This window comes from Carcharhinus amblyrhynchos, chromosome 12 (genome assembly GCF_965287045.1).
Source record: "Carcharhinus amblyrhynchos chromosome 12, sCarAmb.v2.hapA, whole genome shotgun sequence".
Classification (NCBI taxonomy): Eukaryota; Metazoa; Chordata; class Chondrichthyes; order Carcharhiniformes; family Carcharhinidae; genus Carcharhinus; species Carcharhinus amblyrhynchos.
Genome location: NC_137335.1, coordinates 86,073,274 through 86,145,362, shown reverse-complemented (window position 1 = coordinate 86,145,362; position 72,089 = coordinate 86,073,274). Strand labels below are relative to the sequence as shown.

The window sequence follows — 72,089 nt, the reverse complement described above, 5'->3', positions numbered from 1 at the left end:
CATTGGAACCTCCATACTCATCTATCCAAACTTCAAGCACCACTGGCTCACATGTGGCAGTCTGGAGATCAGGAATTGGAAGTATTGGTCATCTCAGAGTGGAAGCAAATTATCCTCGATTCTGAGGGACTGTCTAGGAGGGATACAACAGCTCAGGTTGGGTCAGATCTCCATGGTATCCCCTCTGCTTACTGCATCTAATTGTCATGAACTAAGATTCAGAGCAAGGGTGAAATTCTGCAACATTTTCCATGATCTGAACAGGAAAATGATCTTTGAAAAAAAGAATCAGTTTAAGTTAATGAGGAAAATCTCAGCTAAACCATGAATAAATTATTACAGCAATACCCAAAACACTGGGTGCAAAACAAATGGCTGATTGCATCGCTATATAAAATATTAACGGCAGAGCAAAATATTTTCATACTTTATAGATGAACTCATGATTTCCTTTTGCCTTCTCATGTACTTTTCCTTTGAAAGCAGCGCTGAAACTTTCTCCATTCATCACATCGCAAAGTGCGTGATCTCTAAGAATTACCTTTGAAGATCAGTCACAATGTAAGTTAGACAAATACAGTCTGTACGCAGCAAGATTCCAGAATCATGACGGGATAATTGAAAGTTTAGTCAATATTGCTCGGGGCGATCGAGGGAAGAATGTTGATCAAGACACTAAGAAAATGCCTTGTCCTTCTCCAATAACTTGAGATTCAGCCCAGACAATGCAGCCCTTCTTTATAGCAATGTCTGCCTGGAGTTATGGAATTTTAGCATTCACAGCGAATGGAATAGATTATAAAAGTAGAAAAGTAGTGTTGCGACTCTATAGGGCATTGGTGAGACCACATCTGAAGCACTCGCTTCGTTTTGATCCCCCTATTTGAGGAAGGATGTGAGTGCATTAGAGGCAGTTCAGAGAAGGTTCACTAGATTGATTCCATAGATCAAGGGTTTGTCTGAAGAAGAGAAATTGAGCAATTTAAGCCTGAACTCACTGGAGTTTAGAAGAATGAGAGGAGACCTAATTGAGGGATAGAAGATGCTGAAGGGGATTGGCAGGGTAGGTGCAGAAAAGGTGTTTCCTCTTGATGGACAACGTAGAACGAGGGTCCACAGTTTTAGGCTAAGGGGTGGCAGATTTAAAACAGAAATGAGGAGGAATTACTTCACACAAAGGGTGTTGAATCTGTGGACACTGGAACACTAAACACATTTAAGGAGGAGATAGATAGGTTTTTAATTAGAAACGGGAGTGGGCAGGAATGTGGCGATGAGGCCAAAGCTAGAGCCATAGAGGTTTACAGCATGGAAACAGGCCCTTCAGCCCAACTTGTCCCTGCTGCCCCTTTTTTTAAAACCCTTAAGCTAATTTCAATTGCCCACATTTGGCCCATATCCCTCTATACCCATCGTATCCACGTAACTATCTAAATGCTTTTTAAAAGACAACATTGTGCCCATCTCTATGACTACCTCTGGCAGCTTATTCCAGATATTCACCACCCTCTGTGTGAAAAAATTGCCCCTTTGGACACTTTTGTATCTCTCCCCTCTCACCTTAAAACTATGCCCTCTAATTTTAGACTCCCTTACCTTTGGGAAAAGATATTGACTATCTAACTGATCTGTGCCCCTCATTATTTTATAGTCCTCTATAAGATCACCCCTCAGCCTTCTACACGACAGAGAAAAAAGTACTAGTCTATCCAGCCTTTCCTTATAACTCAATCCATTAAGTCCCAGTAGCATCTGAGCAAATCTTTTCTGCATTCTTTCTAGTTTAATAATGTTCTCTCTATAATAGGGTGACCAGGACTGCACACAGTATTCCAAGTGTGGCCTTACCAATATCTGGTACAACTTCAACAACACATTCCAACTCCTGTATTCAGTGCTCTGACTGATGAAACCAAGCATGCCGAATGCCTTCACCACTCTGTCCACATGTGACTCCATTTTCAAGGAGCTATGAACACATACCCCTCAATATATTTTTCCTGTAACTCTCCCCAATGCCCTACCATTAACTGAGTAAGTCCTGCCCTGGTTCAATCTACCGAAATCCATCACCTCACATTTGTCTAAATTAAACTCCATCTGCCATTCGTCAGCCCACTGGCCCAAATGATCAAGATCCCATTGCAATTGAAGATAACTTTCTTCACTGTCCACCCACCAAGCCACCAATCTTAGTGTCATCTGCAAACTTACTAACCGTATCTCCTATATTCTCATCGAAATCATTAATATAAATGACAAATAACAATGGAGCCAGCACTGATCCCTGAGGCATGCTGCTGGTCACAGGCCTCCAGTTTGGAAAACAACCCTCTACAATCACCCTCTGGCTTCTGTCAAGTAGCTAATTTTGTATTCATTTAGATACCTCACCTCGATCCTGTGAGATTTAACTTTATGCAACAACCTACCATATGGTACATTGTCAAAGGCCTTGCTAAAGTCCATCTAGACAACACCAACTGCACAGCCCTCATCTACCTTCTTGGTTACCCCTTCAAAAAACTCAATCAAATTTGTGAGATATGATTTTCCACTCACAAAGCCATGCTGACTGTTCCTAATCAGTATTTGTGTCTCTAAATGCCTGTAGATCCTGTCTCTCAAAATACCTTCCAACAATTTCCCCACCACAGGTGTGATGCTCACTGGCCTGTAGTTCCCAGGCTTTTTCCTGCAGCCCTTTTTAAACAAAGGCACAACATTTGCCACTCCCCAGTCTTCAGGCACCTCAACCGTGACTATCGATGATACAAATATCTCGGCTAGCGGACCCGCAATTTCCTCCCGAACCTCCCACAACATCCTAGGATACACTTCATCAGGTCTCGGGGACTTATCTACCTTGATGAGCTCCAAAACTTCCAGCACCTTTTTCTCTGTAACATGTACACTCCTCAAGACACCACTATTTACTTCCCCAAGTTTCCTAACATCCATGCTTTTCTCAACAGTAAATACTGATGAGAAATATTCATTTAGGATCTCACCCATCCCTTGTGGATCTGCACATAGATGACCTTCTTGATCCTTAAGAGGTTCTGCTCTCTCCCTTGTTACTCTTTTGCCCTTGATGTAGTTGTAGAAGCTCTTTGGATTCTCCTTTGCCTTATCTGCCAAAACAATCTTGTGTCCCCTTTTTGACCTCTTGGATTCTCTCTTAACTCTATTCCTACACCTTCTTTACTCTTCAAGGGATTCAGTTGATCCCAGCTGCCTATGCATGTCATGTGCCTCTTTCTTCTTCTTGGGCCTCAATATCCCGAGTCACCCAGCATTCTCTATTTATGCCAGCCTTGCCTTTCACTCTAAGGGGAATGTGCTTACCCTGAACTCTGGTTAACACACTTTTGAAAGCCTCCCACTTACCAGACGTCCCTTTGCCTTCCCACAGATTCCCCCAATTAACTTCTGAAAGTTCCTGCCTGTTACCATCAAAATTGGCCTTGCCCCAATTTAGAATTTTAACTTTTGGGCCAGACCTATCATTCTCCATAGTTATCTTAAAACCAATAGAATTATGGTCACTGGTCCCAAAGTGATCCCTCACTAATACTTCTGTCACTTGCCCTTCCTTACTTCCCAAGAGGAGGTCAAGTTTTGCCTCCTCTCTAGCCAGGCCATCCACATATTGAATGAGAAATTCCTCCTGAATACACTCAACAAATTTCTCTCCATCCAACCCTCTAATACTATGGCTGTCCCAGTCAATGTTGGGAAAATTAAAATCTCTGACTATTACCACCCTATTTTTCTTAGAGCTATCTGTAATCTCCTGATATATTTGCTCCTCAATTTCCTGCCGATTATTTGGGGGCCTATAGTACAACCCTATCAAAGTGATTTCCCTCTTCTTGTTTCTCAGTTCTACCCATATAGACTCAGTGGCCGAACTCTCGGATATATCCCCTTTCAGTACAGCTGTGGTGCTTTCCCTAATCAAAAGTGCAACTCCCCCTCCTCTCTTACTTCCTGTTCTATCTTTCCTATATCATCTGTACCCTGGAACATTAAGCTGTCAGTCCTGTCCCTCCCTTAGCCATGTTTCAGTAATAGCTATAATATCCCAATCCCACGTACCCATCCCTGTCCTGAGTTCATCTGCCTTATCTTTCTGGCCTCTTGCATTGAAATAAATGCAGTTTAATCTGGACTTCCCTTCCTCTCTGTCTTCCTTTTGCCTGATCTGTCTGGTACTAGGATTACTGAGACTGCCTTTACTATTTAATGTGTTCTCTTTAACTTCTGTGCTGTCCTCAAACTTCTCTCCTGTCTCCTTTGCATCCCACCCCACTGCCAAACTAGTTTGAACCCTCCCGAGTGGCTCTAGCAAATCTCCCCACCAGGATGTTAGACCCCCTCCATTCAGATGTAACCCATTCCTTTTGAACAGGTCACCCCTTCCCCGGAAAAGATCCCAGTGATCCAAATATCTAAACCCCTGGCCCCTGCACCAGCTTTCAAGCCACACATTCATCTGCCAAATCCTCCTATTCCTACTCTCAATAGCATGTGGCAGCGGCAGTAGTCCTGAAATTACTATCTTCAAGGTCCTGCACTTTAGCCTTCTGCCTAACTCTCTATATTAACATTTCAGGACCTCATCCCTTTTCCTACCTATGTCATTGGTACCAATATGTACGACAACCTCTGACTGCTCACCCTTAAGAATGTCCTGTAATCGCTCAGAGACATCCTTGACCCTAGCACTGGGGAGGCCACACACCATCTTGGAGTCTTGATCGCGGCCACAGAAACACCTGTCTGTGCCTCTAACTAGTGAGTCCCTTATTACTACTGCTCGCTTACTCTTTGTCCGATCCTGCCCCACAGCAGAATCAGCTGAGGTGTCACACATGTGCAGGGTAAGTTGATTGGTTGTGCTAAATTGCCCGTTTGTGTCAGGGGATTAGCAGGGTAAATGCATGGGGTTACAGGGATATGGCTTGGGTGGGACTGTTGTCAGTGCAGGCTTAATGGGCCAAGTGGCCTCATTCTGCACTGTTGTGATTCTATGGTTCTGTGACAGCTGGATTATTTCTCGGTGTGACGTGGTATGTGGTCACAGAGGAGCCTGGTTGTGGGAGTTGTACTTTCTGAATACAGAACGGAACTGCTGGTAAATGACGAGATTTTCTGATTCCATTAAGCTCTGTGGTCAGGTACTGGAACTCAAATGGATATTGATATGAAGTTCATTGGCTAAGCAATACCAGCCAAAGTTTACTACAGGAGAATACAAAGTATTGGAGTTGAGTGCATGGCAGATGGATCGCATCCAAGGGGATGGTGCCTGCTGTAAAAGATGGAATTGAAAAAGGTGCCGCTGTAACTGATTAAGAGAATCAGTGTGAGGGTGAAATCAGTCAGTGTAGTGTACTGCACCAAGATAGGGTGTGAAAAGAGATAAATTCAATGGCTTTAATCATGTGTAATTGAATGATAAGGTGACATTGCCTTTGGCTCTGTGCACCATGCTTGCAAAAGAACATTCCGATGTTGGAAATATTTCAGAATTGCAATGACAAGGAAGATCCCAACGTCCAGCTTTGTTCACATTACAATAGAAGCACCGGTGATAGTAATCCATTGGCTGTTCTTGGAGACATCTTGAAGAGTGGGAGGGATCAGCACAGATCATACAGAGAGCTGGAGGTATCAGCACATTACACAATGAGTTGGAGGTGTCAATGCAAGTCATACAGGTCAGTACATGGAATCATACATCATTGTAGGTGGCCATTTGGCCTATTGCGCCTTTGCTGGCCTTTTATCGAGCTTGCTGGTCAGTCTCATTCCTCCGTTTAGTTCCTGTCGCCATGAAAATTTCTCCTTATCAAGTTAATATCCAATTCCCATTTGAAAGCTGTTACTGAATCTGCTTCCGCTCTCCTTTCAGGCAAAATGTACAAAAACGTCATAAAATAAGAACGTAAAAGTGCACTTTAATAGATTATGCATGTGAAGGCAAATTTTGAAAATTTAATTAATAAAAATGGGAAGGAGACAAAAGTAAAATCAATGGAAGCCAACAACATGAGAGCTGCAGTGGATCAGATCTCTTCTCTTCCCTTAAGTGCACCCGATCAGAGCTCATTAATCTGCTCTGCAAAATTGGATTGATTTCCTATAACCTGCATTTAGCCATTAGAGCCAGGGTGAAATGCCGCTTTATCTCTTCCAGAATGGATTCACTTGTGGTTACTTCTTCCCACAGGATATTAAATTAGTTGCACAGTGTCGATTTAGTGTAAATTGTCTATGATGCTTGAGAATGATTGAATTTAATGGGTCCAGTGATATTTTCGATATTACGTTAGGGATGAAGTTGAAAGCAGCTCCCTGGATGACAATTAATCCCCAGTTTTATGATTGCCAACTAGTCCAAGAGCGGGAAAATCAAATAATATGAAATCACCGAATCATCCAGCACAGAATGAACACCTTCAGACCATCAACACTATAACATAGAACATAAGAACTAGATGCAGGAGAAGGCCATTCAGCCCCTCAGACCCACTCCACCATTCAATATGATCATCGCTGATCATGCCTCAGCCTCACTTCACTTTCCTGCCTCGTCCTTTAATCCATTACTAATTAAAAATCTGTCTATCTCCTCCTTAAACTTGTTTAATGTCCCTGTGTCCACCAACTCTGGGATAGTGAATTCCACAAATTCACCACCCTTTGAGAGAAGTACTTTTCTTTGTAGTTTTGGGTACATAAATAGGGAGGGAAAAACAGAGTAAAAACAGAAAGTTTTTTTAGTTTAGTGAAAGTTGGCACCCAGGTTGATAAGGTTGTTAAGAAGGCGTACGGTGTGTTAGCTTTTATCGGTAGAGGCATTGAATTTCAGAGCCGTGAGGTCATGTTGCAACTGTACAAAACTTTGGTGCGGCCGCACTTGGAGTATTGCGTACAGTTCTGGTTGCCGCATTATAAGAAAGATTTGGAGCCATTGGAAAGGGTGCAGAGGAGGTTTACCAGGATGTTGCCTGGTATGGTGGGAAGGTCTTATGAGGAAAGGCTGAGGGACTTGAGGTTATTTTCATTAGAGAGAAGAAGGTTACAAGGAGACCTAATTGAGGCACAAGATGATCAGAGGGTTAGATAGGGTGGACAGTGAGAGCCTTTTTCCTCGGATGGTGATGGCTAACACGAGGGGACATAGCTTTAAATTAAGGGGTGGTAATTATAGGACAGATGTCAGAGGTAGGTTCTTTACTCAGAGGGTAGTAAGGGTGTGGAATGCCCTGTCTGCAGCAGTTGTGGACTCGCCAACTTTAAGGGCGTTCAAATGGTCAGTGGATAGGCAAATGGATAACATTGGAATAGTTTAGGTTAGAGGGTCATTAGATTGGTTCCACTGGTCGGTGCAACATCGAGGGCCGAAGGGCCTGTACTGTGCTGGAATGTTCTATGTTCTAGTTAGTGCATCATGATTCACACAGTCTTAGCGCGCCCAGGGGCTTGTTCCTGTGCTGTAATTTTCTTGTTCTTTGTAGTTTCTCCTCATCTCTGTTTTCAATCTGCTATCCCTTATCGTAAAACCATGGCCTCTCATTCTGATTGCCCCACAAGGAAGCATCCTTTCTACACCTGCTTGGTCAATGCATTTTATCATCTTATATACCTCATTCTTCTAAATTCTGGAGAGTAAAAGGCCTAAACTGTTCAATCTCTCTTCATAAGACTAATCTCTCATCTCTGGAATAAATCTAATGAACCTTCCCTGAACTGCCTCTAATACCACTACATGCTTTCTCAAATAAGGGACCAAAACTACACACATTACTAAAGGGGCAGTCTTACCAATTGTATAGCTGCAGCAACACTTCACTACTCTTATGCTCTATTCCTTTGGCTATAAACGGTAAATAATAGAACACAAGAAATAGGATCATGAGAAGGCCACTCTGCCCGTCAAGCCTGTCCCAGCATTCAATCTAATCATGGCTGACATCAGCTCCATTTCTGGGCCATTTCCCCATGGCCTCTATCCCTCGATCTATCAAATATTTATCCACCTCCACTTTCAATACTTCTAATGATCCTCCACCACTCTTTAGGGCAGAGAATTCCAGATATTCTCCACCCTTTGCGAATAGAAATTTCTATGCACCTCAAATCAGTCCTTTATCTTGTAGCTATGTCCCCTTGTTCAAGACTCTACCACTCATGAAAACACCTCACCATCTACCCTATCAAGCCCCACCAGGACCTTATATGCTTGAATAAGGTCATTCCTCGCTCTTCCAAACTCCAAAGAATACAAAGCCAGTCTACTTAAAGAACAAAGAATAAAGAAAAGTACATGAGTAGGCCCTTCCGCCCTCCGAGTCCCAAACTAAATTTTTAAAATCCTCTGCTTTTACTAGGTCTGTAGTCTTTCTTGATAGGTCAACCCCCTCATCTCAGGCATTAGCTTGGTGAATCTCCTTTGGACTGCCTCTAATTTTACTATACCCATTTTAATGTAAGGGGACCAAAGCTGTGCACAGTGCTCCAGATGAGGCCTTACCAACACCCTGTATAATGGCAGCAAAACCTCCATATTTTTAAACTCCAATAACTTGCAACAAAGGCCAAAATACTATTTACCTTCTTAACTACTTGATGGACCTACCTGCTAGCTTTTTGTGATTAATGCACTGGAACACCTAGATCCCTCTGTATTTCACTCACCTGCACTTACCAAAGTTTAATTTCCTTTCCTTATTACCTCTTACACGTGCAAACAAGTTTTCTACAACTCATGCTTGGTGCCACCCAGATCTCTCTGCACCAAAACACCCCAAAGCTTCTCTCCATTTACATATTAAATTTCCTTTCTATTTTTCCAACAAAAATGGATGACCTCACACTTTTCCACATTAAACTCCATCTGCCACATTTTGGCCCACTCACCTAACCGATCTATATCCATTTGTAAATTTCTTATTTACTCATTGCAACTTACTAACACACTTACTTTATGTCATCTACAAATTTGGCTATATTACCTTCTATCCCTGTATGGTTAGCCAGTCTTCCATCCAGGCTAATAAATTAGCCTGAATCCCATGTGATCTTACCATGTATATTCACCTTCTGTGTGGCATCTTATCAGATGTCTTCCTGAAATCCAGATATACGACATCTACAAGACTCCCATTACCCACTTGGCTTGTTACTTCTTCAAAGAACTCTAGCAAATTAGTAAAACACGATTTACACTTTATAAAACCATGCTGACTCTGATGGATTGTGTTTTGACTTTCTAAATCTCTGCTATTACTTCTTTAATAATGAATTTTAACAACTCCCCAGCAACAGACTATAACTAAATGTTCTATAGCTTCCTACCTTCTGCCTTTCTCCTTGTTTGAATCAGAGCGCTACATTAACATTTTTCTAATCCACAGAACCTTTCCCACATCCAGGGAATTTTGAAATATTGTAACCAATGGATCCACTATCTCTCCCACCACTTCCTTTAATACCCTAGGATGTTGGCCTTCAGGCCCTTGGGACCTGTCTACCTTCAACTCCAATAGTTTGTTGAGCACTATTTCCCTTTACTCCTTTGGACAATTTTTTTGAATCTGTGCTCTCTAGTTCTTGGTGTTGTCTTGAGTGGGAACAATTTTTTTTCTATTTATCCTGTCCATACTCCCCACGATCTTGAATATCTTTATCAAGTCTCTCTCACCTTCTTTTCTCCAAAGAAAACAGCCATAATCTCGCCAATTTACCCTCATAGTTATAGTTCTTTATCCATGGAATCTCCTCTGTACTCTCCAATGCCTTCACGTCCTTCCTCAAGTGTGGTGCCCAGAACTGGATAGAGTCTGATGAGTATTTATGCAAGTTCAATCTGACTTCCTTACTTTTGTATTTAATACCTCCGTTAATACTGGATCCTTCATTGGAAGCTCACTCAACATGTCCTGCTGTCTTCAATGATTTACGTACATAGCCACATGCACTTCCTTTAGGGTTTCTCCCATTTTTTTTGTCCCTCCATACTCTTCCTACCAAAATGAATCACCTCAGATTTCCCTGCACAGAAATTCATCTGTCGTTTGCCTGCCCAATCCACCAATGTGTCCTTGTCCTTTTGAAGTTGCAGGATTTAATTTTTGTAGAATGGCTTTTTTGAAGAAGAGATCAGATTAAATTATCAGAGATTTAATTTTTCTTAATGTACTTTTCAAACACTGAGATCCTGAGGTCTGTCATTGTGGATATTGGGCAAGTAGCTGTGGAGGGTGCATGGGGTGGGGGTGGGAGGAGGGTGCATGAGCAGACGTGGAAAATATGAGGGGATATAACAGAGGCATGGGGAGAAATCGGGTGGGTAGGGATTAGGCACATGAAATTAATCATTATAACTGGGCCAATGTCTCAGTAAACAGTGGCAGGCTTTCCACTCTGCCTTCTGTACATCCAATAAGAAGTCTGACAACACCAGGTTTAAGTCCAACCGATTTATTTGATAGTAAACTCAGATGCTTTCGAGTTTACTATCAAATAAATTGTTTGGACTTAAACCTGGTGTTGTCAGACTTCTTACTGTGTTTAGCCCAGTCCAACGCCGGCATCTCCACATTCTGCCCATCCAACCATTCCCATTTTTGCCTGGAGTTTGACTCTGGAAGCAATGGGGCCACTTCCATCTCAGCCCCGGAATGTCAATTTGACAGGGCAGCAGCCCTTTTAAAGGAGATGGATTTGCTGATTTGGGAAGATTCCTGACTTGATTTTCCTGCCTCGTCCTCGAAAATGCAGCCCTTAGTGTCCTGTATTGTTTAATAATCACCCTGTGAGGTGACTTTGGTTGTCTTACCATGTTAAAGGTGCTATATAAATGCAAGTTGAGTAGGGCAGGGTAACCATGTTCCTTTGATGGTCAGACCAGGAGTAGGGTTACACACGAACATGGCAGTTCAGTTGTTGCTGTTGAAAAGGCAGAAGTCAGTCACAGAAGCTGAAACAGGCAGCAAGGAGCAGGGGTTGCAAATTCTTCCATCAGCCCTAATCAATGTTGTGGAGCAGTTCAAGACAGTATCAACACGCCCAAATGCACTTTATTAGACTATTTTTGCAGTGTTCTTCCAAGGTTTTCTCATACAGGAGTTGGTCGCTATAAGAAATGAAGAACATGTTTTTTGTATTCTTGATTTGATTTGATTTATTATTGCTCCATGTATAGTGAGTTATACAGTGAAAAGTATTGTTTCTTGCGCGCTTTATAGACAAAGCATACTGTTCATAGAGAAAGAAATGAGACAGTGCAGAATGTACGAGAGAGTGTAGAATGTAGGGTTAGAGTCAGGGCAGCTCATGAAAGGCCCGCACTGATGGCTTCTGGAAGTGAGGTTCACTGCTCCCTAAGTCCTGACTTTCCACTCTCAGCCTGGTTGCTGTGGAGAATACCTGGTGAAGATTCAGGCTGGTGATGAGGGGGCACTCGAGGGGAGTTGCCCAATATTGAAAACAGATCCAGAATAACGGGCTGTGGAACAGAATGTTGGATGGTATGCATGGAAAACCAACATCTTTTCTCAAAGCTGGGAAATGCCAAGAAAAGGAGGAAAGAGAAGAAAAGACTTGTAAAATGAAATGGTGTCTACCTAATTCCACATCACCATGTAATCACTCTGCATGGTAGGGCACAAACAAGGAATAAGTAGGAACCCATAATTTGATGGCATGTGTTATGTGTTGCTTGCTGTAATAACAATCTGCAAGTGCCAATCACCCACCATGACATAGAACTAGGAATGGAACACCAGGAAAGTCAGACTGTTAGTTGATTTGCACTGTAGCTGCTGTGTCTCTTGACGACTATTTGTTTGTAACTACAAGTCAGTCACTCCCATCTTCCATCCTTGGGCTGTTCTGTCCTGGAGCGCACATTTTTATTTTTAAACCATTTGATCTTTTCTTCTGCAGACTGTAATGCATCTAAATAAAATGTAAAACTGTACAGAACTTATAATTACAGTGACTAACCTAGGAATGTGAATTGGATTGGTGTTGTTCAGATTCCATCAGTGTTATTCAGTGTAGATTGTAAGGCCAGGCTTACATTCTGGAATGTATCTTCATTAATCTCTGGAGGTTCAGGGCAATAACTCTGGGTGGGACTTTTCTCTCCCGAGTTTCGAGGCAGTGCAAGGTTGTACAAGTAGCAATGTATTAATGAGCACATCATTTGTATTTTCTTTAATTTTTACTCCATTCTTTAAGTTACAAAGCCAATGCTCAGAGTGGACAAGGCAAACTCAAATCCATTCTTTGCTGGCTCCAAAAACTCAATTCAAATTGAACCTAATTCATAATCCACACAAGATCCAAGCTGACAAGACAAGGCACCGCATCCCAGCTTGGGTTCGATCTGATCCTTGATTTTAGCCAAAAGGCTGGTCGCTGGTTGCTTATTGCCCAGGATGCCAGAGAAAAATCTGGTGCTTGCCTTTGAAATAGTGATGTGGTATCTTTTATGTCCAGCTGAGATAATACATGGCACTTCATTTGAAAGAAGGTATCTTCAACAGTGCAGCGCTCTCTCAGTGCTGCACTGGAGCACCCGCCTAGATGATAAAATCAAATCTCTGGAGAGGGAGATAAAGCCACGACTTTCTCAAAAATTCATCATTTGCAGTAATTACACGTTAGGCTGCACTAATTTACAAAAACAACTTTGTCGATGTTCTGTGCACGAGAATGAGAAACTTCACAAAATATTGCACACACACAACCCAGCAGAGAGTAGGTGAATATTAATGGCTTGCTCTATGAAACAGTCACACGATCTACATGCTAATTCTTGAATTCTTCTGCTTCTTCTCTGGCAGTCCCTCAGAGTTGAGGGTGACTTGCTTCCACCCTGGGCAAGTCGGTGCTGCAGTGGTTGAATATTTTGTTCCTGGAGCCGCAGACTCTGCCCCAGGTTTGGCAGAGGGTGTTTGATGAGGTGGGTGGGTGGATTCTGGATGCTCCCTTTCTGCTGCTTCTGTTTGGACTCCGTAAACTCTGCCCGGTGACGCTCAAAGTGATTGGTGCTTCTTCTCCAGTTTGTGCGCTTGAAGGCAAGCGATTCCCACATGTTGATGAGGACGTTGTATTTATTTAGGGAGGTTTTCAGAGTATCCCTGTAGTGTTTCCTCTGCCCTCCTAGTGATCGCTTGCCATTGCAGAGCTTGGAATAGAACACTTTTTACATTATGGACATTGTGACCGTTGATCTTCCAAAAATCAAAGAACCCCCTTTATTTTCCAGACCTTTCTTTCCATCTCTTTGAATTTTGATTTGTTAAGTTAAAAATTTAAAGTGAAGGTGAATGAAAGCTGATGAAAGCTGTTACCTTCCTGTGGGGCACAGCTGTTTAAGCATAAGGAGAAAGGTCCAGATAAAATTCAGTCAGCCCCTGGTAATACATTACCAGGAAAAAGTAATTAACTGTGCTTCTGAAGAGAGAAATAGTTTGGGGAAGATTTCTCTTGTGTGCTGCTTAATAAAACGATAAACAAATTTACAAAGAGTAGATCCACAATTTCCTTACACAGAATCCCCGCCGCTCTGATTTCACATCTATTTTTATTGTTCATTTTGTGTGAGTTACTCCCTCGTGTTTTCGATTCTGTTTGTCACTGTTGTTTGTCTTTTGGCTGCCTGATATCTGACAGCATCAAACTGCAGAGACAGGGCTCTCACCTTTCAGAATGTAAGAAGCTGGAGAAGGCCATTCAGCCCTTTGAACATAAGAACATAAGAACATAAGAAATAGGAGCAGGAGTAGGCCATCTAGCCCTTCGAGCCTGCCCCGCCATTCAATAAGATCATGGCTGATCTGTCGTGGCTCAGTTCCACTTTCCCGCCCTCTCCCCATAACCCTTAATCCCTTCTCTTATCAAGAACCCATCAACCTGCTTCTTAAAAATATTTAGCGAGGCAGCCTCCACCACTTCAACAGGCAGAGAATTCCAGAGATTCACCACCCTTTGAGTGAAGAAGTTCCTCCTCAACTCCGTTCTAAACCGCCTCCCCTTTATCTTGAGGCTGTGCCCCCTAGTTCTACTGTCTTTTCTGAGCGGGAAGAGTCTCTCCACCTCTATCCTATCCATCCCATTCATCATCTTATACGTCTCAATGAGATCTCCCCTCATTCTTCTAAACTCTAACGAGTACAAGCCTAGTTTATTCAGCCTCTCCTCATAGCTCAATCCCCTCAACTCCAGTATCAGCCTAGTAAACCTCCTCTGCACTCCCTCCAGGGCCAAAATATCCTTGCGCAGGTGCGGCGCCCAAAACTGCACACAGTACTCCAGCATTCAATACGATTGTGCCTGATCTTTTCCTCTGCTATTCCTCCCTGCACAATCCCTTAATTTCCTCACTAGCCAAGATTCTTCAACCTCTGTATTGAATATACTTAACCACTCCCCAGTCCCAGCTCTCTAGAGGAAGAGAATTCTCAAGATTAACCCTCTGAATGAAGAGGTTTCTCCTCATCTCAGTTCTAAATGACCAATCCCTTATCCTAAGGCTATGGCCCCCAGTTCTAGAATTTCCAGCCAAAGGAAACAGCTCCTCTATTCTGTCGCCTCCTTCTACATCTCAATGAGATCATCTCTTATTCTTCTAAACTCCAAAGAGTATGGACCCATTCTGAGGGTTAGATAGATGTGTGTCAGGTGGTGATATCTCATGTTCCAAGATCTGAGAAATAAGATCAAATTCTTAAGTGTCTATTGGTGTATTCATTAATTTAAAAAGAAAGCACTCTGATAAAAACCCACTGACTACATTAAAATTATTTCAACTACCTAAACACCAGACCACTACCATCTGCAGGCTCCTCTCCAAGCCACACACGATGCTGACTCAGAACTGTATCATTTTTCCTTCACTGTTGCAGGGTCAAATCATGGAACTCCCTTCCTAACAGCACTCTGGGTGTACCTACACCACATGGACCATAACAGTTAAAAAAGGCAGCTCACCACCACTTCCTCCAGAGCAATGAGGGAAGGGCAATAAATGTTGGTCTACTAATTGGCACCTAAATCCCTTGAAAGAATATTTCAAAATCCTTTATGGAGATAAGCATTTGTATTCATGGCTCCACTTCAAAGACTTAATGGGCACTTGCAACTATCAGCATTACTTTGAACTAACAAGCACCCCACTATGATAATGATAGGTTGTGAAATCAGTTAAGCAGCACAAATCTAATTAATGACAACCCTCAGGCTTATGTAAAAGATAGTGTGAAATAGAAAACACTGATCTCAAGGCCAGAAAATTTAAATGTCTTGATATGTTGACACTTTACTTAAAGCTTGACTGTCCCAATCAGCTTGATAGTGCCAATGAATTTATCCATATTTTAAACACATTCATGTCTACATTTAACAATCCCAAAGGCCTCTTGATCAGTCCTAAAGGGCACATTAATTCTCAGGAAGGGCACCAAACCTCTCCAAAATGTGTTCCTGGACCTCTTCAGTAGGGTACCCTACTTCTCCAAAGAACTCTGACAGCTTTAGACCTTTTCCTGAAGGGTCACAAGTCCACAAGTCATAGTCTGGACATCCTACTGGTGAAAGTTGGATCTGACTGAGAGCTGCTGCATTTGGACATATGCAACTGACTCCATAAACCACAGATGTGCAAAGTATTATCCGCCCCTGTTTCCCCTGTCCGAATTCATTGACAGGACTTTTGGATTCAGATCTCTAGCACACAGACCCTCTCCATTTCTGAGAATTCAGGCCACAAGTTCTAGATGACTAGTCCAGTAATATAACCACAACTTCACTGTACCACTTCTAGGTGGTAAAGGTCATGGGTTTTAGAAGGTACAGTCAGAGAGGGCTGAGTGATTTGTTGCAGTATTGATGGTACACATTGCTGCCACTGTGCATTGGAGGGAATGGATGTTGAAGGTGGTGGATAGGATGTCAATCAAGCAGGCTGCTATGTCCTTAACTGTGTCAAGCTTCTTGATTGTTGGAGCAGCACTAATCTGGGCAAGTGGTGCAATCTGGGTCGTGGGTGGAGAGGGGGACTGGTGGTGTTGAGATGGCGGCGCGGGCTCGTTGGGCCGAAGGGCCAGTTTCCCGGGCTGTTTTTGTTCTTTGTTCTTTGTTCTATCATCCTTCCTCATTCTCCACAGATTATCACTACAGGACAATTCTTCAGCTTTTAGTTTGCATCATCTGGACCTTCAGGAGGTGTCAGGTGTTGGCCCATCCACTTCTCGCATCTGGATAGGAAGCTGATTGGTAAAACCATGGTAGTTTTGTCTACACATTGGTAATGTAAGTCTAGGTTATTGAATAATAATCATTTGCATTGGGTTACTTCAGACTGTTGATCACAGAGGCGTGGAGTACCTGTCATCCACACAACATACACAATCGACAATGGAAAACCAGGTCTGGAAATGAAACAAAATAAATATTGTTCAGTGTTGCCAGATTCAGGATCCAGAATGTGCTGCTCTTTCATAATTGCTTGGTCAATTCACAGAAATCCACTGTTAGGTTCATGACGTCAAAAGCTGCAACAGTTAATACAAAATGTTATTCCAATCATAGCAAACTTTGAACTTGGAAGCAGTAACTTTCTGACTATACATCATGCCAATTATTAACTTTAATGGTTAGGAAATTATGGACAGTGTGTACTGGAGTTCCCCAAACTCACCACTCTTGGAAAACCCTCCTTTTTGTTGACTCATGTCAGAGTCCTGTAGTTTGTGAGCAAGTTATTAAATGTGCTACGGGCAGCTAAAGACAGAACATTAACAACACAACGATAGACAAATCATTTATTTTCTTACACTGACTGGCTCCTCTAGTTTTGATTGGCAGGGTAGCACAGTGTTAGCGCTGCTGTCTCACAGCACTGGGACCTGGGTTCAATTCCAGGTTTGGGTCACTGCTTGTGTGGAGTTTGCATGTTCTCCCCGTGTCTGCAAGCGTTTCCTCCCATTGCTCTCACACTCCAAAGATGTGCGGGTCAGGTGGATTGGCTGTGCTAAATTGCCCCTTAGTGTCCTAAGATGCGTAGGCTAGGTGAATTAGCCTTGGTAAATGTGGGGATAGGGCAGGCAGTGTGGCCGAGATAAGATACTCTGTTGGAGAGTCAGTGCGGACTTGATGGGCCGAAGGGCCTTCTTCTGCACTTTCGGGATTCTATGATTATTTCCATGATGACATTTTGCAATTTCATTTATGTTTAGATATTGAGCTGGTCTGAGCCAACTAACACTGCACAGAGCTAACACTTGGCATGTAAATTTAAACATCATTAGATTTTCATTTCTGAGCCAACTAGGAAGCTCAAACTTGGACTTCAAATTCCTTTTACAATATCCAGAAACCATAGTTTCCTTAAAAACTTGCTCCGGATAGTATATTATTGGTTGGGAACTTATGTCTCATTCAGTGGCAGACCCTGTTTTGTGTCAGTTCATATCTCTAATGGTGTGTCAAAGTATTTGACAGTGTTCAAATGTAAGTCACGTCTCCTCATAGTACATCTGTTTTTAGTGAATTTTTGTTCTATTTTTGGATTAAGAAGGTCAATTTTGAAAAGATCTTCCATTTTCTGATGTCAGCTTCGACAGGGAGGACAAAGGGTTGTGTCACAAGCTGAAAAGAGAAATTGTCTATTGGACTCGAAACGTTAACTCTATTTCTCCCGCCACAGAGGCTGCTGGCTGGCTGAGATTTTCCGACACTTTCTGTTTTGATTTCAGATCTCCAGAATCCTCAGTATATTGCTTTCACTGAAGTGTCACATTGTGGCTTATTCATTAAAAAATTGTTTCTTCAAGCGGTTTCAGATTGCTCCAGGAATCCATCTTGAACAACAGCATTTGGATTAATGAAATGCCTGCATTCCCTTTTAGCCTTCCCATTAACATTCCGGCCTGCATCACGGCCTAGCGTCTCAAAATCATGCTGCTGTTTTGAGACGGTGGAGAAAAAGATGTCTTCTAATTCATCTTGGACTCGAGCTAAGGTCTCTGAACTGTGAGTGAGTGTTGTGGCACCCAGCTTCATGATTCACCATTGTGTGTTTTCCAAAAGCTCAGATTGTGTAACTTAAATCTGAAAGGATATTGTTTTATTCCAATGCACGAATCCTCAGTGCTTTTAATGTTCCGGTTGTCTAACTTTCCAATTCTTTGATGATCTTGCTCCGTGGAGTGAGGCTGCAGACAGAAGTAGCCTCTCTATGGAAACAATGGCAGGGAATTCAACACCCATTTCTTCACACAAATAACAAGTTTCTGAAAAGTTCCACATCAGTTACCTTCAAGAAAGAACTTGCTTTAATCAAATGCCTTTCACAGCAATGTGAAATTATAACCAGATAAATCTCATGAGACAAAAACAGAAAATGCTGGAAAATCTCAGCTGGTTTGACAGCATCTGCGGGGAGAGAATAGAGCTAATGTTCCAACTCAGGATGACTCTTCTTCAGAGCTTTTGAGAAGTTGGTTGAAGAATAATTATTGGTAATCATCAGAGATAACTCCCACCTTCAATTAGACCTTGGGACCTTTTATCACCACCTGTAAGTTCAGGAGAGACCTAGGTTTTATCCCAAGGTCTTATTAGAAAGCTGGCATTTCCAACAGTGCAGCTCTCTGTCAGTTCTGCAGTGGGGCTGGGGGAGGTTACTTTAGATCATTTTCTCCAGTGTCTGAAATTTGACTGGTATATCTGCCTGGATTGTGTGCTCAAGAATCTCAGAATCAAACCTACAAGATTCTGACTCTGAGGTGGCAATATAAATTATACTGTAAACGCTCCCTCACTCAAATAGTGCAGTGGTTCTGTTACAGGGTCGTAATGTTAGGAGTGGGAGTTTAAAGTTCATCTGTGCAAATCATGAATTTGAATTCATCTAATGTGCCTTGAAGCGAAAGAGAGCTGGAAAATGGCATCGAAATAGAAAATTAGCCATGGTCGTAATGAATGGGGGAGCAGATTCAATGGGCAGAATGGCCTTCTCTTGCTCCTATTTTCTATGTTTCCATGAAAAAATAAATCTGGTATCATTAAAAATGATAAAAACACAGGTTTACTAATAACCTGTTCCAAAGAAGAGTCACATCCAACTCAAAACATTAACTCTGTTTCTCTCCAAAGAGAGGCCATTGTGTTATTCCAGCTCTATCAACATGGCTGTATCTTAAGAGCTGCTGAAATGGCCAAGAAAGCCATTTAGCTGTCAACTAAGCTGGAAACAATTATAAGCATTGATGTCAAAACATATGAGGAGTGTTTGAGGACTCTGGGTCTGTACTCAATAGAGTTTAGGAGGATGAGGGGGGATCTTACTGAAATTTGCAGAATACTGAAAGGCCTGGATAGAGTGGACATGATGAAGCTGTTTCCATGTGCGGTGTCCCAGTGGCACAGTGGTTAGTGCTGCTGCCTCACAATGCCAGACATCCTGGTTCAATTCTCACCTCGGGTCACTGTCTGTGAGAAGTTTGCACGTTCCCCCTGTGCCTGCCTGGGTTTCCTCTGGGTGCTCCGGCTTCCTCCCACAGTCTGAAAGACATGCTGGTTAAGTGTATTGACCTGAACAGGTGTTGATGTGTGGTGACTAGGGGAATTTCACAGTAACTTCATTGCAGTGTTAATGTAAGCCTATCTGTGACTGATAAATAAACTTTATTCGTAGGAGAGACTAGGGTCCGAGAGCATAGCCTCAGAGTAAAGGGACGAACCTTTAGAACCAAAATGAGGAGGAATTTCTTCAGCCAGAAGTTGGTGGTGAATCTGTGGAACTCTTTGCCGCAGAAGCTTGTGGAGGCTGGGTCAGTGAGTATATTTAGGACAGAGCTAAATAGGTTCTTGATTGGTAAGAGAATCCAAGGTTACGGGAAAAAGGTGGGAGAATGGGGTTGAGCATCTTATCAGGCATGATTGAGTGGTGGAGCTGACATGATGGACCAAATGGCCTAATTCTGCTTCTATATTTTATGGTCATATTTCTCTCTGTAGCATTCTACCAAATATTCTCAAGGAAGTTGAGACAGGCTGGGATTATCCGATCCCGCCCCTAGCAGGAACTGTCAAGTGAGGGAATGGAAAACTCAGAGAGGTTAAAAGTCCATTGACTCTCAGCAGGACTGGAAAATCTCACCTCTCTCTGAAAAGTGGAGCAAGATCCTGCTGCACTATCCCCTTCAAAACATTTTGTTCTGATAATATCCACTATTGGCAAAGTCAAAGGCCAGCATTAATTGCCCATCCCTATTTGTTAATAATCAATCTGGAGTCACATGTAGGCTAGACCAGTTAAGGACAGCAGATTTCCCTCCCTAAAGGACATTAGTGAATCAGATAGGTTTTTCCAACAACAGTCATAATTAGAGTTTAATTCCAGATTTTTATTGCATTCAAATTTCACCATCTGCCTTTGTGGGATTCGAATTCAGGCCCCCACAGCATTACCCTAGGCCTCTGGATTATTAGCCCAGTGACAATATTACTATGCTACCCCCTCTAGCATTTCTATTTGACCTCCACTTCTAGAGTTTTAACTTGGCCCTCAGATTGGGATACGCACTACAGGAGTTCTTGTATTGTTCCGAGTTCTGAAACCATTCAACGTTAGGTCTTTTACGACTGGTCAAGACAAAGAGATATATATCCCATTTATCTGGCCAGAACAGAACCCAGGATTTAGGGATTAAAGGATATTGCTTCACATAGTCAACATGCAGGTATTGATGTGGGCTTATTTAAAGGCATAATCTTGATAAGAAACGCAAGCAGCAAAGAGGCTGGAAAGCTCGTTCAAAGAAAAATGTTCGCCAGATTACAGAAAGCTGCCCTTTTGTTTTTGTAAGCATTGACATATTCCTGTGAGGTCAGAACGCTTCCTGTTGTGGGCATTGAACTTGTCTTAACAGGATGTCCTGTTTAAAAAAAAAGGCAATCTCTATTAATAAGTTTCATAATTACTGAAATTCAATAACGAAGTGATTTGGCAAATCTTTTCAACACAACAATCTTTGTCCTGTGTAAGCTGTTTCAATGGAAATGACCCAATTTAAAGAGTTAGCAGGTTAACACATTTTTTTGTACCAATTAAACTGGTTGCCTAGAGACAGCCTGTCAGACTAGGAAGTAAGTTTCCATTCTTCTTGCTAACTGATCCAAAAGCACATTCCGATTTATAATACTTGCAGCTATTGTGGCTCCCTGAAACCATCTAATACGTGGCTCCCACACAGAATGAAGCCCAAAGACAAAACATCTGGAAAGAAATAATCAAGGCATTTCTTTTCCTGACTTAAACCTTTCCAAGAAGCCTTTGTAAATATTGTCACCTGAAAGTTTAGACAAATTATCATTTTGCAGGTGTAACATTTACAATGTCTGCCTTTTTAGTGTTCCTGTTAGTGGATTGGTTTGCAACAGGCTGATGCCAGGGCGCAAAGGGTTAAGTCACAAGGAGCGATCACACAAATTGGGTAACAGCTGGAGAAGGCCAGGCAGCAGCTCTGGAAAGAGACACAGAGTTAACCCCAGGTCGATGACTTTCCATTAGAACTGGGAAATGTTCAGGATGAACAGAATGTCAATAATTGACAGAGTAAGTGAAAGATAAGTGGAAAAGCAAATTGTGCGGAGGGTGTAGAAAGTCTGCACAGGGATCTAGATAGGCTGAGCGAGTGGGCGAGGACGTGGCAGATGGAATACAATGCTGGCAAGTACGAGGTTATCCACTTTGGCAGGAATAATAGTAGGAGGGATTACTATTTAAAGGGCAAAAAGCTGCAGCATGCTACAGTGCAGAGGGACCTGGGGGTCCTTGTGCATGAGTCACAAAAACCCAGCCTACAGGTGCAGCAGGTGGTCAGGAAGGCGAATGGGATGCTGGCCTTCATAGCGAGGGGGATTGAATATAAAAGTAGGGAGGTCTTGCTGCAGCTGTATAGGGCATTGGTGAGGCCGCAGCTGGAGTACTGTGTGCAGTTTTGGGCGCCGCACCTGCGCAAGGATATTTTGGCCTTGGAGGGAGTGCAGAGGAGGTTCACTAGGCTGATACCAGAGTTGAGGGGGTTGAGCTATGAAGAGAGGCTGAATAGACTGGGCTTGTACTGTTTGGAGTTTAGAAGGATGAGGGGGGATCTTATTGAGACATATAAGATGATGAAGGGGATGGATAGGGTAGAGATGGAGAGGTTCTTCCTGCTCAGAAGGGACAGCAGGACTAGAGGGCACAGCCTCAAGATAAGGGGGGGTGCAGTTTAGAATGGAGTTGAGGAGGAACTTCTTCACTCAAAGGGTGGTGAATCTCTGGAATTCTCTGCCCGTTGAAGTGGTGGAGGCTACCTCGCTAAATATATTTAAGACGCGGGTAGATAGGTTTTTGATAGGCAAGGGGATTAAAGGTTATGGGGAGAGGGCGGGAAAGTGGGACTGATCCACTTCAGATCAGCCATGATCTTATTGAATGGCGGGGCAGGCTCGAAGGGCTAGATGGCCTACTCCTGCTCCTATTTCTTATGTTCTTATGTTGTAAGTGAAATTGGTTCAGGTGGTGTGAGTGGAAAATACCGAGAGAAGACCTTGGATGTATTTCCCAATGGTGTAAGTGCAAGGCATGATTGTCCCCTCTCCTGGTCAATGGCGAACCACGTTTCCTGCCATTAAACATCAGGAATGGCATTAAAATACATGTGCCAGAATCCTACCCTGACTTTAAATTAATCATCCATGGTTTCAGAATGCGTGTACCTAGCGAGCAGAACTCTGAGGGGAGCTCAGTGGTGAGTGCATCCAAGCAGACTATGCACTGGCAGAGTGTCTTTGCATCTTCAGGATGGAGGAGGGGGAGGGGAAGGGGCGTCACACATAAGTCTGAAGAGCAATGTATTCCAGACTGCCTTCTGGAGCAGGGCCATGGACCTCTTTGAAGGACTGCACGGAGAGAAGAGAAGCCTGGGGTGCAGGTGTCACTGTGGTAGAGGGATGTTGTAGAATTGGTGGGGGGTGGCTGAAGGGGAGTCAGAATGGTCTGTAGGTTCCACACAATCACAGGGTGAGTGAGGATGGGGGATGGAGTGTAAACAAGGGAAAGAATGTTGTAAAATTATGTCAATGATCAATATCCCATTGCAGTTAAGACCATTTAGCTTGAGCTCAATTGAATACTTGGAGGCAGGCTGATCAAACAATTGTACCCAGTCAAGCAGCACTTACCTGTGAGTGTGCCAATGATTACTGCTCAGCATTTAACTTTGACTGATGGACTTCCAGATTCAATGTCTGCCATAGCATGACTGTATCATTGCCCAACTGGGAAAGCTAGAATATGCCCTTAGAAAGTTAGCCATGGCACACTGCTCAAAGATAACGCTCCTAATCCTTCACTCTGTGCTGAAGTGTCTTTTTGACAATTGTCCCCATGAGCCATGCTGAGCACAAGGCCTTGGAGCGAAAATGGAACAATGCCTGTACTGCAGATGAGATCTCAGCATACACCAGACCATGTGGTTTGGGGCAGGGGTGGGGTAGTATCTTGCCTGACCAGCAAGCAAACTAAGGATTGGGTATCAACACTGAGGCCAGACATGAGCCAATGGAAGTTGAGAGGCAACTGCAAATGATTAATGATCAAAGAGTGATCCTTAGCAGACAACTGCCAAGTCTCTCTCTTTGATTCTGCATTGTGGACCATGGAGCTTGGTCACCTCATATCATTCTTTTCGCCCATAGGCCGGAGAGAGGAAGAAGATGTTAACAGCAGGGCCCAGTTCACCAAACGCCGGGACAGAACCATGAAGAGAAGGAGATGGCTCCCCATACAGAGTCTCTCACACATTGTCACTGTCTGCAGTGCCCAACACAATCTGCCACTGCAACACTGCCTGAGGAGGAGATGGAGGAGCAGCAAACTCCTCCGATGAGGAGGACATAGAAAGAGGTGAGGTTGAGGAGGTCCTTAAAGGAGAGGAAGTCAGGTATATCACGGGGACACAATAAGTAACCTCTCCTGATTCTACAGCACCCATTGTGAACTGGACCCTTGGGAACACAGTGTCACTGGAGACAGAAGCTGATGGGATATGGGGGGAGCCGCACCTCAAAGAGGCATAGAGCACGCAGGGAGAATGAGTGAACCCCACGTCAGTGGCCCAGCACATTCTAACAGATATCATACTCCCATTGTGTTATACACATGACAGCTGTGTGCAGCCACTGTGAAGTTTGCACAAAGCACAGGAAGGAAGCCCTGGACTGAGAACACCGCTGGCATGGCCACGCATTCTGGATTCATCATCTTGGTTGTAGGTCTTTGCCCAGTGTGTGGGTATAATACATCTCAGTGGGCCTACACTGTGCCCAGCAAATACTCAAGGGGGAACATTGATAAATTTGGGTGCAAAATGTTTCCTGGGTCTGGCAGCCAGGATTTCCCAATTACTTCCCAGCTGAATGCAGGGGCGGCCTATACATGTGCCCCCTGGATCATTAAAGAGCTGAGGCGATAGCGAACGGGGCAGATGAATGAGACAGGCGGGCCAGCGGTACAGTGTGGACCCCATGTCTGCTCATCTTCATTCACCAAGTGCTACACAATATGACAGGAGAAGCTGCCATTGCTGTCGGTCAGTTTTCCTGCCCAAAGTCACCATTGCCAATTTCTGAGATGATTCCAGCCATGGTGTTCCCTGGAGGTTAAGGAGAGAGATGTTAAGGCTAAGGTAAGGTAGATAGAGAGAAACTATTTCTCCTGTTTGGGGAGTTTAGGGAGATAAAGCACAGTCTAGAAATTAGAGAACGATACTTCAGGAGTCAAATTCAGAAACAAATGGGCGGATTCTTCAGCCGCACTCGGCTGAAAACCAGAGATTCCCACCCAACTTCAACGACCTTTACATGGTCCGTCCTCCCACAGCCCCCCCTCCCCGGCCCACTAGGATTCCAGGGGTGGGTGGGATGGGAGAATTCCAGCCAATATGTGGTAGAAGTTTCAAACTCTCTTTTGCAAGAGGTAGTTGATGATAGATATGCAACACGGGATTGGTTGTGCGAATGCCTGCAGCACAGTGGCACAGTGGATCGTACCACTGCCTCACTGTCTGTGCGGAGTCTGCACATTCTCCCTGTGCTTGTGTGGGTTTTCTCTGGTTTCCCCCCACAGTCCAAAGATATTCAGGTCAGATGGATTATCCATGCTAAATGTGGGTATAGGGCAGAGGGAATGCTGGACCTGGGTAAGATACTCTGTCAGAGACTTGATGGGCTGAATGGCTCCCTTCTGCATGGTTGGGATTTTATGAATTGTTAATTTTATTTCAGAGATCGATTTGTGTCAATTGGTATTGAGGGATATAGTATTGGTATTGAGGGATATATTGGTATTGAGGGATATATTGGTATTGAGGGATATATTGGTATTGAGGGATATAGTATTGGTATTGAGGGATATAATATTGGTATTGAGGGATATATTGGTATTGAGGGATATAGTATTGGTATTGAGGGATATATTGGTATTGAGGGATATAGTATTGGTATTGAGGGATATAGTATTGGTATTGAGGGATATATTGGTATTGAGGGATATATTGGTATTGAGGGATATATTGGTATTGAGGGATATAGTATTGGTATTGAGGGATATAGTATTGGTATTGAGGGATATATTGGTATTGAGGGATATATTGGTATTGAGGGATATATTGGTATTGAGGGATATAGGGCAAACGTGGGAATTTGCAGTTTGGCTGCATATCAGCCATCATCTCATTGGACGAAAACCCCTTGACCCAGTTCTAAATGGCCTCCCCCATTTCCTCATTGATATGTTTTGATATTGCTTGGTCGTCGCCTCTGAGTGGTTTCAGTTGATTTGCAGACTGTGGTCTGTTTGGTATTTAATCTGGTTTACATGAACCCAGCTGCAAAGTATTGAGAGGAGTCAGCATATTTAATAATAAAACACATTCCCCTGCAGATCTGTTCCAGTGTTGAGGCACTAACTCCCTTTTGAATCTATTCCAGGCAGATAAACACAGTGCCGTGGAAAACATGACAAACGGTGGAAAACTATGAACCCCTAAAAGGAAAATCTCCAGACAATAATATCTGATAAACTTGCAGAAAACGATTAGATCACCGTCAACAAGTCTTGAAATGATTAAAATGATTTTGAGCCAATGCTCCAAATGCAGTCTGTGGTTGGCAGGGTGTCCTTCAGAGAATGTTTGAATAGAGCAGTTTCTGACTGTCCTGAGCACTGAGTTTGTGTAAAACTCTGCCGTTTATACCTTACGCTAAAAAAGTGAGACACAACATCAACATTCTCATTGCTTTTCATTTCAAGCTGGCTAGAATTTTCATTGCGTCTTGTCTTCTTGTCTCGACGCCAGTGGGTGGAACCGGTAAACTCTCCCACTTTGCCCTGTGTCTCCAGAACTATAGAACAGACAGCAAGAGCTCATTAGGCCCTGGAGGTTGAAGCACATTATAACCATCCCTCTCGCTCTGCATCACACAGTTTCCACTTGGAGAGTGACTTACCACCTTTTCCTTCTCAATCCCGCTCAGTCATTTTAGGTCCATGTTGGGGGGAAATCCTGGTCGATCCCTCTCGCAATCTTCAGTTTATGGACTGACTGTAGTCCTGAAACAGCATGCAGCACAGATCTCTAGCACCGTGTTCCCAAGCCAAGCATCTGGACAATATATTTTACACAGTAGGTAATAGAACTATAGTAAGGTCATGGCCGAAACAATAACTATTTCTCCCTCCGCAGGTTTTCCTGCATTTTCTGCTTTTATTTCAGTTTTCCAGCATCCGCAGTATTTTGCTTTTGGATCTGAGCTGAGGCCCAGCTTGTGTCCCAGTGTGTTCTTCAGATGGTGTCCAACTAACTGAGTTACTAACAGTATCCAGAGATCTTCATATAATCTTTCAATTCACTCCCTTGAGGTCAAATAACAAAAAACAATCATAAAAGGGTTCATTCTTTAAATGTACAAGATGTGTAAAAGACAGGTAACCAGGCAGACAGTGGGGAGAATTTGATTCTTTCAGGTTAACTATATTTACTGTCACATTTTCGGAAAGGTAATGGATTCTCAAGTCTTTTTACTTCTGATATCCACCCTCCAGTTTCTTAAAACTTTTACTGATTTCCTGTCTCTTGTCACAATTCTATTTCCTGTATAAAAATGAATTCTGCAGTTCAACACATTTATTATTTGTTCAGTTTCACTTACTTCATGTGAACTCTATTGTTGCTGCTGCTAAGTGGCTCCATCAAATGCTAAGACAAATCAGCAAATATCATGCACAGTAAGATCCCACGACACAAAACCCGATGGGTTGCCATGAACGATATCTGCCTAAACTGCGGGCTCACTCCCCAAAGCAAAATGTTGCAGATGGTCAACTTTCACTGCTCCTGCACCACACATGGGACCCTGAATCCAGACGGAGAACTCTTGGTGGCAGTGCCAACCTGTGCAAGGGGTGGGCCCTGGAGGGAGCATCATTGGGTGGGGGGTGGTGGGGGGGATCAACTATTTGTGGTGATGGGGATAGGGGAGAAGTTGTAGGCACTGATGTCGGGGAGGAAGTAAATGCCACTGAAGATGGGGTGGAGGGAGGGGGACGTTGGCAGAAATCATGTTGGGGGTGTCAGGGGGGCGGGGGAATGTTCTAATCTGGGCACTCTTTAAAGATGGCACCTTAATCTCAGTAGAGTTGGTCCTGCTGGCTCTAGGGGTCCCCACCTTGCCAGAGTGATGGCATCGACCATGCCCACTCTTTCATTCAGACGACAGAGCTCAGAATCTGGAGACAAAATGGGTCAGTAGAACTGGGGATCACAGTGCTGGTTTTCACATCAAAACGGGTGGCACGGTAGCACAGTGGGTTAGCACTGCTGCTTCACAGCTCCAGGGTCCTGGGTTCAATTCCCGGCTCGGGTCACTGTCTGTGTGGGGTTTGCACATTCTCCTCATGTTTGTGCGGATTTCCTCTGGGTGCTCCAGTTTCCTCCAAAGATGTGTGGGTTAGGTTGATTGGCCATGCTAAGAAATTGCCCCTTAGTGTCCAGGGATGTGTAGGTTAGAGAGCTTAGTGGGTATAATATGTAGGGAAATAGGGGGGCGTAGGGCCTGGGTGGGATTGTGTTCGATGCAAACTCAATGGGCCGAAGGGCCTCTTTCTGCACTGTTGGATTCTATGAACTGATACTTTTGGGATGATCTTACAAGAAATTAGCAATGAATTAAATTGAGAATATAAAGATTAGTTGCAGTAATGGCAACTATGACAACTGTCTTTGATGGATAAAAACCATCCGGTTCACTAATACCGTTTGGGGAAGGAAATCTGCTTGTCCTTACCTGGTCGAGCCTACGTGTGATTCCAGACCCACAGCAATGCGGTTGACTCGTAACTGCTCTTGGAACTGGCCTAGCGAGCCACTCAGTTCAAGGGCAATTAGGGATGGGCAACAAATACTGGCCTTGCCAACGACACCCACATCCCATGAAAGAACAAAGCAAAAAAGAAAGATTTGGCACATACCCTTGAACCTTTCCAGAAACCCTTCGGGGGGGAGGGGGGTGATACAGATGCAGTGCATGCTGTAGATGATTCAGTTTTGGGTGGGGTGTTGGGAGGTGGGGGGGGGGGGTTTGGATTTACCATCTGTGATTTAATGAAAGCAATTCCTTTTTCATCAAGACTGGTTCAGAAAGCAGAATTGGACAGAGTTGAGATAAATTAGAGCTCTGATCAGTAGGATTCTTGTGTTTGGTGTACAGGATCCAGTCGTGTCAGAGTGAGTCACTAATCCAGTTTATCCAGTCGAAGAGCTTTTTATAAACGCAATCGCAGGGACAACACCTTAAAGGAAGAAGGACCTAGGCTTTTACAGCCCAGGCTAGGGCCACTCAGCTCATCAAATTCACGATTTACCTGTTGAAACAAGTATGATATGATGGAAATAGACCCCCTCCCCAGGGGTTTAGTTTTTGGTTTCCTGTTTTTTTATCCAGTGATGGGATTTGCTAATAGTTCTCTTTACAACCCCATTTCATCTTGGAAAGATTAGAGAGGTTGGTGTAATCTACAGGGGATTTCCTCACCATGGATTCATAATCCAGGTCGTATTAGTATTAAAGCTGCTGAAACATAAAACAGACCTTTTCATATCCATTTTCCCCTTTCTCCTGATGTGGAGATGTCGGCATTGGACTGGGTAGGCACAGTAAAAAGTCCCACAACACCAGGTTAAAGTCCAATAGATTTATTTGGGAGCACGAGCTTTTGGAACGCTGCTCCTTCATCAGGTGTTGTGGGACTTCTTATTGTGCTTCTTTTTCCTGACAGTGAATCAATCCACATCCCAGTTTCACTCTGGGTGGGTATATATTCATTATTGTGCAGGAATGTATAATAAAAATACACATGGAATTCTGACCACTCAATTCCAGTGGGCTAACAACAACTTGCATTTATATAGCAGCTTTAATGTAGTAAAATACCCCGAGGCACTTCACACAGGAAAGTTATCAAGAGAAACATCTGACAAGGAAATAATAGGCCGATTCTCAGAAATGTCTTAATGAAAGAGAGAGTGACAGGGATGTTTATGAAGGGAATTCCAGAGTTCAGAGCTGAGGACATTTGGAACGATTTGTCAGGTAACCTTTCTTCATACAAAGTGAAATGGAAGTATGGAAATCTCCCCCAAAGCACTAAAGGCTGGGAGAAGACGGGAGAGGGAAGTTTTAAATTTTTCACACTGAGAATGATAGATTGTTGATAAGCGGGAATATTAAGTTAAGATACATCAACCATAATCCTATTGAATGGTAGGAAAGACTCCAGGGACTGGATGGTCTTCTGCAGCTCAAATGTCCCCCTGGGATTTGACTGGTGTCCTGTCAGAGTTTTGGGAGAGGCTGGTAGAGGCCTTGTGGAATTTCAAGTCCCGGATGGGTTTACACAAGGAAGATCCCATTAAAATAAAGTTCTTCAACACAAGGAGGCAGGTCAGCAAAAGTCATTCAGCCCATCAAACATTCTCCTCTCACTGATCACGTACATTCACCATCCATTTCATCCAAATTCTTTCTTGGAATATAGGTGTTGATCGCATGACCAACGTTGACTGCACGAGGCTGTTCCTGACTGCTGTCCAGAGTTTGGTCCACATTCATTAATTAACATCACGCAAAGCCCCTAAAAGAATAAACCATAAAAAACCAAGTCATCATACATAGGGAATCACATTTTTAGTTTCTCTCAATAAACAAGTGTATGATAACAACACAGGAAGGACATGTGCATCCAGTACTTTTTTTAAGTTTTATTTATTAGTGTCACAAGTAGGCTTACATTAACACTGCAATGACGTTATTGTGAAAATCCCCTCATCACCACACTCCAGCGTCTGTTTGAATATGTTAAGGAAGAATTTAACATGGCCAATGCACCCAAAAACAGGTCTTTTGGACTGTGGGAGGAAACCGGAGCACCCAGAAGAAACTCATGCAGACATGGGGAGAATGTGCAGACTCCTCATAGACAGTGACCCAAACCAGGAATTGAACCCAGGTCCCTGGTGCTGTGAGGCAGCAGTGCTAACCTCCGTGCCACCATGCCGCATTTGTATAGCACCTTGCATGATCTAATGATGCTCCAAAGCTCTTCACAGCCAATTAAATATTTTTATGCAGTACTGCTAGGAATATAGGGAATGTGGGAAAGGTAGCAGCTAACTTTCACATAACAAGCTCCAACAAATACGTGAGAATGACTGGTGATCTGTTTTTGCATTTTTTTTCTGGAATAAATATCAGACAGGAAACCCCTCTACCCTTCAAAAAATGCCATGGGATTTTTTTACCTGAGAGTGCGAGCAATTTAGTGTCTTATCTAAAAGACTAGACCTCCGTCAGTGCAGCACCTTCACATGGAGAGCTAATAGTGCTACCCATTGAGTAATGACTGCCAGGTTTCAGTCTAGGACCTCACTGCTACCTACGGATATTTGATGTAACTGCGACTAGCCCTGGGGTCAATCACAATAGCAGTGAAAATGCTGAACATTATCCATCCCTTTGACTATACCCTCCTCCTCTGTAAGCCGTCTATGAAGAAAAGATAAAGGATTCATGTTCATAGAAACATAGAAGATAGGAGCAGGAGGAGGCCATTTGGCCCTTTGATGATCATGGCTGATCATCCAACTTAATAGCCCAAATCTGTTTTTTTCCCATATCCTCTGATTCCCATTCACCCCAACTGCTATATCCAGCCGTCTCTTGAATACATTCAACGTTTGACAATTGTCTATTGCTACGATCTATGGCCTACAGTTATAAGTGATTTAGGGCCCAGGGTAGTCAGGGAAAGGGAACTATTACATTCTGAGTTAATATCTGCTTTAAAACTAAGGTATAGGTCACAGTCTATATAGACAGTTCTCAAAGACGTTCACACATTAACCTCCAAGACATGCGACCAGTCACAATAATTACTAAAAATAACAATTCCCAGGAAAGAAATTCCACATGAAATGTTCGAGGATATCTGTCCAGCCTTAATAGTCTATCCAGTCTTGACTGGTTGTTTAACTGGATGTCATTTCTATGGTCACAGCAAAACAGAAGCTTCCCCCACAGAAATTGTTCACCTGTGTCTGTACTTAACTCAATATCTTTCACTCCTTTATTTATTCATATCCACATACCTTTTGATGATTGATGGAACATCATCTCCTATCATTGAGAGTCTCTGTGTAGATGTGCCCATTGGAGGACAATCAACTGGCCCATCTCTATCCTGCCTCAGTCATGTTGAGTTTGTATTAATGACAGTATTTGTGTGAATCCCTAATACCAAACAGGTCCTAATGACGGGCAAGGGGAAAACAGAGTAACAGAGAATAGACTAGATATTGTGCTCCAATATCCAATTGTACCTGTTACAGGTGAGGATGTTTAAAAGGAGTCTTACAAAGTTAATCCAACGTTAATTCCTGTTAGTTTGAAGTTTACTCAGTCCTTAAGCAACGAAAGGAGAGTTTTCATATTTACTGCACTAAAACTCTTCATAAGTATTGACTAAAATCTTCCTTTCTCCTCATGAATCTCATCTCTGACATCCGTGAATATCTTCTGTACCTCTGACATGACGCTTTTTTTATTCATTCATGGGACATTGGCATCACTGGCTAGCCAGTATTTGTTGCCCATCCCTAGTTGACCAAGGGCAGCTGAGAGACAATCACATTGCTGTGGTTCTGGAGTCACATGTAGGCCAGACCAAGTGAGGATGGCAGATTTCCTTCCTTAAAGGACATTAGTGAACCAGATGGGTTTTTCTAACAAGCGATAAAGGTTTCATGGTCATCAGTAGATTCTTAATTCCAGATATTTTTATTGAATTCAAATTCCACCACCTGCCATGGTGGGATTCGAAGTCAGGTCCCCAGAACGTTAGGTGAGTTTCTGAATTAACAGTGTAGTGATTAATACCACTACCATCACCTCCCCTTGACAACAATCCTAAAATAATTCCTGGATTCAATATTCTAACCATGGCTAAGTCAATGTTTCAGGTAAAATGGGTGCTATTCTGATTGGTGGTTGGTGACTAGTGGAGTGCCGCAGGGATCGGTGCTGGGGCCTCAGCTATTTACCATTTATATAGATGATCTGGAGGAGGGGGCTGAGTGTAGGGTGATGAAATTTGCTGATGACACAAAGATGAGTGGAAAAGCAAATTGCGTGGAGGGTGTGGAAAGTCTGCAGAGGGATCTGGATAGGCTGAGCGAGTGGGCGAGGACCTGGCAGATGGAATACAATGCTGGCAAGTACGAGGTTATCCACTTTGGCAGGAATAATAGTAGGAGGGATTATTATTTAAAAGGCGAAAAGTTGCAGCATGCTACGGTGCAGAGGGACCTGGAGGTCCTTGTGCACGAGTCGCAAAAATCCAGTCTGCAGGTGCAGCAGGTGATCAAGAAGGCAAATGGGATTTTAGTGAGGGGAGGAAAGAATATAAAAGTAGGGAGGTCTTGCTGCAACTGTACAGGGCACTGGTGAGGCCGCAGCTGGAATACTGTGTACAGTTTTGGTCGCCGCACTTGCGGAAGGATATATTGGCCTTGGAGGGAGTGCAGAGGAGGTTCACTCGGCTGATACCGGAGATGAGGGGGTTGAACTATGAAGAGAGACTAAATAGACTGGGTCTGTACTCGTTGGAGTTTAGAAGGATGAGGGGGGATCTTATAGAGACATATAAGATAATGAAGGGGATTGATAGGGTAGAGGTAGAGAGATTCTTCCCGCTTAGAAAGGATAGCAGGACTAGAGGGCACAGCCTCAAGATAAGGCGGGGGGTGCAGTTTAGATCAGAGTTGAGGGGGAACTTCTTCACTCAAAGGGTGGTGAATCTCTGGATTTCTCTGCCCATTGAAGTGGTGGAGGCCACCTCGTTAAATATATTTAAGTCACGGGTAGATAGTTTTTGATAGACAAGGGAATTAAGGGTTTTGGGGAGAAAGCGGGAAAGTGGGACTGATCCACTTCGGATCAGCCATGATCTTATTGAATGGCGGGGCAGGCTCGAAGGGCTAGATGGCCTACTCCTGCTCCTATTTCTTATGTTCTTATGTTCTTAAGTTAAATTTTAGCTTTTTGCTTTATTATCCGAGAATTTGCTTTATGGCTCAAAGCATGAAGTCGTGCTGACTACTCCATATTGTTCACTAATAATGTAAAAAGGTGACTTACGATCTGCTTGATGGACCTTTTTCTGTTTATCAGCAAATTCAGTCTTTTTCCTGCTGCCCAGACAGTTTTCAATTCAATTAGATAATTTGCTATAGATTTCAGGAGAATTAATCTTATTAAAAGCCTTGTTTAAATCGAAATAAATGAGGTACATGGAAAAGATTAACTGTCTGCCTCCTGGGAATCACACACTAGTGACTGCTCTGATGTCACAGCAGATATCCTCCAATCATTGTTGCTCTTTCAGCAAGCCAATGAGGTTCAATAACCGCTGGAGCGATTACCCTGACTAAAAGTAGCCGTCCTCTCTGTGAGATGAAGAATGGGTTGTGTTGGGGGCAAGAAAGTCTTGAAGGGGGAAACAAAGGAAGAGAAAGAATAAAGAACACAAAGATGAGCACGGGTGTACCTGGCCACCTAGCACTTTCATAAACCAAGGTGAAAAATAGCAACACAAACTATTATTGAAGGAAGGAACCCCATTTGGGACTCAGCCTGTAGAAGGGTTTACCAAATCCAAAGGATTATTGTAATTTGTTGAAGTGTTCATTGGAGGATGAAATAATTTATGAATCTGGACCACACTGCCATATGCGTCAGAAGTCTTCTTGTGCTGCAGAGATAGTCCAGGCTCAGGCAATAATAGCTTCATTTAATGATTTTAATTCATTCAACAATACTTAACCATTTTGCATATCTAATAGATCTGACAGCCACATGCTTTCTGAAGGGACAATTAATAGAATTCCCTTCCAAACGGCATTATGGTATGGGTCAACCCACAGAACATGGACTGTAGCGATTCAAGAAGGCAGCTCACCACCACCTTCTCAAGAGTAACTAGGGATGGGCAATAAATGCTGGCCAACCAGCAAACATGTTGTATGAATGAATTTTTAAAAATTCCAACAATGCAGAAGAAGTCATTCAGCCCATTAAATCTGCACTGACTCTCCGACAGAGCATCTTCCCCAGGCCCATCAGTCTCCCTATTCCTGTAACCCCATGCATTTACCCCACTAATACCCCTAACCTACACATCTTGGGAAACTAAAGGACAATGTAGAACGGCCAGTCCATCTAACTTGCACATCTTTGGGCTGTGGGAGAAAACCAGAGTACTCGGAGGAAACCCTCGCAACACAGGGAGAATGTGCAAACTCCACACAGACAGTGACCCCAGGCTGGAATCAAACCCGGGTCCCTGGTGCTGTGAGGCAGCAATGCCAGTCACTGCGCCACCTATTTATAAAGGTCGTGGGGGTGTCGGGGTGGATGGTGACGTTGAGGAGAAACTAAATGTTTGAGGGGTGGTGAGGCATTGAGCCTCACACCAGCAGGAAATGGTGGCATTTTTTATGCAAACATTTAATTTTAGAAACTTAGATAATTGTATTGAGAACTGTCACTAATGAGAAATACACTCTTTGTCAACAAGGGAGCAGGGTGGTGTTGATTAAAGCAAAAAATGTGGGGGAACAGGTGGTTGAGCTAAGAGCAGATTGACGTGGGAGGGAGTAAGCTACAATCACTATTACTGAGGCATGCATTAAAGCAGGGTTGGAACGGCAGCTCAATATTTTCTCCCTACAGAGATTTCAGGCAAGATAGAGAAGCAGAGAGAAAAAAGGATATTGATTAAAGAAACAGTTATTTTGTAAAAAAGATAGGGTATCAAGGTCATCAAATGAGGCCATTTGGGTTCCACTGAAGAACAGAAAAGGGTTTTCACACTGCTGCAAGTGAGTTATAATCGGACAAACAATCCGAGAAAGATAGCAGAGTAAATACATGTGCAGATCCCTGGGGGGGTTGAAAAACAATAGGGTGGTTGGGATTGAGGAAGAAAGCTGTGAACTGCAGGAGAATATCAATGGTCACGTGGGAGAAATAATGGTGAAGCAATCCAGTCTAGAAGTGTGAGGTAATACATTTGGAGAAGGCTAACAAGGAGTGTGATGGAACACTCTCCACTTGCCTGGATGGGTGCAGTTCCAACAACACTCAAGAAGCCTGACACCATTTGACACCATTAAAGAAAAAGCAGCCCGTTTGATTGGCTCCTCCTCCACAAACATTCACTCTTTCCACCACCAATAAACAGGAGCAGCAATGCTTACTATCTACAAAATGCAGTGCAAGAACTCACCAATGTTCCTTAGGCAGCAACTCCCAAACCCACAACCGCTACCATCTAGAAGATACATGGGAAAAACCACTTCATCTCCAAGTCACTCACCATCCTGACTTGGAAATATCCTTTTCATTGACTCATGGGACACGGGCATCGCTGGCTGGCCAGCATTTATTGTCCATCACTAGTTGCCTTTGAAGTGAGTGGCTCGCTCAGCACACATTGTTGTGGCTCTGAATTCATATGTAGGCCAGACCAGGTAAGGAGGGCAGATTTCCTTCTCTAAAGGACATTAGTGAATTTGTTGGGTTTTTCCGACAATTGATAATGGTTTCACGGTCATCAATAGATTCTTAATTCTAGATATATTTTGTTGAATTCAAATTCCACATCTGCTGTAGTAAGATTTGAACCCACATCCCCAGAACATTAGCTGAGTTTCTGGATTAATAGTCTAATGATAACACCACTAGTGCCATTACCGTTTTTTCACTGTTGCTGGGTTAAAATCCTGGAACTTCCTTTCCAACAGAGCATGGACTGCAGTGGTTCAAGAAGGCAGCTCACCACCACCTTCTCAAGGGGCAACTAGGGATGGACAATAAATGTTGGCTGAGCCACCAACGCCCACATCCTGTAAAATTAATTTTTAAAAAGGCATGTGGAATATTTGCCTTTATTAGCCTCCAAAGCAAAGCCTATAAGATCTGGGAAGTTATGTTGGAATTTACAAAACAGCTAGAGGGCTGTTGTTTGGCTCACCACACTACAAGAAGTATGTGACTGCACTAGAGAGGAGATTTATGAGGCGTTGTCAGCAGTGAAGAATTTTAAATATGAGGATGATGAAATAGGTAAGTTTTCTTTGGAATGGAAGAGACTGAAACGAGTGTTGATTTATGTGCATTAATTGGAGAGTTCTAGATAGAGGGGACAGGGAGGCCTGATGGTCAAGGGATTCATATCCAAATGATACAGATTTAGGGCTTGAGGTAAGCGGTTTAGAGGGAGCTCAGGAGATTTTTTACACCCAAAGGGTGGAAGGGATTTGGAATGCACTGCCTGAAAGAGCATATTTAAAAGCTGCTTGGATAGTCACTGGAAATACTGGAGCCCATAAGGCAATGGGGCTGGGAGGTGGGATTAAATTGGATGGTTCCTTGTTTACCAGGATGGACATTAAAAAGCCAGATTTTCCTCTCCCTTTAAGGTGCATTTCATAACAGCAGGAGCGCGACACACTGCTCGCTGCTGATGGCATTTTATGGTCTTGCTGTCGTCAGATGGAGTTTCCCATTGAATGCACACCTCGCTGTCAGGAACCCACGGTGGGGGTGTGCCGTCAGCGGCACCATCAGCGGTGTAAATGGCAGCAAGATTTTGGTGAATGGGCCAATTGGCCTATTTCTGTGATTTGCTTCAATTCTATGCTTCTCTCACTGTAAGGTACCCAGAGGCTGGGTTTCACTTGGGGAAAGGAAGGCTATTCTTTGACTGAAGGGCAGGGTGGAATTTCTGCAGAGAATTATCCTGGATTCCCTCTGTAACTTCAGCGGTTATCCCAGAGAAAGGGTGAAAACACTGGGAACTGAGGAGAATAACTCTGGAAATTCAACTGTAATGTACCTTTTCCCCAAATTCAGAAAGGCACCTCCCAGCCTACTATTTCCACGAACTGTCCCCAGAAAACACTTCAACATCTGATGCTGTAAGAAATGGCTGGTAGGTGCAGCTCAAGTTCTGTTGATTATTTCTGCACATTATGAAGGAAATCAAAGGATACGGGAGGAACAGCAGGATCAGGCTATTGAGTTGGATGATCAGCCATGATCATATTGAATGGTGGAGCAGGCTCAAAGGGCTGAATGGCCTTCTCCTGCTCCTATTTTCTAAGTTTCTACGAATAGGACTGAAACTACCCCAGATTTTTTTTCACTCTTCACTGCTGGAACTTACTGGAAACTTCCCCAATATCTCTAAGTGAATTCAAACCCAGGGTTCCAAGCTGGAAGGATAATTACATTCGGGACAGGTGATGGCCTAATGGTATTATCTCTGGACTATTAATCCAGAAACTCAGCTAATGTTCGAGAGATCTGGGTTCAAATCCCGCCATGACAGCTGATAGAATTTGAAATCCATTAAAAATATCTGGAATTAAGAATCTACTGATGACCATGGAAACATTGTTGGAAAAACCCATCGGGTTCACTAATGTCCTTTAGAAAACAAAATCTACCGTCCTTACCTGGTCTGGCCTACATGTGACTCCAGAGAAAAAGCAATGTCGCTGACCTTCAACTGCCCTCTGAACAAGGACAACTAGGGATTGGCAAAAAATGCTGGGGAGCCAGTGATGCCCATGTCCCACAAATGAATAAAAAAATACTAGCCTTGTTAATGGGATTATGGACACCACTGGCACAGATATTCTTGAATAAGTGGTGGTGAGTTGCTCCCTTGAACCACTGCAAGCCACGTGCTGTAGGTGCACCCACAGTGCTGTTAGGGAGAAGGGTGGAAATTCATGCTAAGCTGCAGCAGGGATCCGTGTTCAGGTGCCTAAAGAAGGATATAAAAGATGCTAATTGCACCTTACTGCAGCACATTTCCTCCTACTCAGTGGCAGTGAGATATTGTGGGGGTGGAGACATTCCACCTTTTTGTCTAGGTGAGAATGAATAGGCGTCTGGAATCAAAAATGGAATTCTAAAGAAGTGAAACCTCTAGCTTTCAATGAGCACCGATTGCAAACAGTGAATACATTGTGAGGGTTAGCTGACCATTGTGCAATTTCCTGTTAAGCTAAAACCAGACAGTGATTTCTTCTTTGCAGAAAAGAGAGAATTTTTCAGGAACTGAAAGAATTTGTGTCAGTAAAGATTTCTTACAGAAATGAACACACCCCGAGTTATCCCACGCGATTTAATTATCAAATTAAAGAACAGATCTCAGCTGGTGAGTTTTGTGAAATCTTATGGTTTTGGAGCTGGATCCAGGCCAGTTGGGATTGGGACTGATTGTGGAGACTCACTGTCTGCTCTTTTCCTAAGGATTCCAGCTCAGCCGAGGAGCAACTCAGGTAGTCTGCTCCTTGGGCGTTGAGGAGAGGTTCCAGAATCTTCCATCCCCTGGGCCTTCTTCCCTGTCTATGACACTCTATCCCAGTGGCCTTCTCAATTTGTGCCAAATGGATCACCAGAGGAGACACTCACCTCAACCAATTACACACATGGGTATGCGTCCTATCACCCTGTGACACCAACCTACTGGATTATCCATACTTTGAGCTGCATGGCCTATCGCCTGGACCTAGAAGTTCAATTGCACGCAAATTCTTAAGTATTCATTTTGAAGATACTGGGAAAACCAGCAAATGGTGTCCGTCCCTGGCACTGAGGGAGTGAGTTGCCTCCCTCTTAAACCATTGCAGTCTGTGTGGTGAAGGCCATTGATACATCTGATCACTTTTACTGAAATCAGAGTATTATTTCAAGGTTTAAACTGAATTAAAATTCCCAAACGACCAATCATGGTATTTGAACTTGTATTCTTTGGATCATTGGTCTATTAAATACTGATAATATTATCTGTATGCCTGGTCCTGAGATTGTTGCTTGCAGTGGCGGGTCTGGTCACTGGGATCCAAATACATGTCTCCTGGTAGCACTGGAACTGGTCACTGCTCTGAATTGTATGTTACTGGTAAGCTGCAGGATTGATCATGGTTCCAGAGGCAGGTGGTGGAGGGGTGGTAGAGTGAGAGGGGTGGCTGAGAGACTGGCTAAGAGCACCAGTCTATGTAGGAAGGGGGTGAGGCAGGTGGGGGGTGGTGGGCAGCAACTTACAGCGTTAGTGTGGAGCCGGAAGGAGGCACTCTTGCTCTCCCAGGCTCCATGTCCAGGTAACATCTCCCTTTGTGTTGATGGCTTCTAGCTAACCAATGAGCCATATGCCACATTTCTGTCTTGGGCTGCACTCACACTAGCATGATATGTTGTGCCCTTCAATGCGCATTATTCACCTGAAGAAGGGGTACTGTGCACTCAAGTAAATCAGCTGCATGGGGGGTGAGTGAGGTGCGAACTGAGATTCAGTGTGTTTACCACAATTTGGAGTCCCACATGAGGGGTGGCACCATGAAATGCAGCAAGACATCTTAAAGTCCATTCACTTTGACAGGAATGGAGATTGCCACCACTGGGAGGGGCTGTAACATACCACCCCTGATCTCAGTCAAACCGTCAGGAGATTAAACCCAGTGGAGGCCACATTCTTCCCAATGGGAAACAAGGAAAACCAAAGGGAATGTGCCCCACAATAGGCCTTTATCCCACTCTGGATCTTCACGCTCCAAGCTTAGACAGAGAATGGCTTACAATGATCAAGGAAAGATTGTTCAAAATAAGCTGTCACATTATTCCAATTCAATTTTGTCATTATTTATTAAAACTTTTTTATACTCCGGTTAGAATACGTAAAACATAGCCAGTTGAATGTACTTGCCTATTGGAATCAAGCCTCATTTGCAATACCTATTATTGTCCTCTCTATTTCCAGCTCCCATCCGTCCACAGTGAATATTTGTTCAACGAGTTTGATGTTGAGGTCTCTGTTTTCCCAGGAGTAAAGCGTTGGCTCATTTACCGCTCTCCCCTCCCATCAACCAGCCCTCTCAATTTTCCCAGCTCACTGCACCCACACTGCACATTCCTTCATCGGCTCCCAATGGCAGGAACTTTACAGAATGAGATGTTAAGCCAGGGCCCTGTCTCTGGGGGACATTAAGGACCCCATGGCACCACTGACAGAACAGCAGAGCCCAGAAAATGTATCTTTAAACTCTTCAGTCTAAATTGGTAATAACAGTCAGGCAAACTGATCCTGTCTAAAATAGGTTGACTTTGTCTGCAGCTTAGTCGTACCCAGTCCAGAATCCCCAAGTCTCAGCTGGTAACAGGGCCATTCAGCAATACTGAGTACAAGAGTGAGGAAATTTGAATGCAAGCATTGGGAAATTTGAGTACAGGAGTTTGGAAATTTGAGTGCAAGAATTGGGGAATCATGTTGCAGTTATATAAAACCTTGGTTAGGCCACACTTGGAGTATTACGTGCAGTTCTGCTCACCGTACTACCAGAAGGGTGTGGAAGCTTTGGAGAGAGTGCAAAGAAGGTTCACCAGAACGTTGCCTGGTCTCAAGAGTGTTGGCCATGAGGAGAGGTTGATAGACTAGGATTGTTTTCACTGGAAAAAGGGAGGCTGAGGGAAGACCTGATAGGTGTTCTCAAAATTTTGCAAGGCATAGATAGGATGGATAGTCAGAGGCACTTTCCCAGGGTGAAAAAGTCAAGTACAAGGAGGCACAGGGTCAAGATGAGAGGGGAAAGTTTAAGGGAGATGTGCGGGGAAGTTTTTCACTCAGAGAGTGATGGGTGCCTGGAACGCACTGCCAGAGGAGATGGTGGAAGCAGGCACATTAGCAACATTTAAGAAGCATCTGGATGGGTAGATGAATAGGGAGGGAATAGATGGATACGGTCTGAGTAAGAGCAGGTTTTTTTTTAAGTTTAGGGCATCATGATCGGCACATGCATGGAGGGCCGAAGGGCCTTTTCCTGTGCTGTACTTTGCTGAGGATAGGGTGAAATTGTTGGGAAATTTCAAATGCCTGCACACATTCCCCATCGATGCTGTGCGCGTGGACGATGAGCAGAAAACTCAACCATTCCCATTCCTCATCAATTTCAATTTCCACCGGTTACTATGGGAGGTGGGCATAGCAACCATCCAACATTCCGGAAGACCAACACCATCATGCCCAATTCCTCTCCATTTCCACACTCACAGTCCACCCAGAGTTTGTATGATTCTGAACTGGGGTGAAAATGACCCACCTTCACCAATGGCGCATCATTTGTAGATTTAAAGAAGCTGCCATCTTAGCAAGATCAACAAGGCTTATTCCTTCTGGGGACTTTACACTTACTTTGGATAATGTGAGTGTGTTCATCTCAAATTTACTTATTCAATTCTAGCAACCCTAAAATAAAATTAAACCCAAAGGTGTTTCTTTTTCTAAATTTGTTTCCAGAAGTTCTGAGAGAAGCAAGTTTTAGTTTTAGGAAATCAATATCAGCAGAGAAATGGTTTTGGGGAAATCATTGGGACTAAAGGTGGATAAATCTCTAGGTCCTGATAACTTTCATCCAAGAGTACCTAAGGAAGTGGCCCTGGAAATAGTAGATCCATTGTTTTTAAAATTTATTTTATTGTTGTCACATTTAGGCTTATATTAACATTGCAATGAAGTTACTGTGGAAATCTCCTAGTACATAAGAACATAAGAAATAGGAGCAGGAGTAGGCCATCTAGCCCTTCGAGCCTGCCCCACCATTCAATAAGATCATGGCTGATCTGAAGTGGATCAGTTCCACTTTCCCGCTTTCTCCCCATAACCCTTAATTCCCCTGTCTATCAGAAATCTATCTACCCGTGACTTAAATATATTCAGCGAGGCAGCCTCCACCATTTCAACGGGCAGAGAATTCCAGAGATTCACCACCCTTTGAGTGAAGAAGTTCCTCCTCGACTCTGTTCTAAAATGCCCCACTCCGCTGCCTGTTCGGATACACTGAGGGAGGATTTAGCACGGCCAATGCACCTAATCAGCACATCTTTCAGACTGTGGGGGGAAACCAAAGCACCCAGAGGAAACCCACGCAGACACAGAGAAAACATGCAGACTCCGCACAGACAGTCACTCAAGCTGGGAATCAAACCCAGGTCCCTGGTGCTGTGAGGCAGCTATGCTAACCATTGCGCCACCATGCTGCCTGTTGATGGTTATTTCCCCAAATGTTTTGGTCTCTGCACTAGTTCTGTCAGATTGGAGGGTCACTAACATAAGCTCGCTATTCAAAAAGGGAGGTAGAGATAAAACAGGGGACAATAGACCAGTGAGGCCGATACTGGGGAGGTTGCCAGAGTCCATTATCAAGGATTTCATGACTGAGCATTTGGAAGGCAGTGGTATAATCAGACAAACTCAGCATAGATTTACAAAAGGGAGATCGTGCTTGATGAATCAATTGGAATTCTTTGTGCATGTAACTAGTAGAGTTGACTGAGGAGAACCAGTGGATGTAGTTTATTTAGGCTTTCAGAAAGCTTTCGACAAGGTCTCACATAACAGACTGCCATGTGATGTTAATACATGTGGGATTGCAGGTAATGTCCTTGAGGTGGATAGAAAGCTGGTTAGCAGATAGGAAGCAGAGACTTGGCATAAATTGTTTTTTTTCTGATTAGCAGCCAGTGACTCGTGGGGTTCTGCAGGAACCTGTGTTAGGACACCAACTGTTCACATTACATATTAATGATTTGGAAGAGGGCACAAAATGTATTATCTTCAAATTTTCAGATGTTACAAAGTTGGGTGGGAGGGTGAGCTGTGAGGAGGATACTGAGATGCTTTAGCGTGATTTGGACATGCTGAGTGCGTGGGCATCTGCATGGCAAATGCAGTATAATGTGGATAAATGTGAGGTTATCTATGTTGGTAGCAATAATAGGAAGACAGATTATTGCTTGAATGGGTGTAAATTGAGAGAGGTGGATAATCAGTGAGATCTTGGTGTCCTCATGCATCAGTCGCTGAAAGTAAATGCACAGACACAACAGGCAGTAAAGAAGGCAAATGGTATGTTGGCCTTTATAGCTAGGGGATTTGAGTATAGGAAGAGGGACGTTTTGCTGTAATTGTATAGCATATTGGTGAGGCCATACCTGGAGTATTGTGTGCAGTTTTGGTGTCCTTATCTGAGGAAGGATGTCCTTGCTATAGAGGAAGCACAGCAAATGTTTACCAGGCTGATTCCTGGGATGGCAGGTCTGTCATAAGAGGTTAGGATTGTACTTACTGGAGTTTAGAAGAGTGAGACGGGATCTCATAGAAGCTTATAAAATTCTAACAGGTTAGACAGGGTAGAAACAATGTTCCCAATGGTGGGAAATCCAGAACTCGAGGTCATAATTTGAAGATCAGGGGTAAACCTTTTAATACTGAGGTGTGGAGAAATTTCTTCACCCAGAGGGTGGTGAATGTATGGAATTCACTCCCACAGAATGTAGTTGTCTGATTCCAAAAAGAAATTAGTATTGCTCTTGGAGCTATAGGGGTCAAGGGATATGGAGAGACGGGGGGAATCAGGATATTGAATTTGATGATCAGCCATGATTAAAATGAATGGCAGAGCAGAATCAAAGGGCTGAATGGCCTACTCCCGCTTCTGGTTTCTATGTTTTTATTTTAAATCTCTTCACATCTGGAGACCATCTGTACTCACCCCCACACCTAGCTGCAGTGCCCCTAGACTTGCATGACAAGTGTGGAAATTCATAATATTCTGAATTTACTGTCTGGATTCTAGGACAGTTAATGTTCCATTTATTTTTGGGGTGTGGGTCCTGTTGGTAAGCCAGCATTCATTTCCCAGCCCCAGTTAATTGGCTGTTAGAAGATAGTGATAAGCTGCCTTGATGAACCAGCTGTATGGAGAAGGTGCGTCCTTAATGCATGTTAGATACTCTCTGGCCTGCCTCCCAGTGAATCTCATGTTAGATAGCAAATAGCCTGCCTCACTGTAGATCCTGTGTTTGATAGTCTCTGGCCTGCCTCACAGTAGATCCCATGTTAGGTAGTATATGACCTGTTTCACAGTAGATCCCATGTTAGATAGTATATGACCTGTTTCACAGTAGATCCCATGTTAGATAGTATATGACCTGTTTCACAGTGGATTCCATGCACTATTTAGAAGAGCCAGCGAGCTCTGCTCAATCTCCTGGCCAATATTTCTTCCTCCACCAACATCACCAAACAGATTATAGAGCTATCAGTGCACAGATTAGCGAATGCTTACCAAAAGTAATTAAACTTCTGAGGCACTCAATTGACAGGAAGGAACTTTGGGGTGATAAGGGCTATGCAAGTGCAAGTCTTTTCTTTCAGCAAGTTCTATGACTGATGATGATGATGATGATGAATGTACAGCAATGCATGGCCATCAGGACGGAATGTGATTAGAGGGAAGCTTGGAGTAGATTTGCTTGCTATAGCAATTGGCAATCATATCAGCTTGGTGCAAGACTGGCTGAATCCATGAACAAACGGTACAAGAGCAAGCCTTCCTATGAAACTGTTACTAATGTCACAAATCAAAGGAAGAAGTGGAGGTGAATTACTGGACTACTGTCCTGGAGGATGGCTGGGATCCGGCCCTCCTTTACACATGGGTCACAGGCTGCAGGGAGACACATGGAGAGAGCGACACAGTGCGTGTAAGAACATAAGAACATAAGAAATAGGAGCAGGAGTAGGCCATCCAGCCCTTCGAGCCTGCCCCGCCATTCAATAAGATCATGGCTGATCTGTCGCTGCTCAGTTCCACTTTCCCGCCCTCTCCCCATAACCCTTAATCCCCTCGCTTATCAAAAACCCATCAACCCGCGTCTTAAAAATATTTAGCGAGGCAGCCTCCACCACTTCAACGGGCAGAGAATTCCTGGAGCAAACTCCTACCATGAATCCAGTCAATGGACAATGTGCAAAACTCCTTGAAGTTGGTGGCAGAGGGAATTGTTTCAGAAAAAAAACAGTGAAACAGGGAAATAAGAATACTCTTCCAAATTGTTCTGGGAGGATAAATTATTTGCAAACCTAGGCCTCAAGCAAATGCAGTTTGTTTTTGTACATCAGGGAAAATTTAAAGCATTACTTCCAAATCATTGTTGTATATTCTGTCTCCAGTCTGTTAGAACATCTTAATGTTCAACTTAGGATCCTCCTTCAGACTTTGCTGGAGTATCTTGCTCTAGTGTCCTTCTGTAAGAGGTAGGATGCCCTCTGTTGTGGAATTGATGTGATTAATCCTTTGTTGTATTTGCATCTCAAACTCCTGTTTGTTCTTCACAATGAGTTGGTTAACTGCTTCCTTTGAAGCTGTGTAATCCTCCTGAAGTTTGCTGCGCTTTACATTAAACATTGGGTCAGAGGGACTCAAATTGATGTACGTCTCCAAACTGGAGATTTGGTCCCTCAGGTGCTTTTGAGAGATCTCGACGTAAGTCTCTGAGATCATGTGGCACAGGTTGGCAATGTTACAAGCCTGAAAGGCTTCTGTATATATCATATCCTTAACATAAGAGTCCTCGGAATATCCTGGGAATGCTTCACAAGCCTCGCTGTCACTGGTGAACTGTGTTAGGGTATCATTGAGAGAGACTGTAATCAGATTGGACACCATTTGGAAGAAGTTGTTCATCTTAGCCCACTGCTCCTTGACTTTGCTCAATGCCTCCAGACCCATATTGAGCAGCTTGAGAGTGGTGTCATAGTCTATTTCCTTCACCTGACATCTCGTCATTGTGATCAATATCTCATCAAGTTCCTTAGTCATCTTATCCTTTATCTCAGACATTCTCTGATACTCCTCTCTGGTGGAATCCAATTGGCTTTTGGCTTGTTCTACTCTGAAGCAGGCTTGATCCAGGACCAACTTGGACAAACCTTCTTGCACCTTCTCCAGGTCGGCAGCATTGGTTAGGTTTGGTGGTTGGGGACTGAGGGCTGGAACATTGGTGGATTTTCTGATATCTGCAAGAAACTTTAGAACATTAGCATTCTGCTCTTTGATGACCGTGCCAAGACTTTCCAATTGAGCCTCATTGGGTTTCTCACACTTAGTAACCTCCTCCAGAAATTCAGATGCTGTGATCCCATTCTCACACAATTTCAGGGCTATTTTCTTGATGTTGCAGTCTTCCTCCTGCTCAATCTTGTCCAAACTGTTCTGAAACATCAGCTTGAAATCAGAGCTGCTGTTCTGGGAGTTGGCATTGGGCAACTTGCTGATGTCTACTGCCCCACTCTCAGAAACTAGGTCATGAAGCAAGGTGCTGGCCATCACCATCTCCAAGCCTTTCAAATAGATGCTGGTTGGGTCCCCTGAGCTACTGTCTGCGTCTTCGTCTGGGGAGCTTGATGTTTTCTTCTTCTGCATGTTCTTCTTCAGGTGCTGTGCTGCTGTCTCAGCGATTTCAATGGCCAGGCTCACTGGCTCAGTCAGTCCCGACGTCACCAGCTCCATGGCAAGACTGTTTGTCAAGTCGAGCAAAGACTGCGTGACGTAAACTCCAACCAGATTTTTCCCAGTGGGAATCATCTTCACTGCCTTTCGGTACACGGAATGAGCCTCCTCCATCTGGACGCACATCTTGCTTAACTGAGAATCCACCCTCTTCTTTTCCTTCTCCGCTGCCTTTTTCCGGGACTCACACTCTGCTAAGGTCTGTTTGACCTGGTCCAGGGTTGCATGTTGTTCTGTCCGGGAGCTGGCACAGAATTCCAGCAATTCTTGGACCAGTTCAATGAGTGATGTGAATTCCTCCTCCACAGAGGCTGCCAGGCGCTGGCACTGCTCCGCCACTGTTTTGATGCTCTTCAGACGGTTGGGCAGCATGGCTTTGATCACCTTTGGGTCGCGGGTCAGTACCTGCACCACGTTGGCCAGGTGCTTTGGGGCTGTTAGGGAGTAGAGACGGATCTGGTCCATATTCTTGTGAGCTTTGTTGAAAGCTTTCCATCCCTGGTCACACAGCTGCATCAAACTGGCATGGAATGATTCTGGGTGTCGTAAAAAGCGAAATGTTTTGCCAGCTGTGCTGAGCTTCACTTGGAATGCCTCTGCCGCAGAAATGAATATCAGCTCACCTAAGATCGCTATGGAGAGGGGCCCGGGTGTCAGAAACTCCTCCCAGTTGGCATAGGGCTTCATGATCAGTTCCAGGTCTTTCTTGATATCCTCTGCCGCACTCATCAGCCTCATGCTGTCGTTGACCTTTGCTACGACTTGTGCCTCTTCTGTTGACATGGTGATCGGATTAATATCCTGTCGATAAATTCAGGGACATTTGATTTAATCAAAGGCGGAAGAGGAAAGGTGTGGCTCAATGGGAGAACTCTTACCTTAGAGGTAAATGCTTGTAAGTTCAAATTCCACTCTACAGATTTCAGTATGTGATTCAGGCTGAGATAGCCCAGGCAGTACTGACAGAGTGCTGCACTGTCTGAGATGCCATATTTTGGATGAGACATTCAGCTGAACATTTATTCATTATTAAGGTGGACAGAAAATAATCCATAGCTCTATTTGAAAGAACGCAGGGGGCTATGCCTAGGTGTCCTAGCCAATATATATCCCTAGTCAACAGCAAATTAAAAATTGCTGATAATTTTGTTAATGTATTGCTATTTCTGGGATCAACTTGGCCACTGCATATGCTGCATCAGAACACTGGCTACAATTTAAAAATACTTAATGGTAAAATGACGAAGCGACAATTGCTGGAAGAGGTTGTGAAGGTGGTTTTGAGAGATGGAGCAGGAAGGCATTGAGGGAGGGAGGCCATGTAATCAGTTGGAATTGGCAGAGTGTCGGAGCGATGGCTGGAGGCTGACGAGCTGTGGGACAGGAGTGGAAAGGACAGGAGGGAAAGTGTGCAGAATGGCAGTCAGAAAAGCGGAATTCCGTTAAGCACTTTGGGAAGGCCTGAGGTCATGAATTGTACAGAAGCAGTTTAGTTATTGGCAATGGGAATGATTATGATTGGTGCAGCTAGAGTTCTTTCATTGCAAAGCAGCTCGATAAAAACAGGAAAGGTTGCAAGAAGGAGCGTGAACCTCTCGTGGAAATCGCTGTCATTTTGTGATGTAGATTGAGTGATAAATGTTGGCTTGGCCATGTTGAGCATTCCCCTCTCCTTCAAATAATCTTTCCAATCCACCCAGAGAGGGAAGACGAGATTCTGGTTTCACATCTCAGCTGAAATATGGCATGTCTGACAATGCAGCACTCCCTCGGTGCACTGCACATTTGGACAAGATCTCTGTGCTCAAATCTGTGGAGTGGGATTTGAACCCACAACCTTCTGACTCAAAAGTAAGAGTATTTTCACTGTCAAATCACAATAAAGAAAGGAATACACACACACCGCTCTTCTAGTGTACCTCACACTCTCTTCTCCTTGCCAATAAGTAGCACAGCCTCCAGTTATCGTTCCCCTACATTTCTCCCAGACTTCTGTCCCCAATCTTCTTCCTATTTCCTCTCCCTCCAGCTTCAAAGCTTCCCTGTAAATCAACCTTTTTGCCCTGTCTTCAGTCACCACATCCACTTTCTCTCTGCGACCCTTGCTCTGTGTCTGTTCCCCATCCTTTCTCCCCCATTAAATGCTTTGAGGCCTCACGGTGAGGTGAAACTAGGACACTGGGACCAGGTGGACACAGCCTGTCCCTGTTGGGGGGATGCATTTAAAAATAATCTGTTGAAATGCTGTTTCAATGAGAGTTGATAATCTAGGGAATAACATCCTGGGAAGATAATGGGAACAATTAGTATGGGTTCATTCAAGTACAAATTAGTATTTGTGAGATTGGGTAGATTCAGTTATAAACTAGTACAGCAATAATCAAAAAGGCTAATAGCATGAATCATAGAATCCCTACAGTGCAGGAAGAGGCTACTCAGCCTATCATGCCTGCACCGACCACAATCCCACCCAGGCCTTATCCCCATAACCCCATGTATTTATCCTGCTAATCCCATTGACTCTAAGGAGTAATTTAACATGGCCAATCCACTAACATGCGCATCTTTAGACTGTGAGAGGAAACCGGAGCACCCGGAGGAAACCCACACAGACATGGTGAGAATGTGCAAATCCCACACAGACAGTTGCCTGAGGCTGGCATTGAACCTGGGTCCCAGGCACTGTGAGGCAGCAGTGCTAACCACTGTGCCACCGTGCCGCCCTACTGATATAATTAGAGGATTAGAATACAAGGGTGTGTTGAGGGTGGGGGGAGTGTGGTGGGGATGGAGGAGGAACCAGTAAGTTCCAGTAAAACCAGTAATACTGGCACCAGTAATGCTGGAACTCCATTTTATCGAATACAACACCAGTTTGGGCAGGTTTACTGCTACTCTTCATTTCCAAGGTTTAATATTTTTGTTTCTGGGAGATTTATCCAAATGTTACCTGGACTTCAAAGGTTTGATTTACAATGAGACATTACAAAAGCTAGTGTTGTACTTCATGCCATTTATAAAGGAAAGAGGTTAATTTGATAAAGGTTTTCAAGAAGGAAAGACATTGGGCCTGATTTTACCATTGCGTCATACTTGCTTTCGGGTGCAAAAATGTGCTAAAGTTGTGTGTGAGGTCATTAATGTGATCCATGCCCGCATCCGCGCAGATTGCCTCTTTACTGAAACCCGGGAAAGGCGGCAATTCAATTTGCACCCAAAACAGGCGTGACAGTGATTTAAGTGCATTTCGGCCCAATTCTATCAGCACCTCCCCCTTTTACCACCGTGTTTGCCAATCCAGAACCGCATCATAATAAACCTGCTAAATAAAAGTCTGAATCGGGTGGTTCAGCTGCTGAAGAGCAAATTCAGAGCTTCCAACAGCTCTCTGACTCAGATCGGCGGTGTGGGGGGAAAGGAGGAGGAGGGAGGTGGGCCTAATCATTCTCTGGTTGGGATGGGGGGAGGAGAGTGAGGCCAGGTCGTTGTCTGGTTGGAGGGGAGTGGGGGGGGGGGCGGGTGGCTGATCGTTGTCTGGTGGGGAAGGACAGGCGGGTCAGATGTTCCTCTAGAGGGGAAACGGGGTGAATGAGGTCAGCCCATTCTCTGGGAGGGGGAATGAGTGAGGCCACATCATTGTCTGGGGTGGCAGTGGGAGAGTGCGTGAGACCAGATCATTGGTGGGGCACGGGTGGGAGGGAGACGGGTAAGATGTATCTCTGGTTGGGGGGTGGGGCGGTGGGGGGGGGGAGATGGATCTCTGGTAGGGGGACTGACAGGTCTCTGATGGGGGCGCGGGGAGGCAGGGGACGGGGGGGTCGAGTGCCACTCTACGATGATCGGTGGGGCGGGGGGAGGGGGCAGCGGTGGCGATCGATCTGGGTAGCAGGGGGGTGGATAAGGGGGACAGCGATGTGTGTGGCTAATGGCGGTGATGGATAAGGGGAGCAGTGATGTGTTTCATATTGGGGGAGTGGATAAGGGGACAGTGATGTGTGTTTGTAGTGAAGGTGGATAAGGGGACAGTGATGTGTGTGGGTCGTTGGGAGGTGTGGGTAAGGGGGACATTGTTGTGTGTGGGCAGTGTGTGGGTGGATATGGGGGACAGTGATGTCTGTGGGTCATTGGGGGGTGTGGGTAAGGGGGACATTGTACGGGTGGATATGGGGGACAGTGATGTGTGTGTGTGCAATATCGCTGCCACTTTTCGCACTGGGGCCACTTTCTGTTTCCTGCAACTCAGGAGCGATCTGACACGGGCACACTTTTTCACATTGTTTTTCTAACTACACATGTGCAGTTCTCCGATCATTTCGGCCGCGCTAAGCCCCGCCTACAGCGCGAATGGGACTGGCGATTATTTTCAGGCTGAGTGTGTATGAGGGCTCCTGAAAGCAGAGTTCCAAATCGGATCTGCATTATGCCCAGATTCGGCACTCAGAATGAAAATGATAAAATCAGGCCCATTGGGTGGATAAAGAATATTTCAGCTGGTTGGAGAGACTGGGATTAGGAGTGTGATGACTTCACCGAGGCACAGGAGGTTACCCTCTTCGAGTATGAACTCCCTGCCTGCCCAACCATGGAGCTGCATCTGTATATACAACTGGGAGTGTCAGGTCTTCTGGCACTCTGCATTCTGAGCGTGTACCTGAAGTAAGAACATAAGAACATAAGAAATAGGAGCAGGAGTAGGCCATCTGGCCCTTCGAGCCTGCCCCGCCATTCAATAAGATCATGGCTGATCTGTTGTGGCTCAGTTCCACTTTCCCGCCCTCTCCCCATAACCCTTAATCCCCTCGCTTATCAAGAACCCATCAACCCGCTTCTTAAAAATATTTAGCGAGGCAGCCTCCACCACTTCAACGGGCAGAGAATTCCAGAGATTCACCACCCTTTGAGTGAAGAAGTTCCTCCTCAACTCCGTTCTAAACCGCCTCCCCTTTATCTTGAGGCTGTGCCCCCTAGTCCTACTGTCTTTTTTGAGCGGGAAGAGTCTCTCCACCTCTATCCTATCCATCCCATTCATCATCTTATACGTCTCAATGAGATCTCCCCTCATTCTTCTAAACTCTAACGAGTACAAGCCTAGTTTATTCAGCCTCTCCTCATAGCTCAATCCCCTCAACTCCGGTATCAGCCTAGTAAACCTCCTCTGCACTCCCTCCAGGGCCAAAATATCCTTGCGCAGGTGCGGCGCCCAAAACTGCACACAGTACTCCAGCTGCGGCCTCACCAATGCCCTATACAGCTGCAGCAAGACCTCCCTAATTTTATATTCAATCCCCCTCGCTATGAAGGCCAGCATCCCATTCGCCTTCCTGACCACCTGCTGCACCTGCAAGCTGGGTTTTTGCGACTCATGCACAAGGACCCCGAGGTCCCTCTGCACCGTCGCCTGCTGCAGTTTTTCGCCACGTAAGTAATAGTCCTTCCTACCATTCTTCCTACCAAAGTGGACCACCTCACACTTGCCAACATTAAATTCCATTTGCCATTTCCTGGCCCATTCGCCCAGCCTATCTAGATCCTTCTGCAGACTCTCCACACCCTCCGCACAATTTGCCTTTCCCCCAATCTTGGTGTCATCAGCAAATTTCGACACTCTGCACTCAGTTCCCTCCTCCAGATCATCTATATAAATGGTAAATAGCTGAGGCCCCAGCACCGACCCCTGGGGCACCCCACTAGTCACCAACCGCCAATCCGAATAGCACCCATTGACCCCCACTCTCTGCCTCCTATTTGACAACCAATCTCTCGGAGTGGACTGGTGTTTGTAAATGAAGGGAATCTGGTGAAGGAACACCGGCCTCTGAGGAGTTATTTCAAGGGGCAGAGTTAAGAACTTAGAGTCTGACCTTCCAGGAGTGAAGCTGGGAAACACAGTGGATGGGAGAAGTTTGGATCTCCCTTCCCCAAACAACAACTGATGGCAAACCATTTGTTAATTTTTAACGGGAAGTTGGTAGTTTTTTGTTCACTACATGTATCAAGGAATAAAGGATAAAAGCAAATTACTGCGGATGCTGGAATCTGAAACTGAAAGAGAAAATGCTGGATAATCTCAGCCAGTCTGGCAGCATCTGTAAGGAGAGAAAAGAACTGACGTTTTGAGTCCAGTTGACCCTTTGTCAAAGCTAAAAGGCATAGAAAGTGGGAGATATTGATAAGGAATATAGGACATTGGGTTGCAGATCAGCTAAGATCCCATTGATTGGTAGAACAGAGAGGATAAAACTCCCCCCCCCACGTCCCACACAAACTCATGCTCCTATCTTCCTATCCCTTTCAGGAGAAACATTTTGGGTTGCTCTTTGAGTATTTTGGCAAACGGCATGTGATGAGTGGAGTTAGGCAGGAACAGGTGACTTTGGATCTATGATGCTTAAAACTGTCCAACACATGGGATGTTCCTCACCTCATGGCCAGAATTCTCTGCCCATTCAGGCTGGCGGGATTCTCTGGGCCGGCCAGCAGCGTACCCCCACTTGTAGCGTGGGGTAACATCAATGGGAAATCCCATTGACAGCGGTGGGACCAGAGGATCCCCCCACCTGTGAACAGCACACTACCTTTCACCATCAAGAATCACAGGGCTGGGAGGCTGGAGAATCTCACCCCATGTCTGGTTTGTTTGTAAACTAATTAATAGATACTGATCACTTTGATTAATAACTGCTTTCTGATTGGATAGCATGACTGCGAGAGGTGAACAAGATGAATCTTGGTTTTGGTGCTGTCTGACAATTCTGATATCACACTGCAACAATGCCAGATGGATACTGAAACTCTCTCCCTAACTGTGCTGTGGGTATTCCTTCACCACATAAGCTGCAAAGGTTCAAGGCCCCTCAATATCACCTTCCCAAGGGCAATTAGAGATAGGTGGTAAAAATGCTGGCCTATAAGCAACACCCATGTCCCATGACAGAATGTTAGAAAAGACTTTTGTTAGCAAATTAAATCCTGGTCTATTAAAATGGCTGCATACATGTGAGTCTTTTTCTGTTTTGGATTCAGTTAAACTAATTGCAGTCTAAGACTTGCCTCTGCCATGTTGCAATGTCAAAACATCAAACCTATTTTCTAACCCACAGTACTAATGTTCCCTTTTAGTAGGCAGCTACAGAGCTCAGTGCCTCTGTGAACACATTGCCAGAGAAGGTTAATCACTGGGGTAAGTGCAGCACTTTGTTAAGGCAGAGACCCAGACTAACAACCTAACTCATTCAGACACCACCACAGGTTGCTCACAGGGAGATGTCAACGTGCTTTTGAGTTGAGTTGTGTCTGTTTTTCTTTTGTTGCTGCTTGTCTCCTGACAATATCTGTTTCTATTATGACAACCAAATACAAACAATGTTTCTGCCACAGAGTCTGAGCGACGGTTACGTTTACCACTCGGGAAGCCGGCTGCCTCATTAAAAAGGCTGATGCTAGCTATAAGGTGTGTCAGCCACTGATTGGCTTTCTCCTTGTCCTGCCTCTTTCTCTGGGGGAAGGTGAACTCTCTCCGACATTCACAAATCTGATCTTCAGGGGCCCGGCTGGTAAATCTTGATTCTCACCTTGAAACTGCCACCCCTCGCTCCCAGTGCTTCCTCCCACATTACCTTCCCACTGGCCAATCGGGCAGGGGGTAGACTGTTCCTGAGTTAGATTTGTCTTCATTCTCAGTCAAACAGGATTTTGTTCCCAGGATTAATTGTTCAAAGAAATAACACAAAAACAATTTTATTTCAATCTCCTATGTTTATTCAAAACATCCTGGAAACTAATTTTCAATTCCAGGAAACTTCTGGATAAACCTGGAGAACTGGCAAGCAATGAAAACTCTGCATTGTATGGTACATTACAGGCAGTTCATTGAGATGATGGCCCCTTTACAGCTTTCACATAACTGTCCATGCACTGTAACCGGGGACAGAACCCTGGAATTTCCTCCCTAATGGCATTGTGAGTCAACCCACAGCAGACAGACTGCAGAGATTCAAGAAGGCAGCTCACCACCACCTTCTCAAGGGTAACTAGGGATGGGCAATAATTGCTGGCCAGTCAGCGACACCCATGTCCAACAAATGAAATATAAATGTATGGGTCGAACTATGCATGGAATCTTTCAGGTTGTTGAGTGCTTAAATGGAACATTGTTGGCAAGTCTAACTGGGAGATGTGGGACCTCGTTACCACCCCCTTTGCCCTAGCAACATTGTCTGGGAATTTCTCTCCTGCATTCTCTCCTCATCCAGCCCTGCACCCAGTTCTGCTTCTTCTCCTACTTTCCCCTCACCCGGCCCCTGCACCACCCCCACCCATCCAGCGCAGCCTCTTTTCCCCAAACCCTCCACATACCCAGCCCGGCCCGGCCCCTTCTCCCACCCACCCAGCCCTGTCCCCTTCCCCAACCCACCCAGCCCTGCCCCCTTCCCCAACCCTCCACCTCTGTCCATGCTTCCCTCCCCAAATCACACACCGAGCATGCGTCGTTCTGAATCATTAACCCTTCCCTCTCTCCACAGCTGCTGCCTGCATGAATTGCTGAATATTTCTAACAGTCGTTGGCTTGAATTCAATGATACAACCCAGTTGTTTGCTGTACAGGGATCATTTTTGTATGCCAATGATTTTCTATTTATTCCCTACATTTTTTTGAGAAAAATGTTTGCTGGGAGGACGCAGACAGAGACACACACACATATAAACAGAGAGAGACAGATACACAGACAGACATAGATACACACAGAAACATACAGACAGAAACAGACACACACACAGACACACTGTTTGCCTTTACATTAATTGGTTACTGTTGTATCCCTCATCCTGTTGGCAGGGTTATTACTGCATCTAGAAGACTAAGCTTTGCTTTCTCTCCCTCTCTCTCGACATATTCTGGAGCTTGGCCTGATTCCACACCTGGGGTGGGGTGACAAACAATCATTAAACAGGAAGGAGAACTGTGAGGCAGCCACCTCGCATTCAGTAATCATGTACCTGGGGAGTTGAGGTTGGTCGAGGGGGCTGAGGTTGCAGTTCAAATCCAGCAGGCCAGTTACACTATGATTTAAACACAGGCACCGACTCAGCCACTCCCTTTGTGTTTTGCCAGCTGCTGCTCTCTTCAGCGGTTCCCCCAGGCCTCCTCACTCTTCTCTGGTGCTGCCAATATGAGGGGTGATTGGCTGATTTGCTATCACATGCCCGTCCTCCCAGCTGCGATCTTCTGCAGAAATGTGGCTGTAGAGTTTTTTAAGCTCTCCCAGTTTCCACTCACATGGAAACTATGAATGGAAACTGAGTTAAAGTCTCAAAACAGAAACACTGCAAATGTGCTGACACTTCTGATCAGGAAGGAAATACTGTTTATTCAATGTTCTACATTAATTATAGACCAAATTTGCACTCAAAAATCACGATAACATTGTAAAATTATCCAAAATAGAATTAAAATGAAAAGTAAAATTAAAGAAGATAGCAATTACTGTTCAGTCTCTGAAATTAATGTTATGTTTTGGTATTTCTGAGTCTAAGTTAGTCTCTATCTCAGAAACACATAACAGAGTTTGTCTTTAAGTTAATGGGGCTTTAAGTGGTTAAATTACGAGGACAAGTTACACAGTTTTAGCTTATATTCCCTTATGTGTAGAAGATTAGTGGGTAATTTAATTGTGGTTTTTAAGATGATTAAAGGACTTTTTTAAAACAGAGAAAAACGATTTCTCGTGGTAGGAGGAAGGCAGAGTAAGGGGGAAAATAAGTGTAAAATTCCACCCAGTGCATTCAGGGCTGATGTCAGAGTATAATCACTATTTACATCAATGGAAATCTGTAAAACACTCCAAAAAAGCTCTGGATACTCAGGATTTCAAATAGAGGTGCTTTCCAAACTTTAACAAAAAATATTTATAGGACATGGGGATCTCTGGCTAGGCCAACATTTATTGCTCATCTCTAGTTTCTCTTGAGAAGATAATGGTGAGCCGCCTTCTTGAATCACTGCAGTCCCTGAGGTGTCGGTACTCCCCACAGTGCTGTTGACAGATTTTTATACTGCAATGAGCTTACTGTGAAAATCCCCCAGCATCGAGAGACTTGTTACAAAGGTCGGTAAATGGAGTTGAGGCATTGATTAACCATTCTAGTCAAACGGTGGACCAGGCTTGAGGGGCTGAATGGTCTCTTCCTGTTATTACTTCCTAAATTACCCTGATAACAGCAAAGTTTCAAGGCAGTCTGTAATGATTTGGTCAGCTCACAATACCAGGCTCCATCACACGGGTGTATTCCGAGATTCTAACTGAGGGTGGGCAGCTCCTGTCTGTTTTCACACTCAGTGGGAAATGTGTTGAGAATATTAGCTTTCTGACTGAATGCCATTGGACAGGCTGGAGCTCCGATTCTACAAGAGACAAGGCTGCGGGATGAGTGGGAGAGTTTTGAAAGGTTGTGATAGAGTAGATGTGGAGACGACAGAGGCACTTTTGCTCCCATTTTCATCGTCAGTGAGAATAGCAACGTGGTCACAAAATCTCACGAGAGTCAGGAAACAAAATTTTCGCTGGCGAGATCTCGTTTCCCCAATTTCCACACCCCTTATTGGTGATGTAGTGAGGTCCCCGCCTACAAAGGATGGGAACCTCATTTAAATACATGTTAATGTATTGACATATTGTTGAAGGGCCTACATGTCACATGACTCCCCCACTGAATATTTAAAACTCACACTTAGGTTCACAACAACTATACAAAGACAGGAAACAGTCAAGAGGTTCCCACCGAGAGCGCCAAGGTCACTATAGCCCCCAGGGGGAAGAGGGACATGCCTGGGCACTGTGCCAACCTGTGCCAAGGGTGGGACCTCAAGGGAGCCCAATGGGTGAGGGCAGTGCCTATTATGGGTGATGAAGGGGAGAGCACTGAGAGCTTTGAAAGGGGAGACTTGACAATGGTGGGATGAGTGGACACAATTGGGGGACCTTATATTGAGGGATAACAGGCGTTGAGGGAGAGAGCGGTGGCAATACTACCACTGTGGTTGTGAGGGTGTTGGGGGAGAACATCCAATGGTTGTGCGGTGGGGGAGAAGTGTGGGAGAGCTCCCTGTATATTCATGGTTGTGGTGGGGGTGGGGGGGGAACTGGGTGGAGTTTAAGGTCAATTCTGATTGGGGCACTCGGATCTCTGAGGAACTGGCTCTATCAGGCCCTGCCATACCCTGCCAATGTAAACCATGCCACCTGTCTCAATATCTGTGCATCTGGAGTGATACACGCTGACTCTGACAAATCATGGGAAAATTCTACCCCATGTTTCTACTGGGCAGAGAGGGGAAATAAAAAAAGTCAGCATAAATAAATCCAACCAGAAATCTAGGAGAAGGGTCTTTCTTCAGAGAGTGGTGAGAATGTGCAACTCGCTCCCACACGGAGTGGCTGAGGTGAATTGTATAAACACACCTGGAGAAGAGAGGAATAGAGGATAGGGTAGGAGGAACCACTGGCTCAAGACTGGCATCAGTGAGCTGGGCTAAATGGCCTGTTTCAGTGCTAGACAGTCAATGTAATTCTTAATAATAACATAACCAAATGCTTAATTTTCAAATATTTACCCATTTAGTTTTCAAATATCTTTTTTCTGATTAGAAGATCCATGTTGTAACATCTGTCTGCTAACCTTCTTCCCAACATCACTGCGTTAGGTAAACATCAACCAAAACAAACTGGTTATTCATTCAAGTGATGATGGTGGGATCTTGCTGTGCACATACTTCTTGACTTATTCAGTTGCATGAGAACATTCTCAGAAAGTGGACATCTCCACTGAAGTTGGCATTTATTGTCCATTTTCCTGAGAAGGTGATGTCAGCCTTCCTTGGTGACCCATGTGTTGATGGATTAATGTAACTGAGAAGCTAGATGGGGGGGGCTCCGTTCTCAGCTAGTTAAAAGCCAATAACACTGGATTTGGGCTGAAGCTACACAAAGATCCAGACTGGGTAAGGACAGCAGGTTTCCTTCCCTGAAGGACATTAATGAACCAGCTGAGCTTTTCCTATAGTCAGATAACCTCATGTCACTTCTTTTGATGGTAAGAAGTCTCACAACGCCAGATTAAAGTCCAACCAGTTTATTTGATAGTAATCACACAAGCTTTCAGAAATGCCGTTCCTTTGTCCAGTGCATGGGAGGTTCTTCCATGCACTTGACGAAGGGACAACGTTCCCAAAAGCTTGTGTGATTACTGTCAAATAAATTGGTTTAACCTGGTGTTGAGAGACTTCTTATTGTGTTTACCCCAGTCCAACGCCTGCATCTTCATATCATGATTTTTCTGATGCCAGCTAGTTATTTAATTCCAATTTATTAGAAAATGGGTTAATATTCTCAAACGGCTCGGTGTTGGATTTGAAATCACGCATGTTGGATTATTGGTCTAAATTATGAGTTCAGTAGCATCATGGTTACATGAACAACTTTTAATTCACAGTGCACAAAGCATTTGGGGGTATTACTGAGAGCAAGAATGAGATAAATGTCAGTTTGTGTATTGTCTTTAATATTGACTATACTACATCTCTAATGATAACATTTATCTTTGGGTTATTGCTGATAGTTATGGAAATAACAATGTCAGTGCTGAATGGACCAACATTCTACTCCAACCAGCCAATGTTCAAGTGATCCCAGCAATGTGTTCAAAGAGAGAGCATCTCTGCCCCAATCACTCACCTCAATCCCAAACCCTCAACAGTGTTCACTGCTTCACAACACAGTGCTGCTATTTCCTGTTCCAGGTTCTTCTTATTGTTAAAGATCACCCATCGGACTGAGCTGAGCATGGTCAGGGCACTAGGGTGAAGGGAAGATGTGCAGCTCTTTTGCGGTCAGTATACTTGCCTCAAGATGAATTCCCAAGAATTGATTTGTTTAGTGTGCCATGTCTCAATCTCTATCTCAGGCTCAGGTTCTCCAAATGATATCAAGCTTGTGCCCTGTAACTTATTTATAAATCTATCACGTCTTTCTCACAATGCAGTCACCTTGATTCAAGAATGAGTTGTTCATGCTCTTGGAAACCAGTATGGAAAGATTTCTCAGGTGAGTTAACAGTTTGAGACACCCATTTGATTCGTGTAATCAGCCAGCCAAGGGGGAAGCCCTCTACACTGTGAGGGCAGGGAGTCATCAGCTCGCCTGCAAGCTCAGATCATGTGCCCAAGTGGGTCTTGTGGCTCAGTGGTATAAGCATTATCAGTCACCAATCGCTGAACAAAGTTTGATGATTGTAACTGGGTCTCCACTGCTTAACAGACACTGAGATAGAACTGACAATCCCTTTGTCTGATGTTCAAGTAGGTTAAGGAAAGTGGACGATTGCGAAGAGGAAGGAAGTGTGTGGTCAATGTGGTCTCAAATTTATCTCCTGACTTCCAACATGTTTTGAAAGCATTTGGTGTTATTCGTCCTTGGGGGGGTTGAGGGAGAGTTCAGCCAGAAGCCCAAAATTTGGTTGTGCCAGTGTGAATTTCCCAAGGGATTGTCCACTGGTGCCGGCCACGGCAGAGTGGGAAGCCCACAGGAATCCGGTATACAGCTGATTTGTATTCACTGATAGGATGTAGATGAAAGCCCAACTCTGCAATGACCCAGTAGGAAAATACACACATCTGCAAATATCAGGACTCACCCAAATAACGCCTGGAACTGCCACCAGCAATCCTGGAACCTGGAACACCACAGCAGTGGGTGCGGACAGCATCAACAAGTGGATCTTCCAGATTTGGAGTCCTGACGGGGGTCCATCTGGAGTGCCTCAGGGGTCGGTGCTGGGGCCTCAGCTATTCATAAGAACATAAGAACATAAGAACATAAGAAATAGGAGCAGGAGTAGGCCATCTGGCCCTTCGAGCCTGCCCCGCCATTCAATAAGATCATGGCTGATCTGTCGTGGCTCAGTTCCACTTTCCCGCCCTCTCCCCATAACCCTTAATCCCCTCTCTTATCAAAAACCCATCAACCCGCTTCTTAAAAATATTTAGCGAGGCAGCCTCCACCACTTCAACGGGCAGAGAATTCCAGAGATTCACCACCCTTTGAGTGAAGAAGTTCCTCCTCAACTCCGTTCTGAACCGCCCCCCCTTTATCTTGAGGCTGTGCCCCCTAGTCCTACTGTCTTTTTTGAGCGGGAAGAGTCTTTCCACCTCTATCCTATCCATCCCATTCATCATCTTATACGTCTCAATGAGATCTCCCCTCATTCTTCTAAACTCTAACGAGTACAAGCCTAGTTTATTCAGCCTCTCCTCATAGCTCAACCCCCTCAACTCCGGTATCAGCCTAGTAAACCTCCTCTGCACTCCCTCCAGGGCCAAAATATCCTTGCGCAGGTGCGGCGCCCAAAACTGCACACAGTACTCCAGCTGCGGCCTCACCAATGCCCTATACAGCTGCAGCAAGACCTCCCTACTTTTATATTCAATCCCCCTCGCTATGAAGGCCAGCATCCCATTCGCCTTCCTGACCACCTGCTGCACCTGCAAGCTGGGTTTTTGCGACTCATGCACAAGGACCCCGAGGTCCCTCTGCACCGTCGCCTGCTGCAGTTTTTCGCCACGTAAGTAATAGTCCTTCCTACCATTCTTCCTACCAAAGTGGACCACCTCACACTTGCCAACATTAAATTCCATTTGCCATTTCCTGGCCCATTCGCCCAGCCTATCTAGATCCTTCTGCAGACTCTCCACACCCTCCGCACAATTTGCCTTTCCCCCAATCTTGGTGTCATCAGCAAATTTCGACACCCTACACTCGGTTCCCTCCTCCAGATCATCTATATAAATGGTAAATAGCTGAGGCCCCAGCACCGACCCCTGGGGCACCCCACTAGTCACCAACCGCCAATCCGAATAGCACCCATTGACCCCCACTCTCTGCCTCCTATTTGACAACCAATCCTCTATCCACGCTAACACCCTACCCCCAACTCCATGTCCCCTGACCTTCTGCAGTAACCTCTTGTGAGGTACCTTATCAAACGCCTTCTGAAAATCCAGAAAGACCACATCCACCGGCTCTCCTCTATCCACCGCCCTAGACACATCCTCATAGAACTCCAGTAAATTTGTCAGACACGACTTCCCTTTAATGAAACCGTGTTGCGTCTGCCCTATCAAGCAATTCCCTTCAAGATGCCTCGCAATTTCCTCCTTAATGACGGATTCTAACATTTTACCTACCACAGACGTTAAACTAACCGGCCTGTAATTCCCCGCCTTTTGCCTGGCACCCTTCTTAAACAACGGCGTAACATTAGCCGTTTTCCAATCCTCCGGCACTTCCCCGGAATCCAGCGACGTCTGGAAAATAACCACCAAGGCATCCACTATCACCTCCGCCATTTCTTTCAGAACCCTCGGATGCATTCCATCCGGTCCTGGGGACTTGTCCACAATCAGCCCCTCCAGTCTGTCGTGCACCACCTCTCTAGTAACAGTAATGTCATTAAGACCCTCCAGTCCTACCACCTTTCCATCGCTAACACCCGGCAAATTATTCACGTCCTCCTCCGTGAAGACAGAAACAAAAAAGTTATTCAAGACCTTAGCCATATCCCCATCCCCTACCACTAGGTCCCCTTTCTCATCCGCTAAGGGACCAACGTTCACCCTAGCCAGCCTCTTCCTTTTTATATATTTATAAAAACTCTTGCTATCCTTTTTTATATTAAGCGCTAGCCCAGCTTCATAGCTTCTTCTACCCTCCTTTATCAACTTTTTTGTCAATCTTTGTTGACATTTAAACCTTTCCCAATCCTCTTCTCGCCCACTGCTCTTAGCTACTCTAAATTCCTCCGCTTTTAATTTAACACTTTCCTTCACCTCCTTCGTTATCCACGGCTTATTACCTCTCTTCCTACTGTCCTTTTTAACCATCGGAATAAATTTCTGCTGAGCACCAAGAAAGATCTCCTTAAAGATCCTCCACTGCTCCTCAGCAGACCTACCTTCCAACGCGCTCCCCCAGTCCACATTCGCCAATTCTTCTCTCATCCTACCATACTCCCCATTCACCATTTATATAGATGATCTGGAGGAGGGAACCGAGTGTATGGTGTCGAAATTTGCTGATGACACCAAGATTGGTGGAACAGCAAATTGCACGGAGGGTGTGGAGAGTCTGCAGAAGGATCTAGATAGGCTGGGCGAATGGGCCAGGAACTGGCAAATGGAATTTAATGTTGGCAAATGTGAGGTTGTCCACTTTGGTAGGAATAATGGTAGGAAGGACTATTACTTACGTGGCGAAAAACTGCAGCATGCGACGGTGCAGAGGGACCTCGGGGTCCTTGTGCATGAGTCGCAAAAACCCAGCCTGCAGGTGCAGCAGGTGGTCAGGAAGGTGAATGGGATGCTGGCCTTCATAGCGAGGGGGATTGAATATAAAAGTAGGGAGGTCTTGCTGCAGCTGTATAGGGCATTGGTGAGACCGCAACTGGAGTACTGTGTGCAGTTTTGGTCGCCGCACTTACGCAAGGATATTTTGGCCTTGGAGGGAGTGCAGAAGAGGTTTACTAGGCTGATTCCAGAGTTGAGGGGGTTGAACTATGAGGAGAGGCTGAATAAACTAGGCTTGTACTCGTTAGAGTTTAGAAGAATGAGGGGAGATCTCATTGAGACGTATAAGATGTTGAATGGGATGGATAGGATAGAGGTGGAGAGGCTCTTCCCACTCAGAAAGGTCAGTAGGACTAGGGGGCACAGCCTCAAGATAAAGGGAGGGCGGTTTAGAACGGAGTTGAGGAGGAACTTCTTCACTCAAAGGGTGGTGAATCTCTGGAATTCTCTGCCCGTTGAAGTGGTGGAGGCTGCCTTGCTAAATATTTTTAAGACGCGGGTTGATAGGTTTTTGATAAGCGAGGGGATTAAGGGTTATGGGGAGAGGGCGGGAAAGTGGAACTGAGACACGGCAGATCAGCCATGATCTTATTGAATGGCGGGGCAGGCTCGAAGGGCTAGATGGCCAACTCCTGCTCCTATTTCTTATTATGTTCTTATTATTATGTTCTTATTATGTCTTCCAGCGGCAGATTGTTCCTGGACATCAATCTTCATTTTCAGGAAGCCCATCTTCTATTTCCAATCGTGGATCAGTGATGCTGGACATCTTTACAATGTGGTGCCCAGACAGCACGATGGACAACATGTCTTCAGGTCTGTCCCACCACAGAATACCTGGTTACATAATTAATGAGGTGGGGGCCAGGGGGCTCAGTGTGTTTTACCGGCACTGGGAAACATTCCATATTCCCACACCCTCCACAGGCACTCGTCCCCAAATGGGAGAATTCCGTCCATAGATCCCACTCAGCACAGTAATAGGAACCACGCACAAGCAATATCTCAGCACTATCCACCGCCACCTCCCCAGCACACTGCTCACTTCTGAAAAATCACCCACAGCTGGAACTATTCACAGTGTCCAGCTGGGGAATTATGGGCCCTACACAGTTTTGCTCTCTGATTTGTTACATTCTGCAGGCCCACGTGAACATTCTTTGGAAAAGTCTGCAGCCATTAACATCTCGGAATATTGGTGTTTCTGCATTATAACAAATATCACTCCGAGATAATTTAGCTGAACATCTGATGTGGCCAGTCAGACATCTACTTAAGAGGATAGCGGACCTGAAAGAGTACAAGAACCTATTACTGTGGATTAGTGAGAGAGAGAGGCTATACAACTGGGGGTGTAAGGTGTTCAGACTGCTTGGGAGGTCAAGTAGGTGAAATAATCTGAGAGAAGTGTAAGAAGGGGTGGGGTGGGGAGGCGGGTGGCAGTTGGAGGTCAAATATTAGGGAAAAGAGGCTGAATGGATGAGAAATGTAAAGAAGGAAATGAAAGATGGCAGCGGAAATGTGAGGCACTTTTAGAGGTTTGAAGGAAGTTCTGTAAGAGATAGTGATCGATGTGTGCAGCCTTCATATCTACAGACTGCATGCAATTGATCCAATCATAACACAAAATCCAGATGGCCACATGCTGTGTACAGAAAGGCAGAACCCATCCTGATAGCCCACACAAGGGAGGTTCAGACGGCGGGGTCATGTTCGTGTTGGTAAGTTAGGAGATTTGGTGCAACATCCAGCTCATTGCTGCCCACTGGCAGGGTAAAATCTTCACCACGTTGGACAGTAAGTTGTAGATAGTCCGAGATTGTATTGCTGTTTCCTGGGATACCCTGCTGTGGCCAAATACTAAAATCTCATTCTCAAAATTGGAAATCTGACAGGTGGGATTTGCCCGTCCTGCACTGCCATGGGAACCGTAGTGGGTGGGTCACGGACATTGATCTCGGATGGGATTTTCTGGCCTTGGGGTCAGGGTGGCTGGAAAATCCTGCCCAATATCTATAAATCATGGCCAATCAAACCAACCCACGCATCTCTGGACAGGTCATTGGCCCTTTATTCTGCAGAATAAGAGTCATATGAGCCAGGGAGCCAATCGAGAGCAGGGTGAGTCGCCTCAGGAGCTAATGGCAGCCATGAGGCTGCAAGCCTCTGCACAGATTTAACCTCGAAATAAATGAGATGTGTTTTTCCTAACTTGTTGAACAAACATCTTTATAATATTTAAGTTTCAAACAACTTGAGAGAAGTATATTTGATTTATATCTCATTGCTTTTTGCAGGAGTTTGCAATGCATAATTGGCTGCTACATTACACTGGGATGTGTATAAATGTGAGGTCATTCACTTTGAAAGCAAAAGCAAGGTGGCAGATTACAACCTGAATGGCTGTAAATTAAGGGAGGGTGTGTGAAGTGGGACCTGGTGTCCTTGTGCACCAGTCACTGAAGGTGAGCATGCAGGTGCAGCAGAGGTAAAGAAGGCAAATGGCATGTTGGCCTTCATTGCGAGAGTATTCGAGTACAGAAGCAGGGATGTGTTGTTACAATTGTACAGGACCTTGGTGAGGCCACACCTAGAGTACTGTGTGCAGTTTTGGTTCCCTTTCTGAGGAAGGATGTTCTTGCTCTCAAGAGAGTGTAGCAAAGGTTTACCGGGCTGATGAGGGGGATGGTGGGACTGATGTACAAGGAGAAATTGACTAGGTTAGGATTGTTTTCACTGGAGCTCAGATGATATGGGGGTATCTCAGAGACTTATAAAATTCTAACAGGACTAGACAGGATAGTTGGAGGGAGGATGTTCCTGAAGGTGGGAAGTCCAGAACCAGGGGTCACAGTCTGAGGATTCAGGGTAGACCATTTAGGATAGAGATGAAGAGACATTTCTTCACCCAAAGAGTGGTGAGGCTGTGGAATTCATTATCACAGGAAGTAGTTGATGCAAAACATTGAATGTATTCAAGGGGCAGCTGGATATAGCACTTGGGGTGAATGGATTAAAGGTTACGGAGGAAAAGCAGGATTAGGCTATTGCGTTGGATGATCAGCTATGATTGTGATGAATGGTGGAGCAGACTTGAAGGGGCCGAATGGCCTCCTCCTGCTCCTATCTTCTAAGTTTCCATGTCTCCGCTTGGGTCTTCATTGTCTTGTGCAATACTCTTGAATGTTTGGCAGTAGTGAAAGGTGAAATTCAATTGTAAGTTTTTCTTTCTATTTACAAGAGGACTAATTCAATATAATGTCTTCCTAATCAGTTCTTGATCATTTGAATGGACTCCCCTAAACCTGCCTGCTGTGAAGATCAAAATTCTAAGAACTCACAGGCAATTCAAGGGTAATTAATTCCTGCATTGTGTTGACTGTTTCAAGGACTGATATCTTTCTCTTAACATTCAGAGTGAAAGCTTTGTTTGGAGTTAATCTTGTAGATGCAGAGTTAACTTAGCAGTTGGTGCAGGAATGGATACTGGGTAGACTTGATCTATGCTAAGAGAGAACACTGACAGCTGTAACTGGGCCTGAATCAGATGCCTTCCTTAAGCAAGGCTGACTTGTGAAAATTCTTTACATGTTGCCATTTGCTGAAACTTTTCCTGTGATTGTCTGGAAGGGCTTCGGGAAGGTTGTGCTTGTGATGGAAGATAATTCACATCAGCCAAATCTTCCCTCTCCTCGCTGATAACTTTGTGTTAAAGTTTCAAAAATCAGAAACTCTCTGGCCTTTGAGACCAAAACATTCAGGTCACAGAGATGTCTGTGAACTCAGTGAAGCTCTCACTTCCACCCTTCGTAGCCAAACCCACAAAATTCAGCAATAGTTATCCCTTTTTGTCAGGCTTCAACTTTCCTTCCAATCCTGGCTGAGGAAGTGGAAAATTAACCTTTTATAATGCTCACAGACTTAACAAACTACAAAAACATCAAACTGATCAGTGGGCAGGAGAATATATTGCATAGATAATGACTATGGACGTGTGAGGATTTGAGTAGATTTCCACCCTGATAGTATACTCCAGCTGATCTTTGAGGTAGTGCAATGCTTTATATCACACCAGCATCATTCCACAGACAAATCCAATGTAAGTGCTTACAATGTGCCACAAGGTTTGTAAAAAGACTCATACAGGACTTTGCCAATGCTGTTCTGGGAATGGTCACCAGGAGGATGGTCATATCCCCCCAGGTATTAGTGTCCTTGGGTTAGAGAATGTCACCTTCACTCTCCAATTGAAGAGAGATTCAGCCGCGGGTTAGTGCGTCCACATCCCAGCATTCCATGTTGCACGTCCAGTCTTATCACTAGACTGTTTGAATTCTTGTTTGCGGCCAGGAAGATATCTTTCATATTCAGGCAAATCAGTATCTATATCAGTATTTAAAGTTTCATCCTTGTTTTTAAATCTCTCCATGCTCCTGCCTTTCCCTATCACTGTAATCTCATCCAGCCCTTCAACTCTCCAAGATTACTCTGTTCATCTAATTTTAGTATCTTGTACATTCCCGATTGTTAATCTGAGTCTTCAGCAATGGAATTCCTTCCTTCTCCACTTCTCTCTCCTTCTTTACTTCCTGCTGCCAGTTCTTATGTTCCTATTTTAAGATGCTCCTTAAAATGACCTCTCTGGGCAAATCTCTGATATTCTAATATCTCCTCCTGTGCTCAGTGTTCAATTGTGTTGGATCATCATTCCTGTAGAGTGGAATGTTTTAAAGGTGCTACATAAATGGAAGCTGTTTTCCATGTGGGGGAAGTGGTGAGGGAGGGGCACTCAAATCCCTCAAATGGGGTCAATTTGGAGAGACGCCTTGGGGAGATGGGTATGTCATTGGAGTTACACTGTGTCCACAATGGGAATGCTGTACTGAGAGGGGGAATATACTTCCTTTTTCCAATGATCTGAATGGGAAACCAGGATGGCTGAGTTGTCATGGAGAATGTGTGCTGGGGGTGTCAGAGGGTTGGGCTGGAAGAGTGGGATTTGCTTTAGAGTTCGGTGCTACTTATTCATATCTGATTGGACGGTGCAGTGAGAAGGGTTCTCATTCAATCAAGTTTCTTTTAGATTTTGTCCCTCAAATGCTCAATAGTCTGCCAGCAGACAGAGTGTGCACTGGATCTTATAACCAGGAAAGGATAATGACAGGAAGTAACACGAAGGGAAACTGGAGTTACTCAAAAACAGTGTCCAGGCCAGGCTGGATTCGAGAGGTGGCTGAAGGAAAGGGGAAAAAGAGAGATGTGGCAATGGAATGACCAAAATGCACATTAGCGAGGTAGTCAGTTCCACAGAATCCCTACAGTGCAGAACAAGGTGGACTCAGCCTATCGAGTCTGCACCAGCTCCGCAAAAGAGTATCTTACCCACACCCTGCCCTATCCCAGAACCCCATACAGTAACCATGGCTAATCCACCCAACTTCCACACCTTTGGACTGTGGGAGGAAACCAGAGCAACCGAAGGAAACCCACACAGACACAGGCAAATGTTCCAAATTCACTCCATACTGGTTACAATTAATTCAGAAATAAAATTTAAGACTTTGAACTCAATTCAGCCAAGACTATGAATGGATTTGTAACAATGAGAGAATTTTATAGAGCATTAAAGGGTACTGTACATTGAGTAATAGTTACAAAATGAGACTGCCACTCATGGACTAACATTTTTTCCAAACTGGATACCTCCTTTCAAAAATGTGTTAATTATATTCTGTTCCAGGGAAACTTTTCACCTTCTCACTCAGTGTAAAGCTCACAACATACTCTTAACTCGGACTACAACTTATACGCACACAGACACCGTGTGTTTTGGGGGGAACACATTTATAATCACGTGTAAAGTCAAAGCGTGAGTCACGCCTTCAATGGTCAGGGAACAAACGCTTACTTCACACAACAGGCAGATCAGCAATATTGAGGACAACAGACTGTAACTGAAATAATTAACTTTCACCCTAACTCTAGAAAAAGAAGCTCCAGAACTAAAACAGCTTTGAATGAATTAAATTTCTATTTCTTTCCTCATTTTGGAATTAATTTAGATGATAAAAGATCCTGTAAAAATACTTACTGTGTGGAGGTGAAATAAGGTGCATAAACTTCTTCTGAACAGCAGTGAACAGTCTATCTGACACTGTGAGCTGGACACAGATTGGGAAAGTAGTTTGCCCTGAATTGCAGCTATTGCTGCTGAAGAATATCTGGATAGAAAGTCAGATGATGTGGGTTTTTATATCTGGGTGGATGGTGGGGCTGTACCTCTGCAAAATACATCACTACCCATGGGCGGAGTTAGGCTAATTCAGATCTAAGACTGCTCCTTTCCAACACAGCTTCACATCTCTAACAGGGTTTGTCTGGTAGGGTAAGCTGTAGAATCTGCTGGAGGAGCTTAGAGGCCTGCGTGAGTCTGGAAATGTACTCCTGCTCCCCCAAGTATCCCCTCTCATTTTCCTCCCATTCCTCACAACAAACCACGCCAACAGCAGACAAGCAAGCTTAACGTGTCACTGCTATTGACAGGGTCTTGCTGTGCACACTTTGGCTCACACACCAACAGTCACTGTACTTCATGCAAGTAATTCATAATGAGTAATTCATATTCCTTTGTTGATTTGTGAGTATTGTATAATGCTGCAATCCTAATATTTCTCTCTGTTTCCTCCTGAATCATTATGATGCATGGATTAGAATGATAACAACAAACGGATTAACGTCCTTCCTTCCTGCTTCTCTCTCCATCCTTTCCTCATTCCCTTCCTCCTCTCCTCAACTCTTCCTCCTTTCCTACCCCACCTTCTCACCCACTCCCCCCTCCACTTTCTCCATCCTGATTTGGAAACGTAAGACCACTGTCGCTGGATTAAAATCCTGGAACCTCCTCCTAACAGCACTGTGGATGTACCTACACCTCATGGACTGCAACATTTCACTAACTGGTTAACAACACATGGAATATGAGACCACTGCACCCACCAATCTCATAGCTTTAACAGGACTGTCATCACTGAGTCTATCACTGAGTATAGTTTAAAGAAATGTTACAGAACAAATCCACGATCACAGAGCAAAATGAATTATTGAGGTCAACTGAATCCACTGGGGGATGAAGTGGTTGGGCTGAACGGCCTGTTTCTGTGCTGTATATTCCATGTAATCCAGTGTCAATCACCACCAACACCTTGGGGAGTCACCATAGACAAAAAGGTTTTACTGGACCCCACATTAGCAGAGTGGATAAAAGAGTAGGGCAGAGATTGAGCATTTCACACAGACTTTCTCAGTTCCTGGTCATAGTCATAGAGTAATTGAGGTTTATAACTTGGAGACAGGCCCTTTGGCCCTACTTGTCCATGTCACCATTTTTTTTAACTCCTAAGCTCGTCCCAGTTGCCCACATTTGGTCCATATCCCTCTATACCCATCTTCCCCATGTAACTATCTAAATGCTTTTTAAAAGACAACATTGTACCCACCTCTACTATTACCTTTGGCAGCTTGTTCCAGACACTCACCATCCTCTGTGTGAAAAAGATGCCCCTTTGGACCCTTTTGTATCTCTTCTCTCCCACCTTAAACCTATGCCCTCTAGTTTTAGGTTCTCCTAATTTTGGGAAAAGATATTGATATCTAGCTGATCTATGCCCCTCATTATTTGATAGACTTCTACAAGGTCAGCCCTCAGCTTTCTACGCTCCAGGGAAAAAAATTCTAGTCTATCCAGCCTCTCCTTATAACTCAAACCATCGAGCCCTGGTAGCATCCTAGTAAATTTTTTCTGCATTCTTTCTCGTCTAATAATATCCTTTCTATAATCGGGTGACCAGAACTGTACACAGTATTCCAAGCGTGGTCTTACCAATGTCTTGTAAAACTTCCGCACACATGAGGACGGTCTCAACAGGGATCTTGGGTTCATGTCGCACTATCTGTAACCCCCGTGACTTGCCTGGGTTTGCAAAACCTCACTTGCTGTACTGTCTGGAGACAATACACATCTCTTTAAACTGTGATCAGTGCTCCTTCCACTCACATTATCAGCCACTTCAGGTCTTGAACAGCAGGTTAGGTGTAAGGATTCGCATTCTAATCAGTAATCTCTAAACTGTCTGTGCTTTATATGCTCTGTCTGAGGCCAGAACTCTCCATTCACCTGATGAAGGGGCTAACCCCGAAAGCTTGCGAGTATATTATCAAATAAATAGGTTGGACTAAAACCTGGTGTTGTCAGACTTTTTATTGTAAAACTTCAACAAGACATCCCCAACTCCTGTATTCAATGTTCTGATCAATGTCCCTCAAAGCCTTTCCACCATCCACATGGTTCAAGTTAGGACAGTGATGAATCCTCAGAATTCAAGTGGATTCACTGTGTGTGTGATACATATGCTCAGCAGGACACGCTGGAGCATAGAGTAGGATTATTTTGACTGAATGTCTTGGATGCTCAAGAAAACAACGTAATGGGAATGCCAAAAACTCCAAACATTCTGGGACTCAGTCCGGTGGTGGGGCTGGAAATGGGGAGAGTTTCCCAATGTGGAGGTGGGTGGGACACTGGC

At 44.4% G+C, this 72,089-nt stretch overlaps 1 protein-coding gene and 1 long non-coding RNA gene across 2 annotated transcripts; both read right to left on the bottom strand.

Annotated features, from left to right (window-relative positions):
- Positions 1 to 14,341: 14,341 nt before the first annotated feature.
- Positions 14,342 to 56,389, bottom strand: LOC145351186 (uncharacterized). The gene is made up of 3 exons (XR_013888339.1): positions 56,109 to 56,389; positions 26,587 to 26,689; positions 14,342 to 16,454 (listed from the first exon to the last, which is right to left on the bottom strand). It is a non-coding gene; the product is annotated as an uncharacterized LOC145351186 (long non-coding RNA).
- LOC145351185 (uncharacterized) lies at positions 45,501 to 69,717 on the bottom strand. The gene is made up of 2 exons (XM_080200866.1): positions 69,599 to 69,717; positions 45,501 to 47,912 (listed from the first exon to the last, which is right to left on the bottom strand). Exon 2 carries the CDS (start codon positions 47,892 to 47,894, stop codon positions 45,837 to 45,839), a length of 2,058 nt encoding a protein of 685 aa, XP_080056992.1. The 5' UTR covers positions 47,895 to 47,912; positions 69,599 to 69,717; the 3' UTR covers positions 45,501 to 45,836.
- Positions 69,718 to 72,089: the final 2,372 nt, after the last annotated feature.

Excerpts from the sequence above, each read along its gene's own strand:
- LOC145351185 (XM_080200866.1), bottom strand. The coding sequence starts at position 47,894 with ATGTCAACAGAAGAGGCACAAGTCGTAGCAAAGGTCAACGACAGCATG.